The 72089-nt window shown below is 38.3% G+C and overlaps 1 protein-coding gene across 1 annotated transcript; it reads left to right on the forward strand.

The window, feature by feature from the left end:
* The first annotated feature begins 21050 nt into the window (after window positions 1-21050).
* Window positions 21051-46679, forward strand: LOC124171051 (carboxypeptidase B-like). The gene is made up of 5 exons (XM_046550199.1): window positions 21051-21320; window positions 25400-25505; window positions 26523-26672; window positions 31999-32616; window positions 46456-46679. Exons 1-5 carry the CDS (start codon window positions 21147-21149, stop codon window positions 46632-46634), a joined length of 1227 nt encoding a protein of 408 aa, XP_046406155.1. The 5' UTR covers window positions 21051-21146; the 3' UTR covers window positions 46635-46679.
* Window positions 46680-72089: the final 25410 nt, after the last annotated feature.

Raw genomic sequence — 72089 nt, forward strand, 5'->3', positions numbered from 1 at the left:
TCTCAACAGTCGACTGAAGTATTTGGTGATAGAGTTCATTTAAAATATGTCCTGAATCCTCCCCATCAGTGAACAGTAATAATGCTTCATGAATAATTATCGGGTTTCCCACCGGGCGTGGCTTTGGGTCCATGGTCCCGACGTTTCAACGATAGTCTGCCGTTGTCTTCAGGGGTAGAATCCCTGCAGATTATACGCCGGGAAAACATCAAATTCTACACATAATGATTTTTAGCATCAAAGACGTTATACGAAAAGCAGTATTTTCACCGATACATGACAAAAGTAATTACTTTGGATTACGCAGCCACCGTATAACCTGCTTGGACTCTTGCTCCACTTGGACTACTTCCGTAACTCGGTGTAAGTTTACACATTCGTAGATTTACCTTAATATCGAAAGAAACTATCTCTGCACTAGGTTACAGTCGTTGATGCTTGAAATATATCTTCGAAATGACGTTGATATATTATTGACTGTCCCGAAATCGATACAAGCATCCACATGAACATCATAATGGGAGTTTTTATTTCCTGTGGGGTAGTAAGGCCTGACTTTGAGCTACTAATGAGTACAGAATAACTGATACAAAAAAGAATGAGATAGAATGCAGGAGAATTTACTCGTAAAAAATATATAATTAAAATAATAGATATGTTGCGTACTGCCACCAAAAATACAATATTTAACTCGTTTCTGCATTTTAGATTGAGATTTGATATTTCATTATTAATTTCTTTGAAACTCCTGTGCTGCCGTGATGAGCTGGTTCAACATTCCCAATTCAATGTTTCATGATGCCATAAAGGTGACTCGATGTGAGGTGGTGGGTGATGTGAGATAATTCAAATTCATTGGTATAATTTTAGCATGAAACCATGGTAATTTCACGATATAAAGAATTTTTAGATTGAATAACAATCTTGTGGAAAATACGGAACAAATTAAGTACAAATCACTAAATAAATGGTAAATAGCAAACGGAAAATAAAATAACCCAGTTGCAACTAATCACGTCCGGCTCCATTATGACACTCTTGAAGTATAGGAAGGCTTCTGAAGAACTACACGTTCTCCACAATGTCACACATAGTTAATATATTTAATATAATGAATTTAATTATATTATATATATATTGTAAAAATTAATTTAAATAATAATTATTTCAATTGATTTGCAGATTTCAACTTCAATGTCGCTTCTTCGTGATTTTTCACGCCGTCAAATGATTGATGCTATTCAGGTAATGAGTTGGGTTGTCGGACTCAGTTGTTTATTGTTGTATATTATTAATATCATTGCTCTTTTGTTTTCAATTTCACATAATCTATGCCATGAACTAAGCTCATTCAAGTCTACGAATACTCACTCCTGAGACAAATCAATGAAGCATTGGTATAATTCTTTTCCATATGCTTTGTAATTTCATTGGGAATAACATTGGCGATGACGCTCATCAGTAATCCGTTGCTCAGGTACACTTTAGCACTTACGTGGAGAGTTCCATTACAATATTTTTTTTATTTTCTCGTGTTTGAAACCTCATCACTCACCTCAATTGAAAGTAGCTGGAGTGAATATCTCCAATGTTCTCGCTATGCAAGCCGCTAAAAGTGCAAACAGCTATCCATGTTACGTATAAATGCATAACGCCCTAACATAAATTACACGCAATTTATGTCAACTATCTTGTATGACATCTGGCACGATGTGGTAAAAGTTATTTAAACTAGTTAAATAAGAAATTGCTGTATTTCCACTGAATTGTTACTAGCAATGGATGCAAAGATGCATTAGATCAAAAAATAACATCAAATTACCTAATTCATGCATTATTTGCATCTCTCATTGCTACTAGTATAACCATGAAATTTCAGCGAAAAAAATTTTAAATTGCCTCGTTTTATGGACTGTTTTGCTAATGTTATGCTCATGTTTTCATGTGCCGTATCAACTATTAGATTGCACTCTCAGCGCTGCAAAAAAGAGACTACAATGTGAACAATTTGGACCTGACGAGTTTTTATTTAAATTGATTACCAGATTTCAACTTCAATGTCGCTTCTTCGTGATTTTGCACGCCGTCAAATGATTGACATTATCCAGGTAATAAGCTGGGTTGTCGGATATTTACTCAGTTGTTTATTGTTGTATAATATTAATATCATTGCTATTTTCTTTTCAATAGCACTTTATATCTTATTACTGTTATCTACGAATTACTTAACTAATTACTTAACTAACTTAATTAACACTTACTATCTTTTTATCTCTTCTTATCGGCATGCGAAGCTATATGTGCAAGTCAATCTCTATTATTACATTTCCTGAAGAATCTCACTCGCCAAGTCATAAAAATATTAATTCTCAAGACGATAACTGTTGAATACGAAGTAAGGATATTGAAATTTATCCAGTTATATCAAATGTTTTCCTCTCCATTTATACAATTGCCAATATTTGATCGTATCTTATCGCAGAAACCTCTACAGTGAACACACTAACCCTGGGGGCTTCCTGCTTCCGAGCGCTAAGGTTGAAATTCCAGTGAAGTTTTTTAAAAAGATAGTGATTAGCTGTCGTAAGAGGCTGCTTTCGATTGATCAATCTGGAAGATCTAATCCCTAATAATTTCCTTCATGACTTCGGATCTATAATCTTCGTCTAAGCACAGATAAATTCGACAAATCGACGAAAATGCACGAGTTTTACGCCAAAAATATATTTTCAATTTCGAGACCTAAAAAATCTTGATAAGTACGAATGGAGGAATCCATCCATAGAGTGTGGAACAGAGCGATACTATCGGACTTAAAAATATAATAAACACCTTGTGCGAATGAGTAATCTTTCGATCTCCAGCCAGCTCAGATACTTATTACTAGAGCGCGGAAAAAAGCCTCCAATTTTCCAACAAAAAAAAGTCGCCTGAGAAGTCGTCAATGTTAAAAAAAAATTCTCTTTAAAAGTCTGAGTTATTTCCATGAGAAAGTGGCTGAATTTAACTGAATTGACGGAAAAAAGAGGGTTGAGATGCCGAATCGTGGGTGCGTATAATTGTTGTACGACGTTCGGTCAAAATAAGCTTATATGTCGAAAACGAGCGCTCAACTTCACATTGGTTGTAATCACATGAGCATATCGCAACGTAGCCACTTCACTCAAGGAGAGTTTTGTAAAACATTAAATGTCTGCCCCTTGACCTCTCCGTTGAGAATCTGAGCTATGTCAGTCATTAACTTGAAGCCTTAGTTTTTATCCAAAACATTGCACAATTTGCCATAAACACTTACGGCTTATTCACCCTTTACACGTTCAAGTTTCTTCTTCACATCCATTATTGTCGACACCGAATCACTGAGGCTCAGGATGGAAGATTCAAGATATTTGATTTTTTCTACCAAAAATCCAAAGGATACTGAAATACATATCATTTCCAGTGGGAGTGAGCTATCTTCTAAGAGTTCTCGAGCATTTTCCATACATTCTGCATCGTCTTCAGGGTCAATATTCTGTATAACCTGAAGTAAAAAATTAAAATACAGTTTTCCTCTTTAATTTTGAACGTGCAGTTGTAGTTATTTTTAACTGAGCAAAATTGCAGGAATTCTATTTCATATAATGAAATTGATTCATCAGTCACAATCATAACTACAAATAATTACTTACATTCTTAATTTTCTCGAAGTGTTGTGCATTGAACACGCAAGCTTCCAGCCATGTTCCAAATCTCGTGAGGACTGGATCCGAAGGCAATGGCAGATCACAGCAAAATGTTTTGTATATTTCCACGCGCAATGGTGCTTTCAAAAATACCTACGAAAATCCTAGTTCTGCAGTAATATATTGGAAAATTTATTTTTAGTTTTATTAACGGCAAATACCTACCTTCTTAATGGCAGAGACCCACTTATTTGCAGTGGGAAATCTTTGGCGAATTTCTTCGCATAATCTGTGAAGGTCATGCACTTTGCAAGTGATTTGAATCATTTTAAGGTAGAAAAACACCAAAACTTTGGCGACTTAACCATGTACGCCGCTCCATTGGTTAGGAGAAGAAGCAAATTCTCTCTAGCACTATTATCTCCAAACAAGGAAGCTGTAAGCAATTGGTGAGTACATTACGATAAATAAGGTAAATATGCGGTAAAAACTCATCAACATAAGTTATACCGTTAATTAATTCCAGTTCTAATTTGAATATGCTCGCCTTTTCAGCAATAATGTCACCATACCAAATAAGGTATCATCACTTACTCAAAGATTCGTCAATGCAGCGAGCGACCGTTTCATTATTTACTCTTTCAAGTTCCTTGGATGCTATGAGGTAGGGCTTATTGGGTTATCTGGTGTCTTGATACTCACGGTTTTTTCACAAGCATTGCAGTAAATACTGTTGCTCAGTACTTGCAGGTACTTGCATAGTGAAGCATACGCAATCAGCTTGGCTTCTGAAGACGCCTGTCCTTTCACCTTGTACATTTTCTTGGGCTGGGCTGCACAAAAGAGCGGACGATGTCGAGCGGATGACGTCTTGCGACAGTTGGGAGCCACAGCAAATGACTGGAACTTTACGCGGCTTACTAAAATATATAGAATTGTGTTCATACAATGTGTATACATTCACCAGTCCTTGTTGAACCTTCATTTTTCCTCTTCGACCGAGTGCCAAGAGCGCATTGTGTGCCTCTCTGCAATGTAGGCTCATTTCGTAACCATCTACACTCAACGTGAGACATTCACTTCGTCGGAAATTCTAGATAACCTTTCATATATTTGTATCATTTTTCCACTAATCTCTTGCAAAAAAGCAGAGTGCTAGCATACAGTGTAGCGCTGTCCCCTTGTCAGCAGACCACCCGGGTTCAAATAAGTTGGTTCATAATGTCCCTTTGTGAAGTCTTTGGACACCCTTAGCAAAAAAAAGGGTGAGGTGGCCCAGGGAAAGAAACAATATGTGAATTTAACATGCAATTGGATAAGTACGTGGTGAGCTCTACCCTCACATATCCAAACCACCTTCAAGTTGAAGCACTGCATGGGTTTACTTCATGAACGGTGGAGTAATCGAAAGAATTCATTGCAGTTTCCGGAGCTATTAATGATATTCCGCATTAGCAATTGCTAGTAGCTTACATTTTACGGTAAAAATCTGCTCCTTGCAGTATGCACCACATAAAAAACAAGATTTGTACGACACAAAGTTGAACAAGTGTGGTCACAACAGCCAAATACTAACTTAGGCAGGTATTTTCAATAAAAGGTCCCAGAAAAGTCTCTTTTAATCGAAAAAGTTCCGCCACAGCAAAAAAAGGTCCCAAAAAGTCTCTAAGAAAGTCATTAAAAACGGTTTTATTTGATGAGATTGGTGAAGATTTCTATTTAAAACTACAAAAGTCCCACTTTTACGAAAAGTCGAAAAACATTTTTCCGCGCTCTACTTATTACGTTGACCAGTGCGATCGGATTGAGAAAGCCCGTTCAACCCCTAAATTGTGATTCATGGAAATCTCATGTATTAGGCTGGTTTTCAAAAATATTATTTTTGAATAATGACATTATCTTGCTTACTTTTAACCAACAAGATCTTATTCTAGCGGTGTAACGGTTGTGCGAAGAATAAAACCGGACTAGAATGACTCATGTAATGGGGCACATAAGATTTAACACAAATCTATTTTGATTTCCACTAATTCGTCAGTCAACCGATCTGGATGGCGATATGCGCAGTGGCGCGTCAATCCAAACGTTCTTGGTTCCATTCTCGATTCAGGGGATTTTTTTTCCTTAAGTAATTGCCTATTTCGCCAGCGTTCACGAGCTTCAAAATATTTATTTATTTAATTATTAAAAATCAGCTGTTATGGCCCGTTACATGGAATATTGTAACTTATAATCTGCAGCTTTAAAAAATATGAACTATAAAAAACAGAAGAAATGATATATCATAAAGATTCAGGAGATGATGGCTTTTCGTAGCTGCCTCTTGAATGATTCGAAGGACGTAGAGAGATTCGGGGAAGGGTAGGTAGAGGAGACGGTATTGAACAAGGTAGGAAGTCTGTAAAAAAGTGATCTCTGCGAGAGAGGAAGACAAAAAACTAAAGAAAACAAAAAAATAATAAATCATAATGATTCAGGAGATGATGACTCTTCGTAACTACCTTATGAATGATTCGAAGGACGTTGATAGATTCTGGGAAGGGTAGGTAGACAAAACGGTATTGAATAAGGTAAGGAGTCTGTAAATAAAAGTGATTCTTAGGAGAGAGGAAGACGGCATTGAGGTTGGTGTAGCAGGTGGTTATTACGAAAGCTGCGGGTGGGAATGCGAAATGAAAATTATTGGAATATTTACAGGATCGGTCCTTACCATTTGAGGCACTGTAAATGAATGAAAGCTATTATTACGGGTGGATAGCGGGGCTGATGATAGGGCACACATTATTTCAGAGCGAGAAGAATTACGGAGGTGAGAAACGCGGTGTTGGACACCTGAGATGAAGAAACTAACAGGTCGTTCAAGAAACCATATTTGGGCACAAGGCGCGGCTTTAGCGCTGGCATTGGGTTCACCTTTGTTTGTGGCTTATTTGAAGCCTCTTCTCGATGGTACTATGAACTTATGTAGAATTTCCACGCAATATATGGTGATTATGTATTCTATTGGCTAATTTTAATTTTTTTAATCGTCAAGAGGTTGAAAAAAATACTTCATTTTCTCCCGCTTTGCTCTGGGTCACTAAATTTGGCTAGTACGAGAAAAAATAATTGCCATTCGAGGAAAAACTGACGTGAATGAACAAAAGCGTGGACATTATACGGGTGACTTACGAAAGATTAACCCATTTACGGCCAACGTTGCGAAAACGCAACATTATTGAGAAATGCAAAAAAAATGTTTCAATCGAATTTTATTCATTTAGAATTCGCTTTTTTCGATTAAAATGTATTTAAACTGATTTTTAGTGAGATTATAATGACATTTTAAAAATATTTCGATATTTATAAAAATACTCAAAATGCGTCAATTTTCTAGTCTCTGGTTAAGCAAGATAAATAATTTTTCCTAAGAGTAACTATTCCCTTTATTAAGTTTTTTATTCGTCCATGTGGACGTAGAAATTCCAATTAATAGATATTAAAGCTTATATTTCGTCAGGTAGTCAACATTAAGCGAAAATCAGATCCGGAAAATAATGTTGCGTTTTCGCAACGTTGGCCGAATCCGGTGTCTATAGGCAGTTATGCAACCCGCATTACCACATATTTCCGTCTCATAGGAATATGCCGTTTTAACTGTCGGATATAATCCTACGCCTTTTTATGACTCGTATTTGACAGATATCGTCATATTTGATAATTAAAATTCTTAGATATTATATTTCCAATGAGATGCTGCATTATTTAACCTAAATCCAATATAAAATAGAGATGCATTACGGCTTGAAAGAAATTAGTCAAAGTGAATATTTTTACAGAAGATAACGTATTTTCCAATTTTTAATTGACATTTTTATCACAGCAGATTGAATTACAACTAATAATGACTATTTATGAATTACATGAAAGCATTTGGGTGCAATGGAACACAAAACGTTGTACATTCAATCCGATCCATTCTATCAGTCCTTCCTTACTTCACGATTCAGCGATATCACCGACTTCCACAACAGGATATTGGGTGAATGCAGACGATAAGGCGTAGATTTGGTTCGGAAATGATTGAACCAAAACATATAAATAAATATATAGATAAATAGAACATATAAAATATATAGATAAATAAAAAATAATCTCCACTTTTCAGATAATTCCTGTCTGGACAAAATTACAGATTTGTAAATTATGACCTCAATTTGATGACTTGAATTAAAAATTATTACAATACGGAATATTTGCGCATAAATTTTGAAATAATGAGCAAGTGGTACCTTACTTTGGTCACTGCAGTGCATAAATGTTCTTTTAAAACAAGCTTTTCAGATTTTGCTTTTAACTTTGATGCTTATGTTATTCGGACGGTTTTAGGGTTCAACCAGGTGATAGAAAATTACTTCCATCGAAATTTAGGCTTGGAATCAAGTGTTATTCTGGAATTTCTCAAGGTTATCCCTGATCCCTCGAATCATCGTATGTTTTTCGATAACTTCTTTTCATCTTGAAGACTATTTATTGTTTTGAAAGAAAAAGGATTATTTGTCACTGGAGCCATCCGTGTAAATATAACGGAGGAGTGCCTAATAGAATATAATAAAACCATCGACATGAAACAGAGAGGAACATGAAAACAAACATTTGATAAAGCCGAAGGTCTTAGTATTGTTCGATGGAATGATAACTAGATTGTCCCTGTAGACAGAAATACAAGTTTTTCGCTTCCATTGGGCATAGGGAAAAGTTTCAGCAGGAAAAAGAAAATACTATTTCACATACTATTCTATTTTAATAAAATAAAATACTATTCGTGTTATTGGGGAGTATGATAAATACATGGGAGGTATGGGCCTACTTGATAATGCAAATGCAAATGCAAATTACCGCATTAGAATTTAGGGGAAAAAGGTCCTAGCTTATCAACAGTGTTTGCACTAACGCCAGGAGATTGTACAGGTTATGCAACGGAAGTAAATTTCACTGGTAGACTTCAAATCGTATCTAGCAGGGACGCATCTAAAAAGTGAAGTGAATCAGTCAGTAGATGACGTACTCCTATACAATTCGCGTCCATAAACATCGAAAAAGTTAGGCCATGTAATTCATCGCGGACTCGTGAAGCATGAAAGGACGAATTTGGCCAAAAAATCCAGTAGTTTCCGAAACAGTGTAAAAGCCAAACCATGTATGAATGTTCGAAATTTTATGTTCCATTGCACCCAAAATGCTTGAGTATTTCATAATTAGCCATTAATTGTTGTAATTTAATCTGCAATTATAAAATTAAAGTCAATGAAAAAATGTGAAATGCATGCTCTTCAGAGAAAATTTTCGCTTTGACTATTTCTTTCAAACCGTAAAGCAAGTCTATTTTATAGTGGATTTAGGTCAAATGACAAAAACATCTCCCTGGAAAGATAATATCTAAGGATTTTATTTATCCAATATGACAATTTTTTGCGCTATGAAGTCTTTGCTGTGGATATGTTTTATTCCAACATAATTATTACTATTTCATTTTAAGTTGGTTTGTTGTCACTTTAGGTAAATAAATTCATTCCTCTATCCATTTTTACTGACTAGTGACTATTTACCAAATTCCCGAATGAAAACTAGCTGACTTAAAACTCTGACAAATTCCGCTCGTGCATTTTACCCCTTGGATGTGTAAAACGACTCTATTAGCCTGCTTCTAACCTCAAAGACAAAATAGATTTTACAACAAAATTAGATTAAAAAAATAGATTTTAAAACCAACCGACGGTCAAATACCGACCAGCCCGCAGCTGGTTGGTATTTGCCCGTCCACCCCATGCGGTAGTCGCGAAAAGGATCTTTTTATGACCCCACGTTGCTCGTGTGCTGTCCCTTTTACCTTTTTCGGAAATTCCGTGTCCAGAAAGAAATGCATACATGAATTTAGTTTTGAATATACAGTGAAAGAGGTTAGTTTTGCTGTGGTGATTTTGGATGCAGTCGGATACACGCGCTTTGGATATTGAGAACTCCGGGGAATCTCATCGGTTACTGCATTGGCGGTGTCAGTCACTTATTCACCAGGCATCTATCATCCAAACTGGTAAGAGATTTTCATTTGTAGTTCTTTATATTTGCCTCGTGCTATAAGCAATTTCCCTTTTTTATTTACCATTAACGCCTCTAGAATTGACCCTTTCTTTAATTTTCATGTATGTTACTTGTTATTGGTAACTCGTTCGCCTGAAATAGAACCAGTGTTGAATTGAACAACAAATTTGGAGCAATTATAAAAATGTCTGGTCTCGAGGTAACTCGTCTATTGCTTCATAAAAAAGTTGTCAAATCCGGATGTAAATCCTTTGCGGAGAGATATGAATTTTTAATGCAATATCTGACGAAAAAATTTCACGCGCAAGGTAATATTGAAGCTACGAAGGGCCTTAGTGACTCTCTTAAACGATATTTTTTGATTCGCTACCAAAGGAAATGGGAAGCCTGCAGTAGAAACAATGAAATAGTTTTGAGGAGAAATATTAAGTGGCTGAAAGAACCTATATATGTACCAGAAAACGTTCTAGAATTGACAAGAGCTTCTAATTCTTCGGGTAAGTATATGCGATTAATAAGTGGCCTGATTTGTTGCATTATCTCAATGGATTTAAGGGCGATTTTTTACTCATTTTGATCCCATTATAATCTGGTGGACGCCCGGAAAAAACATTTGACGAAGTTAGCGAAAGAACTAAGAGTAGAAAAACGTAAAGTCTTAGATCTTCTCACTCGGCGGCAACTTTATCATTCGCAGCATCGATGACATTAAGAGAGGAAGGAGATGAGGCGGCCTCCAAATTAGTGAAGGAAATTACAACGACCACTCCAACCAGAGCGAGGAGAGTCCTAGCTAAATGGAAGACACCCATCTCAGGTTCCTCCATGATGTCTGAAGACGAGGCTCTTTCTGTTAACATATCGATGCAACTAACAAAAAACCAGTACAAGGGTCTTCGGAAAATAGCTGAAAAGCATGGTCATAAATTATACCCGAACTATGAAAGAGTGAGGTTTGCTAAAAATGATGCGTACCCGGATGGAAATATCGAAATATAGAAATATAGAAATATCGTGCGAAGTCAATCTTCAAAGCCTCCTCTCGCACACTGCCTCACGGATTCTAGCTTGCGTGGCAACTATTCCTGATGCCAGAAGTGAATTGAAGTGCATTCTGACTTGAAAATATGGTTTCGACGGCAGTTCTGGGCATTCACAGTATAAGCAAGTTAGGCAACAAGAGCTTAGGTCGGAGGAATAGTTGTTAATGAGTTCTATGGTGCCCCGGACCGTTCATAAGGTCCTAATACACGGAGCAGGCATAGCTTCAGAGATGATTCTTCCTCTAGGGGAACTATCTGAAGAAGCAATTGAAGCACGCAATAAAGATAGCAGAAAATATCGAGAAAGCTTTAGCAGGAAGCACTCAAGAATATCTACCAACGATGACTTATTTCGCCGGCTCCTCCTTACCTCGGATCCAGTAATATCCAACGCCGCACCCCTAATTACGAAGAAATCCCGAAGAATGCCGATAGAAGTGAGGAATTTACTGTTACTAAATGGCGATGACCCAGAAATCCTGCACCCTGGAAGTGAAAGCGACAGTTCTTCAACCGACTCGGAGTGATGCTATTACATGTACATAGGGTAAGTTCAACAGTTATTTAGATATTCATTGATAACGTTTTATCAAAATGGAAGGACTGAGAAATAAGCCTAAAAGCCTATACAGTTAATAATAACATTAAATACATCCTCAGCAAAGGCTTTGCATTCATAGCGCTTTATAATGTGCGCTGCGTCACGACATTCCATGCGCCCAGGGAGCAGCCGCGGACTGCGCGGCACGGTAAAAACATCGATTTTATTTAGTTTGTTGCGAACGGTCGCAGATTATTTCTGCGGATGAAGACTCTAAAAGGCTTGATGCACTTACGATATAAATTTCTGAGAGCAACTCGGTGCCCTCCTTTTTATACAGCCACACACGGGCAAAAATGGTACTGAAATTAGCGTCCGCCATTTTGTACTGCATCGACGATAAATATTACAAGACAGTAAAGAAATCAGGTTACAACAAAAGTAAAATAAATGTAGTAATAATATACCATAGCTTTTATACAATAAATTTGCTTAAAATGATTCACTATCCAACATCCGTCGAGTACGGGAATTCCCGTGGCCAGCAGCCAGCTCCGGGCGGTGCCGCACGTTCGAAAAATCGATCTTAATTTCGGCGTCGCAGGTGGTCGCAGCTGTACTTCCGATTTTCATAATCTATATACTTTGTTGTATATGTGGTGTAAATATCTCGAGGTAACTCGGTGATCCTTTTTTTAAAATCCTACATAAACACAAAAATTCGACAAAAAACAGGGTCCGCCATTTTGTATCGTGTTGGTCACAAATACAACAACTAAGTCGTGAAAGTTGATGGTAATCGATGATAACAAACGGTTTAACAAATTTATAAATTTTTGTTGCTATTAAATTACTACTAAAGGTGTGACATTAGATTAAACATGCTGAATTTCGAAAAAAATTCAAAGCGGGCAATTTGCGCCAAATTTGTTCAACTTTGAGGCTATGTATTTTATATAAAAAATTAGCCTATGAAAAAAATTTTGCGTCAAAAAATGCAATAATGTGTTGGCAACAACTGTGCAAAGTTTCAACTTCCATACTCAAAAAAACCATTTTCGAGGTTTTGTCCAGCTTTTTTCGATTTCAGCCCACTGTGCAACGTTGCGAAAACGCAACATTTTTTTTTTACCATAAGCAAATTTTTTTGAAGGCCCATATTTTCAATTTACCTTATTTAGCATGTTATTAGGTAAATTGAAGAGAAAAAATTATATATTTTCAAGTATTTCTTTACTCGGCCGGTAATGGGTTAAGAAAATTCTCATAAATATCCGCATAAAAAACTATGTGGAAATTATTTTAATTTATAATTTCCTTGACCAGCTCCAAATATGAGGAATGAGGATGAGAAAAGACTGGTTGAGTTCGAAATGTGGGTACCGTTGAGGATGGCAGTGGACGGAGAGAAAAAGAAGCGAAGGAATCGCAGCGGTTTGATTGTGACCAGCAGCAAGGGGGGACAAAGGGCTGTGGTTCGTGACATGGGCCAGGGAAATTTTTCTGATAGCCATTGTTGGATAAAATTTTGATATTATTTCTATTATGTTGTCTAGTGAAGCGTCTTTACGATTCTTGTTCAAGGTGAATATCAATTAACCCGTGCATAAAGTATGATGCCTGCAGTCTTATTTGTACGGGTCGATCACGAAAATGGCGAACCCTTCGGCCATGTCCTTTAAAAACCAACAATCTTACCCTTTTTGTAATTTCCGCAAGTTTTCTATCCTCCTCGTGTTTTCCTCAATGCTCTTGAACTTTCGCCGTGCATGTAGACAGAGGGAGGCGCAGGTGAACGGGGGGGCATGAGGAGACGGGCGGCGAAACTGACCGCTAACCAGCAAGATGAGATTCACTCACTCAGTGATCTAACATAGTCTAACATAATCTAATTGTGTCATTATTATTTTGCTATACACGTGGTCTTTTTTCTCCATAAGTCGAGTAGCAGTTGGTAACATTGGAAGCCACTGGCATTCCCTATTCCTGGGACACTTAGCACTTGTGAGGAGAATTTTTGTTCGGGATGTCCTAATACCATACGCGGGATTTGAAACGGAGACCCTCAGAAGCCAAACGCTCCAAGCACGCGATCATGATCTCCGAGGAAAGAATTATTAGGGACTATAATAATATTAAGAAATAATATTTCAGGGACTCGCGAGCATAATCCTTAAGAGTTCACGATACCTCCACCATAAACTCATGGGAGCGAGGGTTTACTGAGAATTCCTCATATTCCTCTTCTGCCTAGGCAGTGCCCTTTCAAGAAGTAATGAGGGCTCAGGGGAGCCCTGCGAGGGTGCAACGCACCGGGGCCGGGACCCAGCAATCGTGCTGATACGCCCGATCACCCGGGGAGGGGGAGGGCAGGAAGGAAAAAGGAAAGAGGCGCCGCCGCGATATGAGCCCGACGGCGCCTCTGGGGTAGGGCAAGGGTTGGAAGGGAAGGGACGGGGAAAAACACCTTGATGCTATAGAAGGGAAAGGGCCCACCAGCTAGCGAAAGCAGGCATCAGCCATCACTGTGCCAGCGATTTTAGAGGATTATCCTATGAGGAAGAATAATTCAACGATCAAATCGCTAGATGCCCTTTTAAGAAGTCAGCTAATGTTACCCTAATTCTTCCGGAATAGCACTGGGTATTTTTCATGGAAAGCATGTGGAAGCGTGGAATTGTGGAATCTGCACTATACCTGAATCCGCGCTATTAACACCGGCAATATAAACTCAAAGAAGCGAATTTTAACATTATTGCACCGTCGCACAGTGGGCGGAAATCGGAAAAAGCCGGACAAAATTACAAAATGGCTTTTTTTGAGTTATAAACTTGAAACTTTGCAATTATACTCAAATATGATTGAAATTTATGGAAATGTACTTCATTTGACATAGATCCCACCCGTTACTGAGATACAGAGGCTCAAACGTGAACAAATTTCCATAAAAACGCCCGTCTTCAATTTTCTCTGAAAATCTTCCAAAGTAGGTAGATGGTGAAGTTATGGGTGGATTTTTGTGGAATAAAAAACCACATTATCTGTTGGCATAGGGTTTTTTATTAAATTTGCCGTAATCTTAAAGAATATCATCGATAAATTGTTACCATGCAGTTACAAAATGGCGGACACTGTTTTTCGACAAAGTTTTACATTTAGGTAGAGTTTCAAATGGGGTTTCGGCAAAGTCACGCGGAGTAACTTATATGAGAGCAGTTTTTGAAGATTTCTTGAGGTGCTTATGCAGTTATCTTTGAAATAAGTTTGCGTTGCCGGAAATTACATCGATTTTTCGATCGCGCGGCAGGGTTTGTCTCCGCGCGTCGGGAGTTGGATTAGCCGCGACGCGGTAAGGTTATTGAAGGTTTATGGGTTTTAACGCTCAGCATTCACCGTTTTTATGTTTTGCTTCAAGACACCGATTCTCAAATGGTCTATGGTGAAGACGTTGGAGGTTTTTTAGCCTAAGTAAGTGCACGTTTCATTGAAGTTCATTTCGTTTTCTTTGGATACGATCGAAGACCATGCTTCTATTAAAAGCGTTCAAATCTCGAAAAAGTGAGTTGTTTCCTGGGACTCATACAAAAAGACCTACCAGAAAGACACCAGCTGGGACTCTTATACCTTCTTTCCTCCCCGCACCCCGACCCCCGGGATTCTACTGCGAAAACGGTCGTTTTGTGACACCGCGGAGCGTGAAGTAAAGTTCATTTCTCCTAAATGCGCAGAATTTGTGAAAGTGATTTGAATTGGTTTGTGGATCGTAGAAATTTCAAACTTCCAGGTGCCTGTTAGTACGTTTTTGAATAAATCCCTGAACATCTTTTTCAAAATATTTATTTTAATTTATATTACTAATTTTAACTGAAAATTTCTTACCATTCCTTTCTACACTAAAATAAATTATAATTTAAATTATCAGATGCCACTTGTTAAATTCCAATCGATACGATATATCCAATATGCATTCAAAGAATCGTATGTGGCAGTGCAGCGTAGACAAACCAACAAAATATTTATCGATATCAGGTGTACGACACTTTACATCTCCTAAGATATTCATACCCGACGCTCTTGATCCGCAGATTTCGCACCTCATGATTCAGCTGTTCGTTTTTCTTGATTTCGAAATGATTATACTTTCCTGTAGGATAATAAATTATATTGGCATTAAGGTTAAGAAAAAATTAGGAAAAAAAGGTGAGCAATATAATTATCACCTTTCCGTTGATCCTTGTCAGTAGTAAAGAGAACTTTATCGTGTTCCAGAGTTGAAACCATTAAGGTCAACCACCTGCCTTTCAATATAATGTCTTTCTGATTTTGTAACTTCTTTTGTCTCTTTTTTCACTTAAAGCGGATGGGACGAAAAAATCGTGTCGACGACGGCCATGGATTTTTCCAGATAGTGTCACCTAAAAATGTAGCACCTAGATGTGAGAAGTGCCTCCGATGCAAGTTAAATTTTTTATCAAAATTTTATAGATAAATGTAATTAACCCAGAGAAGGTTGAAATAAAACTTCAGCCGTTACCTATAGCGCCGTTGATCAAACTAAGAGGTACATGGGAACTCATGACTAGGAATTCGTCTGAAGCATCCACTTGTTGCAACATTTCCTTATATTGAGAGTGGCCCGAACTTCCACCAAAACCGTACTTAGAGACTAATATGCATTACACCACACATTTTAATTCTTGAGTGGTGGAAGTGGTGGCTAAGCAGGCTATTATTCCCGATATAGTGTGGTTCAGTAGTGCTTGAAGATTTACTTCGCACATGGTCTCAGTTATTTTAATTCCTTCGTTATAAGTTGCCTTTTTTGCTAGCGCTATTCTGTCATAGCTGGGATACAATTCGTGTCCATGGCTCAGAGCTGTCCTTTGGAAAGACCGATATTGACTTTTGGTCAACTCTGGGGCAATCATCAATAACAGTGCCTCTTCCACGGTCACCTCAGTGTGGACCTTTTCACTCGTCCTCCACTTCGAAAGAACTCTCTTAGCCCAAGTAGGGGTCGTAGTTGTTATTTCTGTAATTAGCTGAGCTGCTCAGTATCTCCCTTCTTTCCCAAACTCACAGATTCCGCGAGAGCAAGCTCAGCAGTAGTAGTAGTAGTTCTAAAGTTTGAATTTTTCTTCTAAGTGATCTAACATATGAGGTGCGAAATGTTTTTTTGGCTGTCCGGGAGTGCCTGGCAAATAAAATATGAATTTTGTAGCATAAAGCTGAAGGGGGAATTTTATTTAATTCAATCAATTTGAGAGGAATATATTTTTACAAAAATACAATACCAACCGGCTGTCGTTGAAATATCGGCAAAGTGATGCATAACAACTTCTGGAAATGTTATGGATTCAATGAGTCAATTTTTTTATCGACACAAAAATCGTTCATTGTTTCGAGAACTCTCTACCCATTTCTTAAGGTATGGCCATAAGATGAGTATTGTAAGGAAGGAATTATAGCGAGGAAGTCATTGAGAAATTTCAGAGCATCAGGGTCTTGTCTTAAATTCAGCCCCCGCGATAAATGATGCAGAATATTTTATTTCCAAGTGAATGATTTTTCCCCCATTTAAATATTATTTTATAGATATCAAGTCGTGTAATAATGTGAGGAGGCATTGTCATATGATTGGCGGAAGGAGCCTAAGTACAATTGAAAACTAAACAATTAATTTGTAGAACCCATGGTTATCCAATGTCCTAATGAGTACACGGGGAAGAACGTGTGGTAAATGTGTAACAGACACGAGTAATCTATAAGTCAAAGTAGAACTGAGGGTATGATATACATTCAGAGGTGCCGACTTCCAAAAAATATTGAGGGGGAACAAACCGGGAATCTTGCCTCGGGAAATTTTATAAGTAGTGAGTTTTAAGTTTTTTAAGCATTTTAGAAGAGTCATATGATCAGCATTCGACCTGATAACTCGAATCTTGACATCTGGACACTCCGGGGAAAATCGAAAAGCCTGACACATTTTTTCCTCACATCCATAACGAATTTTCAAGGGGGCTCGGGACCCATCAGGCCTAATGGAGTCGGCGCCACTGTACAAATTTTAAAAGCCTAGAAGTTCCCGTGGAAATACCTCGTTAAGACGGTCAAAGGCTCCGCTCCGCGGTGTCACAAAACGACCGTTTTCGCAGTAGAATCCCGGGGGTCGGGGTGCGGAGAGGAAAGAAGGTATAAGAGTCCCAGCTGGTGTCTTTCTGGTAGGTCTTTTTGTATGAGTCCCAGGAAACAACTCACTTTTTCGAGATTTGAACGCTTTTAATAGAAGCATGGTCTTCGATCGTATCCAAAGAAAACGAAATGAACTTCAATGAAACGTGCACTTACTTAGGCTAAAAAACCTCCAACGTCTTCACCATAGACCATTTGAGAATCGGTGTCTTGAAGCAAAACATAAAAACGGTGAATGCTGAGCGTTAAAACCCATAAACCTTCAATAACCTTACCGCGTCGCGGCTAATCCAACTCCCGACGCGCGGAGACAAACCCTGCCGCGCGATCGAAAAATCGATGTAATTTCCGGCAACGCAAACTTATTTCAAAGATAACTGCATAAGCACCTCAAGAAATCTTCAAAAACTGCTCTCATATAAGTTACTCCGCGTGACTTTGCCGAAACCCCATTTGAAACTCTACCTAAATGTAAAACTTTGTCGAAAAACAGTGTCCGCCATTTTGTAACTGCATGGTAACAATTTATCGATGATATTCTTTAAGATTACGGCAAATTTAATAAAAAACCCTATGCCAACAGATAATGTGGTTTTTTATTCCACAAAAATCCACCCATAACTTCACCATCTACCTACTTTGGAAGATTTTCAGAGAAAATTGAAGACGGGCGTTTTTATGGAAATTTGTTCACGTTTGAGCCTCTGTATCTCAGTAACGGGTGGGATCTATGTCAAATGAAGTACATTTCCATAAATTTCAATCATATTTGAGTATAATTGCAAAGTTTCAAGTTTATAACTCAAAAAAAGCCATTTTGTAATTTTGTCCGGCTTTTTCCGATTTCCGCCCACTGTTCGTCGAGTGGAGTTTCCGGTGTGTCAAGACATTAATTGTTGACCTCGTGAGTCCCAACGTCACGCGTCACTTGCCAATTTGGGCGGCAAGGCAGGAGGAAGTGAAAAAAATTACGATTATTTGAGGAAAAGAATCAGTTTAAAAGGGCATTTAATTCTGGGTTTTAAAGAATTTGTTTATAGGAATTAGGAAATAATATTTAAAAATATTTTTAATGAGGTGCACACTTAAAGAATGATAAGTTGTTACTGATTGTAAGCATTGTATCCGATCTGTTGTAGATAAATTATATAAATCACTTCATATAATTTTATATGTAAATAGTAAGAATGGATCACAATTCAAATAGCTCGCGAATTGTGATTAATTAAAAAAGAAGAGTAAAGCTGTTAAAAGAACGATGCGAGAGGATGCGTATCACCAGTATTAGGATCTTTGATCGATGATGATGACACGAATAGCAGTGATTTTTTTTAGAATAAACCTTCAGTCCGAAATAAATCACCGTTCAATGTTGTCACCATTGGCGCAAAAGAAAGCAGATTGTATGGAAAAATAATACTTCCAAATCTTGAACGTACCGTTGACCTTATCGTAGTAGTGTTTTCAACCTCATTTGGTAGAGTGGTTCACAGATAAAAGGCTACAGTTAAAAATTATTTATCAGCTTACGTTGCTCGACGAGCATAGATTGAGTAGATGAGCAGAATCAAGGCTAAATATCACCGTGGGATAATTCACAATAGACTTTTTATAGATAATTGAGGGATGGAAAATGAACTGCTTTACTGTGCTTTCTAACGGTGATCCCACTTCATCTGGAATCCCAAACAAATTATTTCGAGAGTAAGAGAGTAAAAATATAAAAGGGAAAGTTTGGGAAGGAAAACAGAGGAATCATTTTTACCACGACTTGTGAAGAATTGATGGTCCTAACTTTTGCCTTCACAAAACGTGAATCAATTGAGGATGAAGCAGAGCCGTAGGCGGAGGGAGGGGAGGAGGATTTTCAGCGGATTCAGAACTACATGCTCGGCGAGGTTTCTAAAACGAATCCAAAGGCCTCAAGGTCCTTCTTAGGTGAAGTTTAATGAATAAATCAAAAGGTATGAAATAGAATGAGGGAGTAAAAGGATGTTAATGGAAGGCAAAGTGGCGGGGTAGTCCGACCTAAAGATGATGGGCAATTATATTTCTCGAAACGAGGGTGGCCAGCAGCGAACTTTTATGGACTGCTAAAAATCCACTGAGAAACGTCAATTTCATCGACCTGAATTCGAACTAGGATCCCCAAACTCACGGCTATCGCTGTAACCTCTTTGACGAACTTAATTGCGGTGACTCTTTAAAGTTTAATCGCTGGCTATACCGTGGTCATCTCTAAAGATATAAATTTACGGAGTCTTCTGTAGGTGCCCTCAAAGTGCGGAATCCCCTTTTGGGAAAATCGTTCTCTTTCACCGGTCTTACACTATCATCTCCTGATACCACACTGACTGCTCTACCTGAGATATCTCTCTCGGTACGGGGATGTACGGTGGCTGCAGAGGACTGTGTGATGTATGCCGGACATATAATGTCACCAAGCAGAATAAAATTGCGCCCAACGGCTTTGTTCTGAGATTAAGGGCCCACCACTAAGGTTTTTACTCTCTCACGATTATACTGCCAAGAGGCGGAAGGAAGGAAAGCTTTCAGGATGCGTTAGGAGGGAGATTGGTGTGAAAGGACGTGATTGATGGGCACTAGAGTCACTCTGGTGACATCAGATGTACGATTCCATCTTCAAGGAGAGTCTACGGTGGGAGAAGCAAGCATTTACCCCTGGCCCCCCTGAGGTTACGCTCCGAATGCCAGGCATGCACTAGTATTGTATCTCTGAGTGCATTTGTGCAGGAGCTTGTCCGCTGGGAAGGAATACAGTCACGGGATTCTCGGTGTGATGATCAAGACGAATCCCCTTCAACCTGGAGAGGTTCAATACGGGTGGAAAAGGTGATTTCGTGCTGTTATGTCACAGCGTCGCGAACTACCGTCAACAAAGCCTGGTGTAAAATTGTCCGGAGATAAGAAGGAAACCCGATGGAAGGATTTGGCGTGTGCGCCTACGCTACAAATTTGATGACGGCGGCGTCCAGGGGTATTTCGGCGTACTCCCGTGTCCACTCAAATGGTGTCTTAGCTGCGCATTGGTCACTCACGATGACAAGTTGCGTTCCGAGAATTGATAAGTCCAAAAATAAGATTAAATATTGAGTTTTTCTTGTTTTTCTTTCTAATGGTTTTGTTCAATGTATTGTTATGGTTTCGCTAATGGTGATTAAGGGGGTTACCTATGGTATTACCTTCAGTGGGATGAATAGATCCCTCGCGTCGCCGGTGCGCGACCGCTAATCCCTTCTGGGAATGGAAAGCCGCCCTCATCCCCGTCCCGACGACATGCGGGATTGTAAAAAGCTTCCCCTCGCGTCGCCGACTGATGTGTGACGGCGTCAGTCATCCCAATCTCCCCCCACCAACCCTCCTCATCACCTCCGTGGGATGTACGGGCAGGGTCGCGCACGCGTCACCAAGGGAGTGGGGCGGCCACCCCCCACGGCGACGATGCGATCGCACGCGTGCATATATAAGCGCGGCGCGGCCGCAGCTGCCGCCAACAACGCCATGGAGTTCTGCAAGCGGCTCGCCCTCGGCGTGGCCTGCGCTTTGGCGTGCGCCCTGGCCGCCGACCCTGTCTCCTACGAGCGGTACCAAGTGGTGCGGGTGATGGTGGGTGCGGGCCAGGTGGCCGAGGTGGTGGCGGCGATGCCCGGCACAGAGTTCCTCGCCAGGCGGAACGGATCAGCGGACATCCTGGCGCCGCCGGACTCCGCAGACGGCCTGGTCGCCTTCCTCAAGGACAAGTCCATCCCGTACAAGGTCCTCGTCGATGACCTTCAAGTAAGACGGTCGCCCATCAGATCATCAGTTGTGAACATGTAGGAGTTGGAGCACAGGCATTAGCATAGTTCAATAGTTACCCGAACCGGAGCACATATCCGGACTCCGCGTACGCTTTTCAAGTGTTGCAATAGTTTAGACTAGACTTGTGCATCGTGAATTTCCCAAAATTTACTCAGTCAAGGATGCTTCCTCACTAAGTATTGTTTTGCACTTTACAATGATCGGACCTCGATTTTCAGTCGTCAGTGACGAATTCACGCTGTAGAGACCATTGGCGTGGGAGTCGCCGTCATCAAACTCTACAGTCGGATCACAAGTGTGCCTTGTAGCGTGTTCGAGTCCTAGTTAAAAATACACTTGGCCGTTTTGCCGTGTTTGAATCTCGGACGGTTTTTTGGCCCCCGAAATCCCAGTAGGCCTACCCTATGATCAAGTTCTACTGGTTGGGCCAACAGGTCTTCTGTGTCACCACACCCTGGGTAGTGGAAAACCGAAGACTCAGTTGGGACTCCCAACTGTTTGGGTTTCCCACTACCTAGGAGTCCCAACTTGGGAGTCGCACCCAAGGCCCGAGGAAAGGACGAACTCCTCCGCTGGATGAGGAGCTAGTATTAGCATTTTAGCTCTCAATGTGGAGGCGATGCAATGAATTAATATTTGAACTCCAGTGTTCAACCTCTGGTCCAGAAGAAGCAAAGTCATAAAGCTAGTGGGTACATTCACCTGTACCAAGCGTCTGCAGGAGAATTGATCTTGTGAGCGCATCTTTCTGCATCAATCGGTTGTTTTATATGTAATTAAGAAGGATACGCTGTTCCATTCGTCGCGATAGCGGAAACAATCCGCGTTCTGTTATCCAGGGGGTGGCACTTGTGTATTTTTATTGCATTTTTAATTTTTAATAAATTGTAGCGCCTGATGAATACGGATTAAAGGAAAATCGCGTGATTGAATTTGAATGGGATCCTTGACCACAATTCCATTTTTGGACAATAAATGTCCTGTAGATAGGAGTAGGTGATTGAATTGGTCCGCATGCCGTTTCATTTCCATGCTGTCATACATTTGACTGTCGCAAGAAACTGCTTACTTTAATGGAGCTCGCCCCCGAGGTCCTATTTCTAATTTTATACAAGAAATATTTCATACGTTGGAATATATTGAATTCGATTGATTGAAATGGTTTGTAAAAACCTGTTTGACAAAGTTTCTTACATGAACTTTATGTATTTTCCAGCTCGGCAAAGTATTATTTCCCTTTAACTTATACGAAGACAGTGCAATAGAATTTATACCGGCTCGGACCCTTTACTGCACTGCTTTTCGGAGAGCATTGCTGAGTAATATTAAGGGATCGGATTTTTCATGGTTTAATCGTGCAAAGCACAAAACATAAGGTTCTTAAAACCCTATCACGACGGAATTCACGCGATTTCAATTTGAAAACATTGGATTATGCGGGTGAATGTCTTTTATTTATCATTTGGATTTCCTCCCAGTGCTTATCATATTTTAGGTCGTGCGCACCGTAAAAATAGCGCATAGTACATACATGTGGATCAGAAAAACTCCTGCCGCCGTTAAGGTGCCTGAAATATTAGGGCAATCCTTCATTAAAATGCGAAGTTTTTCTCTTGAATAATCGTGCGACTTATAATATCCGGAAGTCATAGAATATTTTTATGCGAAGAACTTACAGAGGCGCAGAAGAACGTACAATACCTTTAAACTGCTTCTAATTATTGAAATCGTATCACTAGACTATCTTCCGTTTGGGCCGCGGGCTCTTGATATTATATTTTGGTGCTTAAAGGCATAGAATCGAAAACAGTGAAATGCATACACCCGTACTGCGAAGTTGCCGAGCGTGGGATGGCCATGGAACCTAGTGAGCACAACTACACATTGGTAAAAATAACTTACAGATACTTTCGACGTTTATTGCATCATAGTCAGGTATTAATACCAGTTTTGAGACAAATGAATGCGAGGCTTAATACCAAATGGTCTCGAACAGGATACAAGAACATTTTTACCTTTTGGCCACCATCTCAGAGGAAAAAAGACTCAAAAATTGGCCGAATTCCAATCCACTTTGGAGTATACTGGGTGTACTTTAAGTTTACCCCCACTAAGTTTTGGTCGAACTTCATGGCCGAAACAAGACGTAGTGCGGCTGGTGCGGCTGAAGGCGTACAAAGGAGCTGATAATACTGACACATGGAGGACGCGGCCAAGCATATGACCACGTTATTTGTCTCAAAATGTTAATTATCAACCTAGGCTACACGTCTTGGCTGAAAATGTTTTATAAACACAATTTTACATATCTTGAAAAGCCTCATGTAGAAAACATATCACCTCATTTATGACTCATACTTTGACCTGGTGTGTACGTGAGCTTAAAAAAGGTTTAAGTATGCTTTTTTGGTTTAATTTTATGCATTTGTGCATGTCCACGCCCAGTTGATTTTTTAAAGTAATATTTCACAACTTAGTGGAATTAATCTCTTTCCGTATATCTGGTTTTTAATGCATTTATATATTTAATGCATTTATATGCTTAAGGTAACTTATTACATCAAAGTTGATTGATGCCCGAGGAAGCGGGAAGCTATGCGAGAGTTGAAATTTCCAGCTCAGTAAACGCGACCCCCCACGAATGGCAGAGTGACATTCCTAATAAACATATTCCAGTCTTGATCTTAGAAATATTGGAAAAATAAGGTTTTTGGACCACACACCTCTGAGATCAAGATATTTTGTATTTTACGCTGGCGGTCAGAATACCGTAATTTCTGAATGAATATATTTCCCTTGTTCTTGCACAGAATACAAGATTTTATAGTCCTATGTATTAATTTATATATTCGACCGGCGTTCTGAAATAGCAAATATCTGGGCATATGTCATTGTGTTTATTCCTCTGAATTACATTCAGACTCGCCAAAAGTTTACATTAGCATTACAGTAGTCTTTTGAGGGAATTTTGGTTTCGGTAATCATTACAATGGTGCAACAAGTTTCTTTGAGTAAAAAATTCACGAATCTATGTAATACACAAACAGTTTTTTTCAACAGAAACCTTTTTACTACTTGTTTTCGGTGTCATTTATGATCCCATGAGAGCCTCTCAGGTTAGCCTCATGTGCTCAGCCGAGGACAGAGCGGCTTCTGGAAGCGAGTGCCTCCGATGACCTCATCAAGCCAGGACGTTGCATTAGTTGACCATGAACTCCTGCTCCAGATTGATATCTAACTGCCATGCCCTCTCATGTCAGATTTCACACATTAGGGACCAATTGCCATGATTTCTGCGCAACCTCCGTTCCCGCTTGTTGTCGTTGCAGTGTCTACACTAAACCCAGGACAATAGCTTATGGATAATAACACTGTTATTTTAAAATAATTACTAGATGATGTATGCATAGCATTTGAAATATATCAGAAAATAATAATAAATTTCTGCGTGGAAAAGGAGGCCTCAGAATAAATCAGAGAATGGAAAAAAAATTAACATCGTCACTTTTAACAATATTATAACTTATGTTACCATTTTGAACTTTTCATCAAAATTACGAGCTTGTAAGAATCATTCGTTTTAATTCATGCAATTTTATTGGATTTAAATGTCATGTTCACAAAAACACTCAATTACACTGTCAACATAGACAAATTGCGCATACGATTCTCATTTGTTTTGTAAACTAGCTGATTGGGGTGAGCAAAGGGCTCACCAGGACAGCACCAATCGCGCCTCTCACGCCGGTGATCTTAGTGCGTTTACTCCAAGAGCCATTTTGAAATAGATTCACTCCAGCGGTCTTCCAAACGAGGAAAAAGCCATAATATTCTTTAAAAAAATTTCTGAAGTTTTTCTAAAAGCCATGTGAGTTAGTCCACCAAAATGTCTCCTCGATTAAATTTTATCAATGCTGAATTTTGCAAAGTTATTTTTCGTTTCAATATGAAGCAATTGCACGAAATTTTGCTGGAGCCCATCCATCTCATTGCCTGTCTGTATCTAATTTAATGTCGGGAGATTCCGTGGGCTGAACCATTTCTTTGTTCCTCAGGAAGCCATCCGCACGGAGAATCCACTGCCAGCCGTCGAGGAGAGTGAAGTGTGGGAGAACAGAGGCGGGCATCGCATGAGTTGGCGCCGCTACCACCGCTACAAAGGTGTCTATGCACGCCACATTACCATGGCTCTTGTCTTAAACAGTAGTGCTTGTTTACAAAAATATTTTTATTCTATATTGGACATTTTAATGTCAAATATTTTTGTTTAAATGTCACAATGTCACTACGTGGAGTTCTTTGTTGCGATGATTCTCCCTGCTGTCATTACTTCCACGCATGCAGTTAAACGAAACGTTAACGAAAAGTATTGTGACCGCCGGTGCATGTGGCTCAGGAAGGTCACGTAACTTGTGGAATGAAATACCTAGTTACGACTAGAACCTATTTTTTATTTCACTACCTTGTCACTTTAATAGCCTAAAAAACTATCGCAACAAGTTCAACAATGTGTGTTGTCTCTTATATGATTCAATGCGATTGATGACTTAGAATTCAGTTTTATTGGTTAAAAGAACTCTAACACGGTAAGAAGTTCAAGCATGCGATTTAGCTTTTATGTCACAGTCTGTAAAAAAAGCAAGATATCCGAGGTTGAGGAGCTATATCGTCTAAACGAGTAAATAAATTTCAATGCAACAAAAAGCATATGAAAGAGAATTTATTTCTACGTTAGATAATTTACTTGAAAAAAGTTTCAATTGACCCATTGGTTACGAAGTTAGCAGAGATTTGCGTTATTTACAACAAATCTATCAAGTTTGGTAGTATAAAAAATTTGTTTTCTGCAAATTTTCTTTAATAAATCAGGCTTTCATACATCAAAATTCTAAGTTATTGGAACGAAAACTACGGGAATAGCAGGCGCTCAAAGTGAGGCAACTTGATTTTACGCGCAAAAAACGGGTACTTTATTGAAAAAAATTAAGTTCAAGTAATAATTTGGCGCGGAACATTTTTTAAAGTAAATTATCCAGCATACAAAATAAATTCTATTTCGTATGCCGTTTGTTGCATTGACATTGACTGCCTCGTTTAGACGAAAGAACTCCTCAAACTGGAGTGTATTGCTTTTCTTACAGACAGTAGTCAGTTGTTGATGCACGTTTCCAATTCCAGATATCGAAAGTTACATCGACTACCTCGCCCACACCTACAAGGAGATATGTGAGACAGTAATAATTGGTACATCAACTGAAGGGAGACCCTTAAAAGTTCTTAAAGTATCGTCCGGAGGGCCCAAAAAGCCAGCTATTTGGATCGATGGAGGTAAATAAAATAAATTAAGGAATACCAAACCCTTTTTTCTGCAAACGGAATTAATAATTATTTACGATTGCCTTAAGCGGTATTTGAATTGAGAATATTAGGTTCGAATGAAGAGAATATAGAAACGACTTCGGATTCTCACAACATTTTACATGCATTGTTCTCCCTCCATGCTATCCGAAACTCTTCAATCCCTCCCTCTCTAGTATTTGCTTTAATTCTGTGACTAGTGACTTGAACCCTGCGTTGTGAAAAATCGGTCGGATATTTATACCCTGAAAATTTTATGAATCAAAATTTTTAAGCAAATTTCCCTGCAATTTGTGGCATAAAAAAGATTTTCTGTTTCCAACATCCCTAAAAGTAATTATCGTTGTTTTATTTAGGGCATTAGTACTTTTTCCCCTCTATATTTAAAAAATTCTGTCACTAATTTCTATAAATTGTAGGATTTTCTGATATATGAGCCAACATTTTGATACCTCTTGATTATAGCAATGGGCTGATCTATAATATCTCGGACAAGGGGTTCAATTCTCTTGTGCAATATTCAAACGGCTTTTGAATCCATTTCATAGAGTTACCAATGCGTCATTTTTCATAGAGGATAGGCGTGGTAAATTAGAGTGCGGGAGTGGAACACATAGGGTCTGCAGAGCGGAGGGCTTGAATGGGAGCAGGAAGGAGCAGCGTAATTGGGTGCTTCAGGTGAGATAGAGTGGAAACAGCGATATGCATAATAATAATAATTTATTTACTCCTACATTTTGTTTTTACATTAATAATAAACAGTCAGTATTATTGTTATAATACTAATAGCTATGATGTTGGTGCGAAGGCTTCCGCGGTGCGCTGGTACTGTAGGCTGCATTTTTCGGTTTTCACCGCGTCGTGGTTGCGTTGGTGACAACAGTTTCTCCTGCATTCCAGCAGGCGTCTTCAGGTCGAAGTGATTATGCCGTGTTTTGGCCGCCGTTATATAGGCAGCCCAGTGGTGTAGGTTCGCCCTGATTTGTCGCCTTGCGGCCAATAGCGTGGGGGTATGGGGCGAAGAGTCTCTTCCATGTGCTGTGGAGTGCGTAGCTATCCTCTCGATTGAAATTATGAGGATGTTTGGATATTTCAATCGCCTCTCGGATGATCCTCGGAAAATATCGGGATTCTCTGGCGATAACTTTTGTTTCTTCCCAGGTGATGTCGTGTCCAGGTTCACTGAGAGTGTACTCAGCCACAACCGACAGATGGAATTGTTTATTTTTCACCGCTCTTCTATGTTCTTGAATTCGGCACTTCACGGCTCTCCCCGTCTGTCCGATGTATGACATACCGCAACTGCATTCAATTTCATAAACTCCTTCGTAGGCGTGAGAAGAGATACGGTCCTTAGGAGTCTGAAGAAGTTCTCCAATCTTCTTAACCATGAGTTCATCCCTAATTCGGCAAACTGTTTTCTCCTTGGGTTACCCATTTCTACCAAATTTAGAAAATTGTCTTCACGCTTGAATAGAAAACGAAAACGTAGTATTTTGCAATATATGAAACGCTTTAAAAGGCGTCCCAATGTTTTGAAGCTGAAATTTTACTAACTGGTCCTCGCATTAGGCATTATCTGTCCTCAAATTAGGAAGATTTAGAGAATTAAGTATCTCATTTTCAAGGTCATGGTCTTAAAAAGATTACCACTAGATTTTGTAGGAAATTTGAACAATTTATATTGTTTATAACAAATTCTAATTTTCAAATCGGGTTTTAACACTGAAGATACCCCTACCATTTTTCTCGTTTTTTCATATGCTGCAGATAAAACCATACTAGTTTTAAAATTTGCCAGGGCTAATATTTCATTTAAGAAAAAAAATGTTGAGCAAGGCCATAACGCTGGCCTCGCGCCGGAGCGGCTTCCGTCTCGTCCCATTAGACGTCACATCTCCATTTTAATAATACTGCCATATTTTACTAAAGTCAATCAAATTTGCCAGTCTCTAACAATTAAAATTTTAAAATCGATTTTTAACCTTGACGCCACCCCATCGATTTTCCTCATTTAATCCTGCTATCCCATTCTCCTAGCATACTCTACAATCTTTTCTAAGATGCATCTTCATATGCATTACGCCGCCGCTTACCTTCATGCATTAATTTATGACCCCTTGTATGTAAACAACGGTAAATATGTGGCGCCATTCATTCGTGCCATCCAAGGGAAACTAATTTTTCTTCGTCTCACGAATGCCTTTCTAGACGTTTTCTCCCTCATCAATCACCACTTTCTCTCCCTTCTACCTGCTACATAAAACTCATTATTGAAATGAATGAAGAACGCTTCGTCATGTGAGCAACACCAAACGTGTTTCACTGGTATTTACTGCAAACATTGTTTGTGTTGGGGATCAGAGCTGAACTTTTCAAGTCAACAATTCTTTGAGTTAAAATAAACCATATTGAGTTAAAATAGTGAAAAATAAATCTTATTTTCTGAAAAATGTAGCATTCAAATTACTTTTGGCATTGGCAAAAGGTGATGAGTTTTCCCTGTATTCAATTTCATTCGAATGGAAATCGGAAAATAATTTGAAGGATTTATTGTGGAGTTTTTCGCTCGTATTTATTTCCTTCAATGCATATTTCCTTTACTTATTCGTGCGTACGTTCCCGCGGCGTTGTTCACGATGACTGACAAATTCCGGGTTTTACAGCCGCGTTTCCCCATTTTGATTGACTAGAGCAGCGGTTCCCAAACTGGGGGTCGCGGGCCGTTAGGAAAGGGGTCGCGAGATGTATACAAATAATATGGTGAACTATGTACTTAAACTTAGACCACCAATTTTAATTGGTCGCGGCTAAAACGTATGGGCTAAAATGGGTCGTGGGAAGAAAAAGTTCGGGAACCGCTGGACTAGAGTTTCAAGAGTCATCCTACTTTCGTCTTCAGGTCCAAGTCTTTTTGTAATGCATTCAACGCTTTACCAGGCGTTGCATTGCTGTGAAGCTGCAATTTGATGATATCGACATTAGACGTCCTCTGTCATAAAATTAGGAAGATTGATGAGCAGGCAATGTCTTATTTTTAAGGTCATGGTTTTAAAAAGATCATCAGGGGATTTTGTTTCGCCTTCGACCGGAAGGCGAAAGGCAGGATGGCTTTTGAAACTGTAGTCAATCAAAATCGAGAAACGTGGCTGGAGAAGCCGCAATTTGGCGATATTCCAAGATAAGTAAATACAGTTAAAACAATATTTAGACCTGTTATGATGGTGACGAACTCTTGTTTCTTTCCGTTTCCTATGACGATACAATGCTGGCCCTTGCTTGCTCTAGCTGCATTTAGATCTTTAGCCGATTGTTTAATTTCGGCATGCAATTCACATTGCAGTAGTCAATCGCGGATACGAAATCAACTCACTTCTCACAGGGCCTTCAATTATAGCTGTGGCTTCTTCAGATCAGCACGAGAGAAGTAAAAAGTAATTCCTTCGGATGCTTAGCTTAGAATTTTCAAAAAAGAGAGTTCCCTGGAATGTGGAGTACCTGCATGAAAGGGACAGGCAGTCCCTTCAGCGGAGGCACCCATTTACCTCTCGGAATCTTCTCAATACCATCTTCTTTTCCTTCTTTACCCGCTCAATCTTAAAGCCCATACCTTTCACTCGTGTGCTTGCTCATTTCGATGCTCCTCGGAAGTCTGAATGTGTCAACCGTAAGCGCGATGCATACATTGCTATCATTTGCAGCGTCCCTCTTCATCCGCCTCTTGCGCACTTGCTCAACACTTTTCAAATGAAATATTAGCCCTAGCAAATTTTTAAACTTGTATAGTATGGTTTTATCTACAGCATATGAAAAAATGGAAGGGGTGTCTGCAGCGTTAAAACTTGATTTGAAAATTTTATTTTCTTATAAGCAATATTAAATTGTTCGAATTATCTACAAAATCTAGTAATAATCTTTTTAAGACCATGGCCTTAAAAAGGAGACATTGAATGCACATATATTTTCTATTTTGAGGATATACTACGTCCAATGCGATGTCGATTTCGTGAAATTGCAGCTTCACAATATTGAAATGTCTGAAAGCGTTAAATGCATCGCAAAAAAACTTTTAGTATTCGTTTTCGAATGAAGTGAAGATGATTTGGTCGAAATGAGTCATCCAAGGGGCAAATACCCCGTCGACTTTGGGTGGAATGACTAATACATATATTTCTGACGGAATTTATTTATTTCAGTGATTGCTCATGTACCTGCATCATTACTACCAATTTATAGTGACGCAGTAAGAAATATTAAACATAAACGAATACAATCAAAACAAAGAGCACAGTCCAAAATAGTAAAGAACTCAAATTATATGTGGAAAGGGAGGTAGAGAAAGAGGTTCATTAATTCGTGGGAGACATGGCGAGGTGTGGAATGTGAAAATAACGCAAAAAAATTATTTGCATATAAATACATTTTTGAGATCATTGGCGTGTCCTCAAACACAAAAAATAATTAAAAATTCAAATCAACAAAATTGAAGAAAAGAATGGTGTATTGATGAAGAAATGTGAAAAATGAGCTCTTATAAAGCAACGAAGGAGGTGGAAATATGCCATAGATGAGGTCAAGGTATTCACATTTCCCCTCCTCTCAATTTAGCCTTGATCACTAGAGCCAAATGTGAACAATCCATTTAGACCGGAAGATCTACAGCACCCCATGTAATTCAAACAACAGTAATAATAATTCATATCTTTTAGAAGAATTGAACACCTGCTGTGAGAGACCCATAAACAGCTTACCTTCGTGAATCAAAGGGTGATTCATAATAATGTAAACTAGTTCAGTGTATTAGATATTAGATGGCTCAAATTATGTTAGTTAATCATGTGGTAAAAGAATGACTCCATACAGATTTTCGCAGCGCATGTCTCATTTTCTCATCGGAACCTAAGCTCGGGGTGTACAGATTCAATCATACCTTTAAACTCCCTTTTGCCGTCGGCAATCATATTTTGGGGCGCGTGTCGTGGACGCGCAGCACAATAATTTCAATTAAAACATTAATATATATTTTATCAGAATTTTAATCGTTGATAATGGAGGGATTCAGTGAATGGAGTAAATATTTTAAACATTCTAGTTACTTTCCGGATATTTTTTAAATTAAGCGATTCATGGGGCTGTATTTGTGCAAAGAATAAAATTTTGCCTGGAAATTGCGATTACGAATGGAATGTGCAAACACGAATGGGCGCTCAATATTAAAGCTGTGCATGCAATAGCGTAATTTTTCATGGACTGGTTGAATGACGAATAACTTTAACGTGAGAAAACATCCCCGTAGGTCTGCATGGACGGGAATGGATTTCGCCGGCCACGGTCACCTACATCCTATTGCAGCTGGTCGAATTCCGGGAAAAGCACCCGCACTTGTTGGAGAATTTGGACTGGTACATCCTGCCCGTCTCCAATCCGGACGGCTACGAGTATTCGCACGTCCACGACCGGCTGTGGCGTAAAACTCGCTCCATCCCCGTGGGGACGAAGAAGAGAAGGCCGTACCCCGCGCTGGGTCACCGCGGACCCTCCAGACCCCACCGCTTCCGCAGCCAGTGCGTGGGTGTCGATCCCAACCGGAACTGGGACTTCAAGTGGATGAAGATCGGCGGATCATCGAACCCGTGCGACGACAACTTCGCGGGCCACAAGCCTTTCTCGGAGCCGGAGACCCGAGCCATGGCGGACTTCATCACGATGCACAAGGAGCAAATCGCACTTTTCCTCTCATTGCACTCGTACTCGCAAATGTGGCTGCTACCGTGGGGCTGGACGGAAACTGAGAAGCCTGACGATTACTACGACATGTACGTCTTGGCCGAGAAGGGAGTGAATGCCCTCAAGGCAGTCAGAGGCACCGACTATCTGCTGGGAACATCTGCCGAGTTGATATACGCTTCCTCAGGTACGTAAGCCGCGAAGTGCTTATGGTTAATTTTCCATGTGAGACCTCATTTCGAGCTCCCTCACTCTCGCTATTCGCCCCAGAAGGGACTGCAACTCTGAGCGGTGATTTTCCCTGATGTAGAGCGTAGCCCCGCTGACGAGAGGCGAGCCGCGACATTTCAGGAATATTCGTCAAATACAGTTCGGTGAATACGTGCTCAGCAATGACTCCAGATGATGTATCGACGATAGTGGATGGGTTCCAGATCATTAAAATTTTAGATTAACAAATTTTTGTTAAGAATACCTCAATATATTTCGTACTTAAATACGTACGAATATAGATTAGATAATATATGGAGTAGCCACAATACATAGAGTATAAAATATAATACATGGAGTTGGTTCACTGCGTGCCGCTGCACGAGTCTTTAAATCAATGCAGCTTCCGATTACCATTTCCCGCCCCCCCCCCTTATTCTCGGCCTAGTTTCATCATCCATGCGATGATAATTTGTGATAAATCCACTTACATTACTTTTGATTATCTTGTGCAAAATCGGTAGCCAATTACCCTTGTTGATGATTGGTAGATGGATGGATTAAAATTACTCTTGCCAGCCGCGTTACGCTTTGGGGTTCGAGATCAAAGTAGTGCTCAGGATAATTAATCCGATTTGTTAGTTATGTGACTTCATATAAAACTATCATTCTTGCCTATGGTGTAACTTAATTATTTACAACATCAGCTGAAAACTTTTCATCCTCGAAAGATTGACTGCAGCATATACAAAAAAAATCAGAAACGCTATATGTCATTACCGTACCATTCAAGTCATAGTAAAAATACCATCTTACGGTTGAAGAGTTCCCATCAGCAGACCGTCCTGTTACGAAAAGAGGGTCAATTGACGCCCACTTTCTCGCCTCTTTAAGACTGTGATGCATTCCATTCCGAGTCCATCGGCTCGGGAGGTTCTTTTCAATCGCTCGCTATGTATCCGAGAGAAAAAGTCCTGGAGTGAAGGACTGTTTTTCGCCATTCGCGATTTTCAGAGCTGTAAAAATTGCTGTTTGTCCTCCTAGGTGGAGTTTCTTTTCGCTCGGATTAATTTCGAATGGTTTAAACACGGCAACCCCCACCCCCAGGAGTTATCCACTAAGAGTAGCCAGCCCCTCCACCCCTAGAGACTACTGATGTAATCCCAGGTGTCGCCCGTCTAATATTCACTTAAGAAAAACAGTCCTTTTCTTCAAGACTGCCGGGTATGTTTCAGTTGTAGATATTCCAAAAATAACTGAAGTAATTGTGTGCAGTGGGCCCGACGAAAAGTTTCATCTCGATGCTCCATGTACATTCGTTCACTCTCGTCTCAAATTTAGTTCTCCAGTGAGCATAACACGCCTGCCCACAGTGCGATTATTTTCAGACTCAGAATCGCAGAAGATACTTTGGGATTTCTACGGCTTCATTCTCGCAATTGCCCTAAGTTACCCGAGCCACGATGCTGGACGTAGCTATTTCTCGAATCAAAAATAATTTTTTTCTTTAAAATGCTTCAACTACTTATGTTTTAATATAGTCTTTTAAAGTTTTTTCTTTGCCGTAATTTCCCATAGCATTGCTTTTTTTGGATAATTTATTCAACTTTTATTGGCAGTCTATGCAGCAATTTTGATGATATAATTTGAAATGCGTACTAAATTCATAATTTGAATGGTAATTCATTACATGGCTTTTCTATTGATTTAGTATTATATTTAGACAGAATTCTTAATTTCAGCGTATATTCGCAGGCCATAGGTCATACTTAGTTCCCTAAAACATACCAGTAACTCTGTATACATGCTTTCTATTTCATAATAAAAATTCCCTATTTGTCTTCGTAGGAGATTGCGTTTCAGTCTTGTCGGCAGTAACCATTATTATGTTGTTAAATTACTTCATTATTAACCTCATTTAGCAAATATCAATCCATTTCTGAAATAAATAATCAATTTTGAGGATATCATTGGAAAATGGTTAATATTGCAAACGGTACGATGGAACTTGCTTAAATCGTTTAGAATATTCCTAGCTATTCGCCAGGTTAAAAATGTGCCACTTCTCGTGATGCCAACCACTCAAGGCTAATAAATACGCTACACCTTGGAGATGTGTCACGCTGTGCTGTCGACGATCTCTGTGAGTGTGTCGTTGATGTGAAAATTCCGCAAATGTGAAGCAGCCGAGAACAAAGGACGCGCGATTTTAGTGAACTCCGGCTCGGCTTAGACGTCAACGGAGGTCAAACATCTCTTCGGTGTTGAATAGCTGAGAGAGCGATGAGGAGAGTGCAAAGGCATCTCTTGGAATCGCTCATGAGAAATGAGGAGTGTGTTGTAGACGTGCCATGCCAAATGCAAAGTCACGGTCAAGCACACGCCCTCTACCTTGAAGGATGACGTCACCAGGACCCGTAATCGTAAACCAGTGAAAGAATTCGGAAGATTATCGGCAAATTTAAGTTTCAACGATATAAGTATCTCGCTCATTTATCCATTCTCTTATAAGTTTAAAATGAATAATGCGAACGCAAAAACGGCGTCTTTTCAAGATCTGGTGACGCCATGAGAGGTGTGGTTCATTTCCTCCTTCAGAATTAACCTCTTGTTGCTGACAAACGAACTCTTTCGTTGGCCCGAGCCGTCAGCTGGTTTCGTATGACAATCACTCCCCAACCTCGACTATCTATTTGAAGACTGCCGAAAATGGTCGTTTTTTACGGAATGACGGAGCACAGGATTGAAACCTCTTTGAAGGCAATTATAAGTAATTAAATTAAATTGATTCGTTAGAATTAATTACGGCAAACAAATCCAAAGTAAATTAATATTTTTTATCGCAAGACATTAATAGAGCCATGTATGCCTTTCGTTCACTTCTTCGAAAAAATGAAAAGAAAAGCCAACATTAATTGAATTTTCTGAAGTTGCAGAGATAGATTGAGCCATTTAAGACCAGGATCATTATCATCCTAACGTTCCACTAATGACCTGAATCGTTATTGAGTAAGATAGTTATTTCTTCGAATATGCTCACTGCAATGGTTTAAGGCAAGAGACTAGTAAACTTCTTATTTGTTCCACTGACGTATTTAATACTTTCTTCGAAATGAGGTGATTATTTTATCCCTTCAGGTTATTCCTTTCTCCTGAGAAGGTCGTCGAACCACTGTCCAAGAATTGTGACCTTAAATTACATATAGAATCGTTTTTTGCGTGGGGGTGTCCAATTTTCATGACTCACGAAAATTTTATCGCGTTCTTCTCTAGGCTAATAATTGAAGCGAGTTCCTCTCTTTTTCGATTTCAACTCCACTGCTAAGTGACTAATTATATTTACTTTATCTCTGAAAGCCCCCAAATATAGTTTCATGACTCGCAAAAATTCCATGGCGTACTTAGCGGTATCAATCCCCTCCGTTGCTCCACCTCCCCCTCCCCCCCCCCCCCTAGGTTTACCGAAGAGCCTGTTTAGCTCTGCATTAGTGCGGATACGCCAAGAGTTGTTTTCCTGGATGGGACCTTAGATTAGTCGCAGGATGTACCCCTCCCACGTGCTGAGTAATAGTTCATCCCGGCTTTTCATGACCCCCGTTTCGTAGGCAGATAGGATCAGGAGTCGCACAACTGTCCGGTAAAATCTTTCTTTGGCTCTCTGACTTAATAACCGCGACTTCAATAAGCGCAAGATGCCAAAGTGGGTCTTGTTCCCCGCATTCACTTTTCCTTTAGGTATTCCTAGGCTATTAACAATATTTTCTGACATCAATGAGCCTACGATCTTAGAGGTAGGCACTCTTTCTAATGGGTACCCACCTATAGCAAAATGTCCTGGAGGCTCATTTCCAGCCCTTTTCATTACCATGACCTTCGTTTTTTTCTCATTTATGGTGAGGTCGGCTCTTCCTACATCTTCCTACATATGCTAAAGGGCTTCTCTCAATTCCCCCTCGTTGTTGCTGATTAAGTCCGCGTCTGCATATGCAATATACTGTATTGCTCTGAAGTCGATTTGACCTCTACTTGAATTATCTATAAATAACAGCGACTTTCGGCTGCTGCGCATGCGGCTAAAGTTGCAAAGGAGGAATCCCAGCTCAACCAACCCTTAAACCTTACCGTATCTGAGAATAACGCAGATTGGCTGGATTCCGACGATAACATTGGTATACAGTAGCGACTGAAAATTATATTTCCATTGTAATGAAGAATAAGCCTCGATATTTCATAAAAATCTGTTAAATAGAACTCAATTTACTTTTACATTATAATGGAAGATAGGGGTTTCAATGTTGAGCTCAGAATCTGGCTACTGCGTAGCCACCTGATTACTCAGTTTATATTTACTTTGAGCAGCCCTGCACTCAGCCTATACATGACATGATGGCATTCTTCCATTCTTCTCGGTAAAGTATTCCGGAGGTAAAATAGTCCCCCAATCGGATCTCCGGGTGGGGCATCCTAGGATAAGAAAGTGGTCGGGAAAGGCAGGACGAGGACATGGGACGTTGGATTCCCAGGGGTGGCCGAGACGTTGGGAAACGCGAGGATGAAGATGGCACGACGGGAAAGAGGAGAGAAACTGGGACTAAGCTAGATCAATTGGACGGGAGCAGACGGCTACTGGAGCAACGTGTGTCGAGTGATACACTCTGGAGACAACCTAAGCATCACCGGTGTATAAATTACACTGAGGAAAGAATGGGGGGGCAGGGAAGTGAAGTCAGTCTGACTGTACAACGAAAGGATTCTAATGGTGAAGGAAAGCCTACGGAAATCGTGATACAGCAGGTCTACGCCGGGCTCTTTCCATACGCAAGAAGAAATAAAAGAAGTGAACGAGAAAATGGAGGAAGCCCTCAGTGAGATGAATATGAAGGAGAATCTCATCATACTGGGAGACTGGAATGCAGCGGTTGGAGAAGGGAAAGAGGATAACAGCGTTGGAAACTTCGGATTGGGTACGGCAATGGAGAGAAACAACTCCACTTCCCCAATTAGAATAATATAGTGATATCCAACGAACTCTTCAAACAACATCGACGAAGGATATGTACAGTCGGATTCAAAAGTATTGCAACGAATGTAGCGGTGCCACTTTCGCCGCAGTTTGGAAATAGAGTTTCGGCATTTTCTAATGTACCTGTAGGAGGGAAATTTGAACAATATACCCACCTCCCGCAATTTTTTTATTACAACATCATTTAAAGGAAATTTTTTCGGGATGCGTGGAATGTTTAATAGATCATGAGTTGTGCAGCTCATGCTAGATAATAAATCCACCTCCAGAACTTCAATTTATTTTCATTCGTAAATTGACCGAATCGCAGAAGTATATTTTCTTGCAATTAACGCTGAAATTTTTCGAGTAGTACCTAGTAGAGATGCGTTTTTAGGGGTGCGTCGACAACAGGGTCATTTGCACCGCTCATAGTGCTTTTACATTAAGGAAGCTTATTGATTTCTATTACGCGCTTTCAATAAAAAGGGGTCTCCTTTTGTATGCAGTCACAAGAGTTTAATTATGCCTGTGCTGATGCTGTATTGTATTACATTAATGATATTATCCAGATTATTACCCAGAGCGGTTCGTATATCTTGGTGTCCAACTAGTTTCCTACGTTCAAGAGAGTATTTTGTGCATTCCTCCCGAACGTGTCTCACAGTAAGATGGCAATCACAGCTATCACAGCGGGGAGGTTGCTTCTCTTCGGTGAAGAGGTATGCATATGTAAGCGCGGTATGACCAATTCTAAGCCTAGTGAGGGCGACCTCTTCCCTACGACTATTCCTGGCTGAGGTGGACCGGTCTCTCCACTGGTCTCTCTCGGTGAGGTCGTCTCCACTTTGATGTTTCTCAGTTTATTGCCAGCGGTATTATTCCACACCTCTTGCCATTGCTCCATGCATATTCTCTTCAGTGCGGATCTTAGATCGTCGGAGGGGATCCTATCAAAATCGATGTTGGTTTTACAAAGGGCCTTCTTCGCTGCTGCATCCACTATCTCATTGCCTCGAATTCCGACATGCCCCGGGATCCACATGAAAAAAATTGTAATACCCTTCCTGCTCAAGGAGTAAAGGGTATCATTTATGGACTGCACCAAGGGATGAGAGGGGTAGTAACCTGAAATTGCACGGAGTGCCCTAAAGGAATCTGAGCGAATTAGATAGGACTCGCGTAAAGATATATTTTCCAGATCATATTTTATGGCAAGAAGTTCTGCGTTGTATATACTGCAGAGCGGGTTGAGTTTAGCTTGGATCGTGCCGCCTTCATAAGGAATGACGGCGCAGGCACAAGCTGATTCGGATTTTGAGCCGTCAGTATAAATGGGTATACGCCGAGGTTGGAGGTCGAGAACTTCTTGAAAAGGGAGCTTTTACTCCGAATCCAAAGTGGAGGACTTCGCTCCCCGCGCTAAAGAAAAAATAACATCTGGTCGTGGAATGACCCACGGCGGGTTAGCTGAGCATTCTTGAAGAATGACCTCGGGTAGCCGGAATTCAGCTTCATTCATAAAATTACGGAATCTCACGCCTAAAGGCTTCGTAGATCTTGCCCTACGATTAAAAACATCCATAAATCTAGGTTTAAAAATTGAATTAAAACAAGGGTGCTCTTTTAATGATAAAAATTTGGCAACATAATTGCACATTAAAATATTCCTACGGATGGACAACGGTGGTTCTCCAGAGTTAACGTAAATACTAGTAATCGGCCTGGTCCTGAGCGCACCAGTGGCCAGCCGGAGGCCAGCATTGTGTGCTGTCGTCAAAGGTCTTAAATAGGACTCTCGGGTCGAAGAGTAGGCAACCGAACTATACTCAAGTTTAGACCTCACCAAAGCTCTATACAACATGAGCATAGTGGTTCGATCAGCACCCCATGTCGTACTTGCTAACACACTCATTGCGTTCAAATTTTTAAAACACTTGTCCCGGACAATAGAAATGCGGTCGCGCTAATTCAACCGAAAGTCAAAGGTCAGCCCTAAAAAACGAGTCGTCTGCACAAAAGGCAGCTTCTTCCTGCCGAGGAAAGGGATGGTATAGGGAATATTCCACGTATTCGGTAAAAGTGCATGCATTTTGTCTTCTCAGTCGAGAATGGAAGACCATTGCAGTTGGACCACTTCTCGATCCGATTGAGGGTCATCTGAATTTGCCTCGTAGCGGAATGGAGCGTGGATGACCCGCAGAAAACTGCCAAGTCATCTACGAATAAGGATCCGATTACCGGAGGTATTATACATTCCCCAATGCTGTTAATTGCGATAGCAAACAGTGTGACGCTTAAAATAAAACCTTGAGGAACCCCATTTTCTTGGGTGCGGGAGCTTGACAGGAGGTTATGGACCCTTACTCTAAAGACCGGTTCTTCTAGGAAATTCCTGATAAAAAATTAAAAGGTTGCCCCTAAAACCCCATTCATGCAGAGTTTTTAAAACTTTGTGTCGCCATAATCGGCCATAAGCTTTTCCTATATCGAAAAATACGGCTACTACGTGCTGCCGGTGCAAAAAAAATTTTCGATGAGAGATAACGAACATAACTTATACATATAAAATATCCGCCGCAATATCACTGCAAATAATACCACCGCGTGTTTAAATTCAGTTCGATGTAGCGAAACTGGAAGACTGGTTCGTTTCCTTTCATGGCGAAGGAAATCTCGTAATGAGTCCGAGAATACGTCTTTTAAAAATGAAAAAGTATGATCATTATGGACTCGATTCCTACCAGAACACTACGCAGCTACTGCGAACGATTTACATCTACTCAATTATGGAGCCAGGCATTAGGAAGCGATATGTGGTAAGTCCAAATTTGAATCTAAAGATAGAAAAAACCTTGCCACGGAGCCAGAAAGAAAACCCTCCGACAGCTCAACGTCTGCGGGGGCGTGAATTACCACAGTGAATTCCATCCGCTAATCTTAATTTCGATGGGGCATTTGCTCCTTGAGTTTTACTCCTGATTCGGCAGCTCAGTCGTGTCCGTCGTCGTTGGCTCTTTGTGTTAAAAACGAATAACCGTGTCCGCGGAAAACTAAAAATGAAATTTTGAAAACATAAGTTCTGGAGGTGGATCTAGCATGAGCTAATACTGAAACTCTATTTCCAAACTGCGGCGAAAGTGGCGTAGCTTCATTCGTTGCCATACTTTTGAATCCGACTGTGCATGGAAGATGGTGGGGGATGTTGCCAGATACCAAATAGATTACAAACTTGTCACAGGCAGATACCAACATCTGGTAAGCAGTGTATGAGCTATCCTAGAGCAGATATAACTAGTGATTACCACCTTGTACTCATTGGCACCCTCCACCGTTTCAAGAAAATAAAGAGAACCAAACAGGAACCTAAATGGAATACAAAACTGTCGACAGAGAAAGAAACATCGCTGTAGTTGAAAGTGAACTAGGAAATGGAGGAAAGGGCATCGGGGAGAGATAGGGTGAACTGAAGAGGACCATGGATGACGACGAAGAAGCCATGGGTGACGACGGAGATAAGGGAACTAGTAGAAGACAGACGGAAATACTAGAACGCCTAAAATGAAGAAGAGGTAAATCTCTACAAAGAGCCTCGGAACCAGGTGAAAAGAAAATTTATGAAGGTTCGTGAATACTGGATAGAAAGCCACAACGAAGAAATCAACGAAAGAATGGAGAAAGGGAAAACCGAGTCAGCCAAAAAGCACGCTAAGAAGTACTTCGAGGAAAGGAAAACGAAATGCAACAACATCAGCGATGCGAACGGAAATATACTGCTCGAGAGTGAAGACATTGGGGATAGATGGAGGCAACACATTGAAGACCTCTACCAATGGCCGAGTACGCTGAGCCTTATGAAGGATGAGAGCGAGGTGGACGAGGAAGACTCAGGCCCACACACATTGAGGAGCGAATTCGAGAGACCTATGAAGACCTTTAGATGAAAAAAACTTCTGGAGCAAACAATGTCACCGGAGAAATCATCAAGGTGGTCAGAAAAAGGCTAGGATACCCTCTACGATAAAATAAAATATACCTATCAAAGCGGTACACTTCCAGAGGATTTTCAAAGGAGTGTGTTGATCTTGACACCGAAGAAGACGAGGAATGAGGTATATGAGGAGTACAGAACCTTGACCTCAATGTCACATGCATCACAAATACTTACACGAATAAGAAGCCGAAGGGTTGGAAGGGAAATTGGAGATAACCTCTTGGAAAACCAATATCAATTTATAGAGATCAGTGTAGCCAGGGAAGCAATACTTTGTTCGAGAAAAAAATACAGGTAAAAAGCCACTGTATGTGGTGTTCGCGGACCCAGAGCAGCCCCAAGAGGAAGGATCAGAGACAAATAAATGGGATAAATAAAGAAGATAGAGTAAAGGAAGAGATGTGTGGAAGTAAGCCAAGTAGCATTAGATAAGTTGGGATGGGGGGCTGCAGTCAACCAATTACAGGAATTGAACGATCAATGATGATGAACCTTGACTTAAACGGTTGTCTTCCGAGAGAGCATTTGATTGGAGTTTGAAATGAAAATAAGAAGAGTATATATCCATTTCGCCTTAGCTATTTGAATGGACGGTTAAAATTTGGTGTCATTTACACTTGTCACATGTTCCACGGACTGCCGTCGAATGCTCGTGGCTAAGCTTGTCTTGAGCACAACACGTGTGACCAGCGACCGTGACTAAAGACACTCATTTCGGGATAAGTGTAGAGTAAAAGATTGTCGTAAATGCATCGCGTGCTCTATCTCTTCAGTTGTTGAGCCTCGCGCTCAGTCTGATGACCGAGTCTTCCCTCTCATGAAATCCAGCTGTTGGAGCCGACTTCAAGAATGAAGTAAACGATGAATAAGAACTTGAGGGACATGAGACACTTGAGACGGACGAGTAATAATAAACAATAGAGTAAGTGCCCATTTTTGGGAAGTGATCTTAAAAAAGAATTTACGCCTCAATTAGGCTAAATTCTGAGTCTGAGAATAGAGAGGTACTTTTTAAGCAAGGTATTAATTATTAAAATTTGCAAAATTAATGATGCGCTGAAACACCAGTCGGCCATATTCTCAAGGCTGTGACGTCATTTTGTTCGACGTGTTCTCAGGCATTCCTTGTTCTTTAGGGTGAGCCCCTCTACAGCGTATACTGAGTTTGGAAAGAAGCCATGGAATGCCTTATGAACTAGATTTAAAGTGTGTACATGCCATCATCTACATCTTTTAATTCATTTGTTTCTCGGTTACGCTGACGACAAGACTCTATCAACTTTTCTACCTCGAACTACCTAATCGTATTTCTTACTCCTCGGTTCTCGCATTTGCGTTCGTTTGCAGATTTATAGTGACATTAAAATTAAGAGACACTTAAACAGTGATGATCCTTGAAAATAGTGCGTCTTAATTCGTGAAAACTAAGTCACTAATTAGTAACTAACTTAGTAACTATACCCGTACTACTAACTAAAAAACGGAAAATTAATTTTCGATAAAAAGTGATAGTTTGGGTATTCAAAATGTTTGTAATTTAATTCCAAACACAGTGATGCTAATATTTTCTAAATCGAATGTGAAATAAGCTCATTATTACGTATCACAAGTCGGGACTACTTTTTGGAAATGCACCGCGCGCAGGGATTCCTCGCTTAATGGATAGCATAACCGGTCATAACAAGACACTTGTACCTTGAAAACCAATAAACTTATGCTGTGAAGAAATATAAAATGAACCAATTATTACATTGTGCTAACAAATGCTTCGAGAAGCATATTGAAACCGAATGAATGAAAAGTAATCGTCTGATCTAACTATCAAACATTTGATTTCCAGCCCGAGAGATTTCCGTCATTCATCCGGACCAAGTTTTCAATAACCAATTTTTTGACATACCTCACAAATGCTATTCATACACCTCAACCAAGCAAATGTACATCTGACTGACATATCTATGTTAGCGAACTGAAAATAACTTGTAGAAACATTGAGATAATCAGAACTCTGCTTTTGAATACATTAATTCTACGAAAGAACAAATACGTCGACTAAAAGTGCTTTTTTTTTAAGAAATTAAGATCAGATTACTGCTTAAACTGGACCAAAATGTAACTTCAGTTATTTGTGCTTACGTTTAAAACCTTAAATAGCCCAGAAGAAGAACCCAGCTCAGTAACGGCAATTTAATAATTAACTATGGATATTCATGCAGTCACCACGGGCCATAACTGAACATGAAAAATTATTTTTCGCGAGTCAGTAGGTTAAATAATAATAGAATAGAAAATAGTGAAATAGATAAATTAAATTATGATCGGTATTTGAAATGACAATAATACAGATATCGATAGTTATCTACCTACCGGCACTTTTACTTCCGTAAACCTTAGAATCGTGCTAACAAACTTTTGGCCAATTGCCTACTGTAAACAATCTTACTTAGGGTGCTTTCCAATCACGTATCTGCGCTGATCTGTTTGAAACTGTTTAGCTCAGAGCGTGTTCCAATCGCACCTGTGACGTCATCTGCGCTAAACAGATGGGAACACATCCTGCACCGTTGTTCGTCTGCGCTAGCAGACAAAACTAATGATGGCGGGAAAATATATTGCTGACGGAAAATGAATTCCACCATCTCAAAGATAAGTATGATGATCATTTGAGAATAATAAACTATAATTTGATCTGTATATGTCTTACATAAGTTTAATTAAGCTCGTAATTTGGGAAATATAATATTATCTTCGTCAAACGTAATGATTGATATAACATGAGCAAAGGACGATAGCAAGAGGAGGCTAGTCGATTTTCTAGAGAAATTGTCCTTATCAAAAAAATTAGAAATGGAGAATGTAAGCTATTAAACTAATATGTTATATTGCTTAGATTCTAAGCAGATTTATTTCATTAGCTTACATGGATAGCGGACGTATTATATACCAAATTTCCTTTAACGTTCATGTGGCGTTAATTCTATTCCATTAATTGTAATTCAGTACCGCAAAATAACTATAGAATCGGCAGATTTATAATGCAGTGTTAACATTTTTTACGGCTTTACCTGCGTGATATGGATTATTAATTATTATTGTATGTGTATCTCAATCCAGAAATGCGAAATGAAGTATAACTGGTATAACTGCCGGCACAGTAGCGGTTCGGGAGAGGTAATTATTAAGTAGCGATAGTTCCATAGTATTTTATTTCAATTAATACTTACTAGTGCTTATATAAATACAAAATGATATAGACGAACATTTATCATCCTTCTTGATTGATCATGTGGCGAAGGTCAGTTCAAAAGCTACAGGTCATTTGAACATTCAACTTTTGCCGCCGATCGGTCCACCATTTGTAAACACATCAGCGCAGATGCGTTCCAATCGTCTGTTTCTTTGTGCGCTAATGTGTTTCAATCTGTTGCGATGTGAGCTAATCTGCGCAAGGTGATTGGAAAGCACCCTTAATTCACTTGTGTTAGACCTAATTTCCTATGAGGTTTCCCGTCCATTTCTCTTTATTATGAATGAGACAAGACAACAAAAAAGCTCCAGTTCAACATTAAAACTTCGTGCCGAGGCATGTAGGTATAGTCATAATCAGCACGGTCAATCATTGAAGCATCCACCTTCGGGATATTATTTGAAGAAACCCTCACGAAACCTGATTCCACGATAAGCACTTAAACGTATTTCCCATTACACAGATCAGATCCACCAACTTTTTCCAATGCACACGTAGTTTATTGAATCATAAACACGATCATAACACGATAAACACCATGCACGCTGATGAGATAGACCAGAATGACGTCACATACCGAGGAGCCAATAGATGAGCGTTTTCGTCTGCCTAATATCGTTGCGAAAACAATGCATATTAAATAGTAATTATTAAACAAACTAAGCAACAATTAATGCTGTTAATCGAAAGTAATGATATTTACGATACACTTTATCGAATAAACTGCATTTCAGTCGTATTCCTCCCGAGTGCACATACTCTATTGTAATGGAATAAGTAAAATATTTGAAGTAATTACCAATAATTTCGGCATGACGAGGGGAAAGTAAAAGAAAAAATATGAAAAAAATACTCGGATCTCTTAAGTCACTATGATCTCACGCCTGCAGCTTTTTCACGTAGCACACTTTTGGCAGAGTGCAAAGGTGTGAAACGGAGTTCAGTTCTCAAGGACAACCATAAAAATGTATTGTGAATAACGGAGGCATCATCTCTAAGACACTAGTATTTATCTTTTTCTTTCTACTGAATTGAATGCTGATTCTGTGATGTAAATTCGCAATCGAGACAATTCGGTGCCCTTTTCACCCGAGGAAACTGTTCATTTCTGCCCAAAGAGCAATTCGGTAATCATAATGTGCATGCATCATAATCGGGTTATCATACAGTGCCCAAGTCGAACCAGCGTCAACCCTTGTTTGCGCTTCACAAAGCTATTTCCGAGAAGGACAGTTAAAATACCAAGAGATAAACCTTTATTGCACGGATATGTTAAACCCAAATGATCATCATCCTTCTCGCATATGGATGAAAAACAAGTTGTAAATGAGGTAAGTTTCTTACTCGAAGTACGACCTTGGGGAAAGTAGTGCGTTTGTGTTGGGAAGGGTTTGTAGATGAGTGAATTTCCCGTCGATTATGAACTTAAGACTCCATTACGCCCACCAGCGATGAATGCATCAAACATGATAACTTTTCTAAAGTTGACCCATAGCACAAGTTTTCTTTCTTGGAAGGCTGCACCTGTTGACTGCCATAAGCGCAACTAATCACGGTTTTTCCCTCATTTAAGGTGCATCGGATGACTGGGCGAAAGGAGTTGCAAGGATAAAATATGCCTACACAATCGAGCTCCCTGACACTGGCATGCATGGCTTCATCCTTCCTGCGTCGCAAATTGAATCGACTGGACAAGAAACATGGGAAGGTGTTAGAGCCTTAGCTCAGTATTTCGCTGAGGGCTATAATTAATTTTTTGTAAAAAAAACTGTGTACAAAGATTTAATAAATATTATAACGTAAAATTATGTTTTAACGGGTCAGGCTTCCTACTAATTACACGAAATTTATGCATGAGTGGCCAAAATCTTAGGTTTGGAAATTGACGAGCTAACCCCAACAACACACATTTGGATATACATATGTATATATATTGTATTTTCATGGGTCACATATATATATATTTTTGTTATGTATTACATCTGTAGTACATATGTATTATTGAATGTATTTCCTTTGTATTCATACATATGTAAAAGTGGCACTTGTTACACGATAAATACATTTGTATTTTTTGTGTATTTTGAAATTTGGATACTTATGTAAATGTGGTCAAAAATACACAAAAATACAAATGTATTTATCGTGTAACACGTACCACTTTTACATATGTATGAATACAGAGGAAATACATATGTAAATGTGGTAAAAAATACACAAAATATACATTATGTATATTTCCTGTAATACTTGGGAGGTAGATTTTCGTGGCGTCTTGCGAAACGTTCATAAACATTTTTTCCAGAAATAATGTGTTCACAGCAAACGCCAGATTTCCCTATTTTAATGATCATTCATCCATTCGAATTTATACCCAGAAAGCTTAAAAATAAATCATATACTGGTCGATGTGAGCAAGGGTAGTAAATCCCCAACAACACACATTTGGATATACATATGTATATATATTGTATTTTCATGGGTCACATACATATATATTTTTGTTATGTATTACATCTGTAGTACATATGTATTATTGAATGTATTTCCTTTGTATTCATACATATGTAAAAGTGGCACTTGTTACACGATAAATACATTTGTATTTTTTGTGTATTTTTGAAATTTGGATACTTATGTAAATGTGGTCAAAAATACACAAAAATACAAATGTATTTATCGTGTAACACGTACCACTTTTACAAATATGTATGAATACAGAGGAAGTACATATGTAAATGTGGTCAAAAATACACAAAATATACATTATGTATATTTCCTGTAATACTTGGGAGGTAGATTTTCGTGGCGTCTTGCGAAATGTTCATAAACATTTTTTCCAGGAATAATATGTTCACAGCAAACGCCAGATTTCCCTATTTTAATGATCATTCATCCATTCGAATTTATACCCAGAAAGCTTAAAAATAAATCATATACTGGTCGATGTGAGCAAGGGTAGTAAAGATGGCGGCTATTTATGTTAATTTGTAAATGCACGCGAAATACAGACGTATTACATATGTAAAATTCAGTTTCTATCCGCGAAATATACACATGGAAAAATGGTTCACAATACATGAAAAATACAAAACATAGTACTTGCACAGATCAAAAGTAAAAGCGAAGTTTGATTTTTTAAACAATATTTTAATGTAACTGTTTAGACAAAAAATTAAATTCTCAATTCCGCGGCTCACTGTCGCCAGGGAAGTGAGTGGGATACAGTTATAATCTCGTTGACAGTAAACCTCGGCATTTCGTTCGAGACTACGAGAACGTGCTGTAGGAGGAACTCCGGCATCTACGCTACTAAACAAAAGGAAATCTGTTATAAACTAGCTACTGATGTATAGTTAATTTTATATTTGTTTGTATTATTATACTTATTAGAAGAATTGACATAGTGTTTTAATCCTCGATAACCGGTGCGTGTGGATGGTGTGCTCAACCCGAAGCTATGTTTTGCTGGAAATGTGCTTCAATCCCACACGTTATTGCGATTCGTGCAAGCCAGCTCCAGCAGTTTCCTGTCACTGGATTATTAAGGTAAGGTATGATTTATCTTTAATTGTATTGTACGCCTATATAGACTACATTAATTATGTTATTTGAGTATATTTGGATACAACTATTGGCGCAATGTGGTCAACACATTGCGCCAATAGAGGTAATTATTTTGTTTATGTTTGGCTATTGTTTTCCTTTTTTGTTGAGTTATGTATCGAGAGACTGGTCTCCGTTGAAGTTATATGGTAAAACATAGTAATGTCAATCTTGTACGTATAAATTAATAGATTATGCGTCGTATAGTAATTCCGTGCTTCGCGGCTGAAGTTACATTTTTTCTTCTCTTAATTAAGAGCAGAAAAAATTGTTTAAAGGAATGTTTTCGTTCACGTGTAAGTTGTTTTATCGCTGTTTATTACCACAACCTACTGTATTGTAGTTCTTGCATTACTAGTTATCCTATGCTTTAGTCATAACATCTTTGACCGTAGACTTATCAGCGTAGCCTTGTCACTGATAGATTCCTCGAGGTTCCGAGCGGTTTTGCCCTCTACTTCTAATTATTTAACGAACAAGAAGTATTGGTCGTGTAATATCGGTTCCCTTAAAGCAAAATGTAATATTTCTTTCATCTTGAAATGCAGTCAATCAAGGTGCATTTCGTCATTATTATTAACACAAGATAAATACGTAATTTTCATGCGAAAGTTTGTCATTATATGTAAGAAAAAGGTGCGTACGGGCCAAATTAATTAATTATAATTTTCTTTTCATGCTCTTTCGCGCATACCCAGCAGGTGACGATGTAAATAGCTTGGCCTGGACAAGAGGAGAATGGATTACGGAAAAAACGACGAAGCAAAGCCAGAAGACCAGGTGGAATTGTTAATACCGAGGTAAGCTTTGAGGGAAAAAATTTTTTTATCCATAATGGAGAGGTTTCTTAAAGTTAAGCCTGAAATTATCGGTTATGTATGAAGTTTATTTGTTTGAAAATTTGATATCACAAGTTTATATTTTTTCTGTGTGATTCATCCGCTACTAAATCATGGTACTAATATATTAGTATCATGTACTAAATAAGCATACCAATGAATTCACGTTTTCCTATTTAATTTATATTTAAAAGTAGTCATATGATCTTTTCTCATATTTCTCATTCTTCTTAAGAGAAAGGCTATTAATTTTGTAAAATGAAAGCATATCCCCAAAATATATGATTTCTCAAAGGACAAGGTCAAATCTGCGCTATCTGGGACCTCGGCATTATTGGTAAATGAGAAAATTTAAAACTTATGTCTGGAATCTAGCAGAGAAGCCAAACTTTCATTTGCATTCAGAATACAGAATTAGTACTAAAATTACAGACTTCACAGAATACTGACTGCCTATATGAATTGAAAAAAAATAAAATTGAAAGGCCTTGAGCTCCTATTCAGATCTTACAAAAAGATATATTTTTGCATGACTTTTAAACTTGACTTCTTCTTTTCTCCTTTCAGGAAGTGGCTAATGGTGCAGAGTTGGTTTCCTGAATTCAGGTTTCTTCTTGTGCAATGGGTTACAACGCTTGTTCCGTGCTAACATTTTTTTCTATTTTCCAACTCAAACCATTGCTTGTACTTGATTTATCTTTGTGCAATTTTTTAAAACTAAGTTTCACCTACTGTTTGCTGGCCCTTAATGCTTGTTAGCAATATTCATGGCCACACTTGTTATTTGTGTGTATTATTTTATTTTTCTCTTTGAATAAATTTTTTATTATCTGTACGTTCTGGTTTCCTTATATTTATTCATCCGTTTGATCCATATTGATATTAAGTGGATGTGGGTCAGAAAATCAATATGTATAATTCGTGTACGAGGGCCTGCAGATACATATGTATATTACATGTAAGGATATTCAGATTTCCAATTTGTAATACGCATGTATACATACATCCTGAGGGACTTTTGAGCCACTTTTACGTGAAATATACAGACGTAATACGATTGTATTCCATTGTATACATATGTATAATTCATGTATGGGTATTCAGATTTCCAATTTGTAATACGCACGAATACATACATCCATAGGGACTTTTGAACCACTTTTACGTGAAATATACCGATGTAATACGATCGTATTCCATCTTATACATATGTATTTGGTCACGTTTTTTTTGTGTATTATTGATGTAATACAAATGCCGTGTTATCTGGGAAATTTAAATCTCTAGAAATCTGAACTCAGATAAATTGTGAAGCCGATATTAAAATGAAAACGAACGCCAATGCGGGTAGTAAAAGAGTTCCCAATTGACTGATGATGATTTTGCTACTGCCCGAGGATAAATATTAGCCATCAGTGTTTCTTGAAATAACTATCTAAATAAATTATAATGCCATTTGGCTGACATGATTGCTTTGTAACAAAAAATTGGCAGCTTTTGCAGTAGTCTAGTGCGCTATTATTCCCGGTAGAAAAAAGTTAAATTTGGTCTAGGCATGAGAGCCTTTATCCAACCAGATTAGGCTCACAATCAGTTCGAAGTGAATAAAAAATTACTCAATGCAGCTGAATCAGTGGCGGATTAAAAAAGAAGAAATTGGGAGGGAAATTTGGAAGGAACTTTGGAAAGATGGCCTTTTTGAAGGTGGCTCACCAATGTAAGTTTTTATTTTATCAGTCAAAAAGCAATGGAAAAAAATAATAATAAAAAGACACTTGTCCGCGCCTATCAGAACTTTGGTAGAGAGGGATGTTGCATTCTACCAAGGTGCTACGGTAAGTAATGAACCTATTCTCATCTTTTTCCTTAGTCCTCCTCTGAAATCAGCCTGAATATCCTGGCCTGCCATTTTCCTCCCCAGATTACAAAGTACTCTTTCATTTCTATTGGGACAGCCTATTTTAGGAATTGACTACCAGGTGTGTATTTAGCGTACCCAATGAATAATTATGGATCAAAGTACACCTTCAAGGTAGGCAGGTAAGGGGATTTACAAGTATTGGTGCAACTTCCCAACCAATAATTTTCTTTTTCATTTGAACGACTTCCGGCGGGTGGTAAAAATTTCTCGAGGCATAAAAAGGTTGACAATTTTCATCGAAAATTTCCAATTAAAAATTATAATTTTTGATATGGCATTAAAAATTGTTAACATGAAAATTATGGCTCATATTTGACACTCATTGAAAACCCATGACGGAAAGTACGTGCATTATCATCTGGCCTATGAACATTTGAGTACTGTTGCGCACCATAATAATTTTTAAAATCAGGCCGTGGCGTGATCCAAAGCATTGTATCAGGCAATTGACGAATACACTCTCGCAATCACGTGCCTATGACCTGGAAGCCTGATCCTTAAAAGTATGATTGAATTATAAATTGAAATTTGGAAACACAGGTATGAACTATTTCGGCCAAATTAAATGTAGATTATTTGAGAAACTATAAATAACAAATTAAAAAATTAACATTTAATAACAGCAGGATCATTATGTGTATTTGTTTATCATTAATGTCTTTGGCAAATTCTTAACTTTAAAAAGAAGCTGAAATTTTGGATCTACGACGGTTGGTTGGAGAGTATAAGGCATCCTGTGATAAAAGGTATGTTATTATGACAAAAATTTGCACAAATGATGATAGGTTTGTTCGATGACGGCTCGACAAAGATCAGCAAAGAGAGAGGTTTAGTTAGAAGTCACAACCAGAGATACGGGCGGAGAGGCATTTTCATTTCTGGGGGCGTCTTTCCATTCGCCCCAAAGGAGACCATCATTTAATTGATGCAAATAGGGTAGTTTCCTTCATCAAAGAAAACGAAAGGCATTGATTGCGATACGTTACCCACCATTAGTGTAATCATAATGCACAAATTATTTGGTTTTAGAAATACCGGTTTAGACAAATGGCAAGGGTCAATTTTATCCTCATTTGAAAAAGGCCAGATTGGCGCCCATGCGATGCCACTCCACGTGACGTTACTGGGACCTAGTTTCTACACGAGTGGATAGGAGTTTTACATCGTCTGAGGTTACCAATGCATGCATGAGGCACAGAGCTCAGGGAATTATGCCATAATAATCACGCATTAAAAACACATAAGTTAGGAAAGTTTCCTTCGTTTGATAGGGTATTAAACCTTATTTAAGCCAAGCGCTACCAGCTAACAGAGAACTCTGCTACCTGCTTGCATCCTGCGTCGTATCAGCGCTCAGAGCCTCGCCCCAAGGTCACCTCACTTGCGGCAGCGGGAACCAGAACGACGTCACACGGAGTTTTCCCGGCATTCATACTTACCCGTCGCGTTTTCGCGCGCTTGAAATTTTTCACTTTTCGTTTAATCGCGAAAAATAGATATCGTCATTTAAAAATCTAAAAGCGTGAAATACGTACTCCAGGAGTAACAATCTTTCGATTTAGGCAATAAAAAATAATAGGAAACCACCCTAATAACAGCTCAAAGGATTGGAGTGGCTTTGCGTAGCATCGGTGACGAGAGAGACTATCGCACTTGTCAGGACCCGGCAGGTATATTCGTCAAATTCATTTGGGTGATTTCTCTATACGTCACGCGTACCTGGGTTAATAGTTCTGAGCACTGACTTCATATGATGGACAAGTCAATGCATGGTCCGGTAAATTCATCTTTCATGAGGTGAAATCATGCTATTTTACATTGAAATACATGCGATTAATGTCAAATTTGAAGAAGCGCCACTGCATGCCGTGACCATGCCCTCATGAATGATTCATTAAACTAATTCCGACAACGGCACTCGCTTTTTTTATTTACATCCCTCATTTAGGGGACGGTAGGTATATAATTTTTGTCGTGCGAAGAAAATTTTGAAACGTTTTTTAAATTGTTCCAGATTCTTATTTCAGCGATTCCAGGGTATTTATTACAGCTGTCACAGTTTTAAACTTTGGGTGTCAAACCTAAGCGGAGAGAACTTTGCGCTCAAAAAGTACCCCAATGTTCAATAAGTTTTTGACAGGGCTTACATGGTTAATCAACAGAACGTTCCGGGCGAGGAAGGTAGATTCAATACTAGATAGATTCAGTCCCTCAGAAATAAATAAAGCAAGGTCGGGAACAACGAAACTCCACGGCGTTCACAGGTTAGTGGTCCGTTTCGCAAACAAGAGGGACAATAGTCACATTCTTTTCGGATTACGGTAATGTTTATTTTACGAATAATTGAATATTTCAGGTGAAATTTTCCGAATTGAATTTTGAGTTGATGCATTGCGACGAGACTGCATAGAAAAACGACAGATATTATTAAGTATGAAATTAAAGGAGAATAATTACCTAAGTAAGAATTAGCAAATCGAATTATTTCTTTTCATGAAGGTATGCTAATTGTTTTATTTACAATTTTTATTATTCTAAGTCAGATTCTCCTGATTTCTTCCGCCTCGTCTAAGCATTTGCTCGTTGGAGATTTGTAATTGTAAGCAGTCGAAAGGATGATTTATGACCGATTTTTCCGGGTCATCGTGCGGCGTCTCACCTGCCTCACTCCCCCCGGCCCTGCCTGTTGTTCAACGCTCACGTGACCAATGAGAGCCATCTACATTTACAACCAGGAACCGCGTTACGGATTGGTATGTGAGTTTGGAATTCAGCTCTATCTGTTTCGTATTTGACGCCTTATCTGCCTTGCGTTGCCATCTGTGATGGACAGCAGGAACGCAGCACCTAGCTTCATGAACCCACGTGAAATTACAGAGGCAATTTCGAATCCAGGTAATCATAGCGGTCTATACAGCGACTTATTTCCATTCCCCGATGATTCTCTCCATATGACGACCAATGCGGACTTTGATTACCTCCCAGGAGGCAGATGAAATGTTGGTGGGACTAATATTAGTCTGCGATTGGAGGTAAATTTTTACTTAACGGCATTTTCATCATAATCAACTCGGTAAGAGCTAGGGAAATTCTAATCATTGTTGTACAATATGATTAATCCATACTCTCAGTCAGTGGTGTAGCCACGGGGGGGGGGGGGATTCCGGGTTACAAGCCCCCTTTAAGAGAGTCACCAAAAACGAGTAAGATGGTCTCATAAAATAAATTTTAATAAATACTCGGAGAAAATTACTGTTTTTGAGTCCTAAAAATCACGTTTTCGACATCAAAAATCCCAAAATTTTCCAGGGAAGGACATGAAGAACAGATCCAGAATTTTTTCTGGGGGGGGCACCAGGGTCTGACAGGCAAACGGTATTCTCGTATTTGGGATTAAACACTTCTCTAAACTCTTCTATTAAACACTACTGCAACAATTACTCTACGAAATATACTCTTACATTTAATAAAGGTTATTAATATGTATACATTTATATATTAAAATATAAAATTTATTAATATTTGCATTAAAAACTTCGTCTTCATTTTGAGCGTCTGGGAGCCACGTGTCCCCATGACCCCCAAAATCCGCATATGGAGGGCCCCCATTTGCCCTGGGGTGTTTTCCAGTCACCCTGGAAGGATCCCAAAATCTCCGGTAAACCACCCCATTTCAAAATCCTGGCTACACACTGCTGTGTTTTCTATTCGATCATGCTCGATAATGCCATTGAGTACGCCTGTTTACGGGGGTACTCATTCGTCCCAATTGTGACGACACGTTCCTTCAGGCCAAAAATTGCTCTTCCCAATCGCATATCGATGCTGATAAAGGGTGCCAGCTTTCAAATTTAGCCAAAATACCTAGCTTTGCTTCCTGCTACATTAAAACCTTCATTATTATTGTTATAGTTTTCTACCGATTAAGGTAGGTACCATGGAGTGTTCAAGAAATGATCTGGAAGCCTACCTTTCCTTCCAGCACTGCCTTCTTTAATTCACTGTAAGGCCTAATCCCTTTTAATCTATCTAAAAATCCTATTCTTTTCCTTCCCCTCTTTCGTTTCCCTGACATTCTACTCTTTAACATCTTTATCAACATCCTCTCCCCGCTAAGCATTAACTCCATCCATACCTTCTGTCTCCTCCGTATGTCATCTAAAAGCTGCCTCTCCTCGCCAACCATATCCAGCACTTCGTCGTTCCTTTTCCTCTCCGTCCATTTCACCCTCTCCATTCTTCTCCATACCCACATCTCGAATGCCTCCAATCTTCTCTCTTCTTCTTTCCTCAGTGTCCACGTTTCCGCACCGTAGAGAGCTACACTCCAAATCAAACTTTTCACTGACCTTTTCTTTAAACTCTTACATAACGATCCTATCAGAAGCTCCTTCCTGTTCATGAACGCCTCCTTTGCTTAAACCTTCATATATGCATATAAATTACTGTTAATGAGTAAAATTATTGGGTTTAAAGGATATTTCAGTATACAAAATCCTCCCCCAAATTTGTGATTACCTCCCCCAATTTCTTTCTTCATGGCGCAACTTCCGCCACTCATCGTTGGCGCGCCCAGATGGTACCACTGGCGCGGCGCCCTCTTCAAAAGGTTGAGAAATTGAGCAATGCTGCTAAATACAAGCTGTCTTTTTGTTTTCTTATCGCGCTAATAGCCATGGTGATATAAGAACCTGCAGTTATCTAACCGCATCAAAAAACAAAGCTATAATGAAGGCGGGCGCCTGAAGGATCGTATTACAAAAACTAGCAATTAATTTACGACCCGATAATGCACTGCCTAAGGTCGTAAGGTGATAGAGGGGCATAGTTGTCACCTCCTGGGGCCCTAAATTCAAAAGTCCCATAGACAATTGCTTTATCGACCTCAGTGGTTATCCAGATCTATGCAAGGTTACCTCAGTGGAACGTCGATGTCGTATCGACTTAATTTCAGTCGATCGACGGAGATCGCCGTAATAACCACCTAACATCTAGGTTGACAGTGCGTTGAACGGTCGATGTCGATTGTTTACAAGGAATAAACGTTGATGTGACGTGGACTCTTCGACGTCGAAAATGAAACGTAATATTCCCATCGAATCGACGTGGACCAATTATTGTGATTCCAATCGCTTGCAAAGCAACTTTTGTTTTGGCATAAATTAATTAATTTTTGGCGTATTTGTAAGAAAATGACTTGTATTTAATACAAATGCTCTAATTACACTCTAACCGTTCGTTTACCATGGGAAACGCCAGCCCAGGTCACGGGATTCGTGGATAATCGCTGGACTTGGTTGATCATCGTTCAGAAATGCCAAATGATCGCAGCCTTGTCTTTTATTCATTCTATTTAAACCTACCTAACAAAAAATTCAAAATAAGCGAGAGATATTACTTTCAATTAAAAGATAGTTCAGCATTGTTTTCTCCAAACGAGAAAATTTCCTGATATGAAGTTTGGCAGTTATTTTTGTATGATATGTGGCACTCTCTAGTGCAAATATTTTTTAAATGCCCATTTTTGAGGCATTTTGGAGCATAAAATTTCGTCTTTATTCTTAAAAACATAGGACATTGAACACTTTTAGGCATTTTAACATAAAAACTATCAAACTAATAAAAATAAATAAATTTTTAATATTATAATAATGAAATATTAAATAAATTTTTTGGTGAAATTAGGTCGTATGTGGAACGATAATGGATTTTGAATGAGTGCATTTGGATACCATACGCCTGTTACTTCAACCATCTTCGCGATGATATGATACGGACTGAATGGACTCCATATCAATGTATATTTGTGATTTACCGCAGAAGGTATGAAGCAGTGGCGGATACGGACGCGCCCCCCCCCCCTTGCGGGTCCACCCGTATTGCCGAACATTGCAAAACCACAATTGTAACTTTTTTATATCATAAGATAGTATTGTCTTTTACCCGTGTATAATCACTTTAAATAAAATTTTCTTATACTCTGCCAGCGACTTGATCATTTTATATTGGGTCAATCCATTTCAAATCACCCAATATAAATAAAATTTGTTGCTCAACATTTTTAATTTTCTTGATTTTTTAATCATGAGTCCCCTATACGTAGACAGTCACAAATCACTATTTGAAAAAAATGTAGAAGCCATATTTTTTTTTGGCAGCCATTTTTAAAATGGCGGCTGGGCAAATTTTGATGAAAAACGTGGTTTTCATAAAGTTAAATTTCGAAGCTATTTTTAAAGATATCAGAATAATTCAAAAACCAGTGAGTTTAGCATGAAATGAGCTATAGGAATTCATTGTTTTAATTGCTCTATCATGAAAGAAAGTCAAACTCTTTCTGCAAAAACCCGGGAAAAATTTGTCAGTATTAACTTTTTAAGACCTAAAATTTTTATGAAGGGAATGAGACTCACCAATCAAATTTTATTTCTGTGTTAAATACTTAAATAACTATTAGCAGCATAAGTTTTAGTTCTGAGAAGGCACTCCTTTTTTTAATACGGGCTATCAAAAATTGCTGAAAACCTTTTAACGTCAATTTTCGCAGGTCAATATCTAAAAAGGGACTGAGTGAAAACAAGCGAAAATTTTACAAAATGTTATTTAGACACATAAGAACATCTCCAAAAAAAATTATGACTGAGACTCTACTACATTTAGAGTAGTGGAGCAGTGAATTTCAGAAAAAAACGCTACCGTTCCATGCGCTCATGCAGTGCAAGTTAGCAAACAAGGGCTTGATTAAATAATTAAATTAGCAATAATTTTTATCTAAAACAATTACTTTACACATAAAATTTTATTTATTTATGTAGGTCTGCCTTACATTAATAATAAAAATTGATTTATAACTAGAAATCTTTTGTATCAGCAAAAAAACTATTGAATTATAACATAGCAAGAAGTTAATGCACTTATGTTTACAAAAAGTATTTATTTCATCTATTGTACTAAAAAACCATGCATATCAATATGTGTAGAATATAAAAATATGCAAGAATGCATTTGCAAGTGAATAAACTTTCTCAATTGACATATCAAGTATCATGTGTCATTAAGTCAGTGAGAGTTTTGTAACTGTAGTCTTAAATTCTCCCATCTACAACACTTTGTACAACCATTACAAGAAAATAAGAACAAAGTTATCAAAAAAAGGGCTTGCAATTTTATACAATTGACATTGGTCAAATGTTGTATAAATTGTTACATGCAAAAAATAATCTTTTTTTCTAATTTTAAATGACAATGGACATTGATCACAAGATGCAAAAAGTCTAAATCTTCACCTTACTGATACATTTGTAAACACCACTTGAGTGCAGTGTGCACGCAGTTATTTTTCCCCAATGAACTTAGATGCTAGAAAATTCAGTAGTCTAATGATCATGAAATGCTGACCCTTTCGAAGTGACAAAGCATCTTATTTGATTGGAACTTATGGGGACATATCTGTGGTAGGTTCTTGTTCCTTTTACGGGTAAACAGCATGCAAATCTCTGAATTATTTTTTTTTTAATATTTTCAATTTCAGAAGAAGAAACAAATATATATTTAATTCCACTAATATTCTCTGAACAGTAATTGTACATATCATATGCGGTAAGGATCTGATTGGAGTATGGTCTTTGAAGTGAAACTCGTGTGACTTCTCGTTTTGTTGTTCCCCCTATCCCATCGCAAGAATTCTTTCCATGCGATGAGGCAAAGAAATTCCACTCTGCTAGTACACCAAAATCATTTTAATGTTGACAGAGGTTAATGAAGTTGTTCTTATTTTTGTACTGGCCGCTTGCACCATCACTAAAGTAAATGATCATTTCAGCGTTAGATATGATATTTTTAATTTCCCTAATCAGGTGATGTTGAAAAGTGTACACAGCTGTAGTGTTATGAGCAAGGTGGTCACTAATTACACAAATTGATTTGCAACATAACTTTTCATCTTTTTTAAAGTATATGACAAATGGATGAAGTGTCGCTTGATTATTAGTCCAGTGAAAACTTTGAATCTCATCCTGAACTGTAAATGTATAGTTTTCGGCAAAGTCACCAACCACCAAACACTGGGTTTCTGTCAGATTTTCTTTTGTTTCCTTGAAATACTGAGCTTGAGCTTTTGAGATAAAGTGATGGGATTTTAAAAGCACAAGCTTATCAACAAGAGAATACAAAAATTCTTCACTGGGCATTATCTGTGTAATGAGCTCTGCTCTATCGGTTTGAACCCACTGTTTGAAAATTACTTCTTCAGGCAACATGTCTAGTTCATTTTTTAAGATATCAAGTAGGATATCTGGCCCAGGACATTCTGCACAGGTATTTAGCATACATTTTTCATTGTCAATGTCACAAACCATGAAAGCTATTAGGTCTTTATAACTTGCATTAAACTTTGCTCCTTCTATCATAAGCTTCGCATTTTGATGATGCTTGCAAACACACACACTATGAGTTCCTGATGAACCTGGAAGAACGCACCACTTTGGTCGTTGAGCGCAAAACATTGAGCGCCCAATTTTGTGTTCTGGGTATTTCTGTTTATAGAGGCTATAGAGCTCATTCAGTGAGAGAAGAATTAACCTTTTCTGCTTCTGCACCTTAACATTTTTAATCACAGTTGAAGCACACTCCTTTTTACCTGGACATAAGCGACTATTTTCATCATCCTCATAAAATTCTTTAACACTGTTAATAATAACTTCACTTGTTTTGTTGCCTTGTCTTTTTGAAAGATGTGGGAAGATACCTTGATCCTTTACTAGCTGCCTAGTTAATTTCACCATGTATTCAGATGCACCAAATTCCTCTATTATTTTTTTCTTTGACCATGATATTGGCAAGAGGCTGATTATCTTAATTTTATCGTCTTTACTGGAATCTTTGAATTTTTCTTTCAGTTGGGTAATAAGCATATCATACTCACTTTTGTTCGTTTTCTGTACAATTAGGATTTTGAGCTTTTAAGTCATTTTGGAAAGATTCTTCCAATTTTCGCTTGACTGCACTTGTAATTTTATCAGTTTTTCTATGTAAAGCTGACAGTCGCTGTTCAGTGTTGAGCTTTGTTATTTTACACAAAGGAGATAATTCCAAAGTTTCGCAAATGGATTCTACTTATTGCAAAGGATTATCCTCAACAAACTCAAAAGGCTCAGGAAGAAATACTGGGTCATTTTCAACACTATTTACCCCTTCTTCTGGTTTATTTACAAATATTTTTGATGCACAGGTTGGACATAAAGCTTGTCCAGGAATTAGGTCAATATCAACATTTTTTTTCTTTGAAAGGTGTTCAATTAGAATTTTACGCAAACCATTTTTAACTGTTATTTTGTGAGTACCGAATGGGTCACAACATTTTTTTCCAAAAATGTGATAGTATTTTCTAAATATTTATCCCTGTGGTAATGGCAAATGTTTGTAATTTCCTTCGAAACTCTTAATTTAAGCAACAATTGTTCTTCAGGTGGCATGTCACTCACTCTTATTAATTCTGCAGGCACTTCTTTCTTGTAGTGTTGTTTATGGCACTGTTCACTTAATAGGTCACCCACAAAACAACTCATACTTAATCCTTCACCACAGAACAATGAAAATCCAATTTTAAAACTACCTGGACAGGACACGTTCTTTAGTCAAAGATCTGTAATCAACTGAGCATCACCTATCTCCAACCCCAGTGAAAATTTTAAAATAAAATGTATTATATCCTGCAAATCCAGAAACTTAATTTGTCATACAAAATGTAAGCATTGTCCCTCCTTCTATAAAGGAAAATCATCAAAGGCCCACAAACTACGCATCAATAACCACAGGGCATCATGGGCATCTCCTCACTCTGTCTCCTTCAGTGTTGCAAAATATTCAGCTGCTGTCACTTAATGATTGCTACAATGTAACTATTTTGGCCTCCCTTCCCACAACATACCAGTACCTACTTAGTAGACTTAGTTCACTGAAATTAACTTACATTTGACGTTTAAAGTTTTTCATCCTCCTGGATCAGCAGATAATTACTTTAATTGCTTTTACCCATTCAATCCTTCCCCTACCCTGCTACCCCTTACTATCCCCCCTCCCTCAACTCTCCCTGGTCCCCATCCAGCATATTCATGCTTTTGTTCCCAAAGCTGAAGGTGGTAGTGCCACCAAAAATTTAAATTCTGTGGTTCGAGTGTTTCTTTTATCATATGCCTTGAGCCTGACCTGGATGCTGATTGACTCATTTTTAATATTGGATACATTTTACATAAATTATATACAATTTATAATTCTGTACACAAGGTGTACTACACCATAAAATGTTTTTTTTTTCAAACGATACACATAAGTATATAATCAGTTTACTATTCACTACCAGGGTTGAGATCAATTTATAAATAATTGATTACGTAGTTGTAGGCTGTACAAAGTGTTGTAGATGGGAGAATTTAAGACTACAGTTGCAAAACTCTCACTGACTTAATGACACATGATACTTGATATGTCAATTGAGAAAGTTTATTCACTTGCAAATGCATTCTTGCATATTTTTATATTCTACACATATTGATATGCATGGTTTTTTAGTACAATAGATGAAATAAATACTTTTTGTAAACATAAGTGCATTAACTTCTTGCTATGTTATAATTCAATAGTTTTTTTGCTGATACAAAAGATTTCTAGTTATAAATCAATTTTTATTATTAATGTAAGGCAGACCTACATAAATAAATAAAATTTTATGTGTAAAGTAATTGTTTTAGATAAAAATTATTGCTAATTTAATTATTTAATCAAGCCCTTGTTTGCTAACTTGCACTGCATGAGCGCATGGAACGGTAGCGTTTTTTTCTGAAATTCACTGCTCCACTACTCTAAATGTAGTAGAGTCTCAGTCATAATTTTTTTTGGAGATGTTCTTATGTGTCTAAATAACATTTTGTAAAATTTTCGCTTGTTTTCACTCAGTCCCTTTTTAGATATTGACCTGCGAAAATTGACGTTAAAAGGTTTTCAGCAATTTTTGATAGCCCGTATTAAAAAAAGGAGTGCCTTCTCAGAACTAAAACTTATGCTGCTAATAGTTATTTAAGTATTTAACACAGAAATAAAATTTGATTGGTGAGTCTCATTCCCTTCATAAAAATTTTAGGTCTTAAAAAGTTAATACTGACAAATTTTTCCCGGGTTTTTGCAGAAAGAGTTTGACTTTCTTTCATGATAGAGCAATTAAAACAATGAATTCCTATAGCTCATTTCATGCTAAACTCACTGGTTTTTGAATTATTCTGATATCTTTAAAAATAGCTTCGAAATTTAACTTTATGAAAACCACGTTTTTCATCAAAATTTGCCCAGCCGCCATTTTAAAAATGGCTGCCAAAAAAAAATATGGCTTCTACATTTTTTTCAAATAGTGATTTGTGACTGTCTACGTATAGGGGACTCATGATTAAAAAATCAAGAAAATTAAAAATGTTGAGCAACAAATTTTATTTATATTGGGTGATTTGAAATGGATTGACCCTATTGCAATAAAAGTAAAGACAACTCAAGATATATTTTGCGCCCCCTTTGAGCTTTTTCTGTATCCGCTACTAGTATTCCGTGTTCTAGTGCAATCTGCGGTTCAATAGGGTGGTCTCCTATTATTTTTTTATTGCCTAAATCGAAAGAAAGATCCTACTCCTGCAGTACTAATCTAAGAGCGTGAAATACGTACTCCTGGGGTACGTATTTCACGCTCTTAGATTATCGAATGACGATATCTATTTTTCGCGATTAAACGAAAATTGAAAATTTTCAAGCGCGCGAATACGCGACGGGTAAGTATGAATGCCGGGAAAACTCCCGTGTGACGTCGTTCTAGTTCCCGCTGCCGCAAGTGAGGTGACCCTGGGGCGAGGCTCTGAGCGCTGATACGACGCAGGATGCTAGCAGGTAGCAGAGTACCTGCTAGCTGGTAGCGCTTGGCTTAAATAAGGATTATTACTCCCCTATAAAACGAAGGAAACTTTCCGAACTTCGGTATTTGTAATGTGTGATTATTAAGAGATGTTTCCCTGAGCGCTGTGCCTCATTAGTAATCTCAGACAATGTAAAACTCTTATCTACTCTTATAGAAACTAGGTCCCAGTAACGTCACGTGGAGTGGAATCGCATGGGCGCCAATCTGGCCTTTTTTAAATGCGGTTAAAATTGACGATTGCCATTCGTTTAAACTGGGATTTCTAAAACCAAATAATTTGTATATTATGAAAACTTTAATGGTGGGTAACGAATCACAATCAATGCATTTCGTTTTCTTCGATGAAGGAAAGTACCCTATTATGTTCGGCGTTCTTGTTCAATGTAGTAATAGGTCTCTGGACAAAATTTTAATACCCCCTCAAATATTAACTAAAAATCGTAAACTATAGTAAAATTGTCATAAAGGCCTCTTTAATGCACTTATTTCATATATTTTCTTACGAATTTACAAAAGAAATGACCGAAACAGTTCCAAAAACACACCCACTTCAAAACGTAATTCCATTGGCCAGCCGGAAAGTGACGTCAGGTCGTGCAATCGTGTGGGAAATCCAGTGGCGTTGCGCATTGTCACCAAATTTCCCGGTTTATTTAACGACTTTAAGTGAGGTTTTATTTCATATATATCTTTCGGAGGTTTTATCATAAAAAACAAACGCCACGGTACCTGGTTTCACCAAGGCTGACTCCGGAAACTTGAATGGAATACTACAAGGTTTACTTTTGAATTTATATTGCCACCATACCGCGAAGTGGATTCACAAAACATTATTTCAAATATATATACATTTTTGTGGTCCTTAAAGTAAAAATGAGCAAAAGTTGGTCTCGATGGGCGATGGAAACTCTCAACTAGGAAATCCGTAATAATGAGTTGATCTTTAATAATAAGAAGGATGCGATCTTTAGAATCCAATTACAAGGAGGGATGTTTGGAAAGAATAAAAGATTTACTTAAGGTATCGCGGCCCTATTAGGGAACTTGCATATATTTCAGATATAATCAATAATAAAAACCCTACAAACACAAAAAGGATCAAATCTGTATTTTAGGGAGATTTCATAATACATCAAATCTAGATTTCCAAATCCTTTTTAAATACGGATTAAATCTGTTTCCGAAGTTTCTGCGCCACTAGCGGCGCTAGCGTCGATGACGTGATTTTGCAAAATGGCCGAAACATTAGAATGAACTGTGAAAGTGTGTTTTGTTATTGTTACTAAACGACTGGTTTTGACCGACACGAGCTGCATATGGTTTATTTGCTCCATTATCTGTTATATTTTTCCTTAATATCCATCGATTGCATAAGTATCGTATTTGCACCTCACAGTAACCTGGATCTTCCGTATGTAGTGAACTTTATCATTCAATATACATGCATAGTTTTTTAAACCATATTCCATTACGTTGGTGCACATTTATCTATTACGTTGGTTCATTATGAGCTTCATTTTATGACTGTATCGTAATGTTTCAATTTGTAAAGTGCCTCTGAAAATAGTAACGAGGGATGGTCTTGTCAACAAAAACGACGACGAGGAGAAATTTTTCGTTTCTCAATGTTATTCGGTGGGCTTATTGAACCCTGAAGTCTGAACTCCGTTTCCATAATTCCCTTCAGATTCCTTCTTTTGAACCTGGTTTCTCCATTTACTTTTTTCTTGGTTGAACTGTGCTTTTAGTGTCCTCAGGTATGTTAACTTCAATGGCTTTGTTATTATGAACTTGTTTTCTAACTGAACCTTGCAATATAAAAATTTTATCATCTCTCTCCCTAAAAATTCACTAGAGTGACCGTTATTGGGCCCATGGTTAAACTGTGACTTCAATGGGCTCACTTATATTGACTTAAATGGCTTTGTTTTTATGAATCTGCTTTCTATCTTAACCTTGTATTATAAGCATTTAACTCTGCCGTGAGTGTCGTCATGTTTGTTGATTTCAATGCCTTTGTTTTTATTGATCTGCTTTCTCCCTGAACTAGTACTTCAAAAATTTATTTTATATTGACTGCAAAGCCTTTCACTTTATCCACCTGCCACTTTTCTATGTAGTATATTGTGTTTATCTTTCCTCCCTTTCTGGCTGTGGCAGGCCAGTGCAAGGGGCAGGAGGAGGCAAATGATGCTCAACATCAATTAGATTCATAGTAATTTGGAATTCATATATGTATAATGATAATAAAAAATACTTGTGATTTTTTAATAATCATCAATTACTCTATCTCAAATTTTTTAATCCATATTATTAACCTTTTTCCTCAAGTCAGTGTATTATTGCGAAGTGGTTACTTAATGTATTTTTCCACCTAAAAATCTATGACATTGATATGGGCACATTAAAAGCTAGTTGAATTAATAAATTATTAATTTCACTTTAATTTGAAATGCTTGGAATTTGTATGTGATATAAATAGATATTTGTACCTTTTTAATAAAATATCAATTATTATGAGTCATGTTTTCTCAATCCAAATAAACAATCTTTTTCCTTCAAGTCAGTTTATTATCGCATAGTGGTTAGTTAATTTTTAAAGATTTTGCTTATTGGGTGCTTGATGATATAATTATTGTTGGAGCTAAGGGGTGAATAGGTAGAGATCTTATTGTGGTGGTCAGAGGGTTTTCCCTTCAGGGAAGCTTCCTCAATATATTTCATTAATTGTAACGCAAAGGTTCCTTGATAAAAGTTCAAATGAAAAGCAGTACTATAATGTATCCCTGGAAAATCTAGATACTGAAATCTGGATTTAATCCCTGAAAAATCTGTATTGTGGGGCAAGATATTTCATGTATTAAATCTAGATATAATATGAGAAAAAGAGGACATAGCAACGCCTTTGCAACAGATTAAATCTAGATATAATTGAGATTTCGTGGATTTCAAAATACGTGTTTAATACAGATTTAATCCTTTTTGTGTTTGTAGGGCTCCTACTGAATTATGACGTCACGGCCTAAGATTAGTGGGGGTGGTATTTTTTAGCCCGCGAAACTCGGTAGACTTTTGGGAGTCATTTTCTAGTGTATAAACTGAATTTTAAGCGGAAAAAAGTATATTGCGGTACTAAGTGTTTACTGTAGTATATCAGCATACTGTTTATGAAAAGTATGCAATTTCCCTATTCTTCACAGTAAAAGGTACTAAAATGTTTTTTCCAGTCTTTGGCCACCAATGATGATAGACTGCTCTTGATTAGTAAGGAGATAAAATTCGGGCATGATCATGTCGTGGCAAGATAGAAGAATTTCTTGCTAGCCAGCAATCCCTCTATCATCTCACTGGTGAATAAGATATTAATATTTTCAACACTAAATTATTTCTCTATGAGTGTCAGTTGTGAAATAACGTTGTGGGCGATGGCAGAACCCAAGGTCGGCAGAACCCAAGTAACATTTTTGGTTGGCCCTCTGTTGGCAGATGGTGGGACACAGCGGTTGGCCCATGGTATGATTTGGCCACCTCGCCAGCCGTATCCCAACCAACGATTCCCCAACGATGGGCCAACAGAGCATTACAGTCGGGCCTTCGTATTCCCAACCAGAGGCCAACCCCTCTCCAACGATACACCGTTGGCCCTTTTAAATTCTGCCATCCGTTTCCCAACAAAAGCTATATTTTACTGGCATTTCTCATTTTTATAGAATGAAAGTTAAATTAATTTACCTTCTCACTCGATACGATACCGGTAGATAGAATCTTTACCTTTAACTCCCTATGAATCAAAATGAAATTATATACATTAACAATCAATGCTTATAGGACAAAGTAAGGTTACAGTGGTTAAAAGTGGAAAACAAAAAATCAATATCAGTTCAGAAGGTCCCCAACTTTTATTTTCACAAATTAGGACAATTTTTATTAGGACAAAATTAGGAAAATTTCAACAGCACCTTTCCATATTACAATATGGCACACACAAAAACTGTCCATCTTCTTTGTAGGGCAACAAAACACACTTAGATAAAATCTGGGTGGACTGCAATTTGTATCCAGGTACTAATTTTTTTACTACAAATATACAAATGGTACCACTTCTAAGAGGTAATTCAAAGAAATCCTCCTTAATTTCAAACATGTCACACTGCAAGATGTACACCCCTGAGTTATTTGATTCAATTGCCTTCACAATTCCTATTCTCTGGTCTTCGGCAACGAAATTGTTAAGTTTAGTCCATTTTACTTAATTGGATTAATAAGTGCAAGATTTAGGGATATTAATAGGAATCACAGAAACACTGATTGAGTATAATAGTTTATGTATTTTCCATAAAATAATAATTGTGCAGTTGTTATTTAGGTTTACTCATACAAATTCAATCTCATTCTCTTCAGAGAGGTCTAAATCACTCACTTTGTCCATTGAAACACTGTTTTCATTAAAACTTCCACTTATACTAGATATGCCACAATCTGAAAAAATATACATATCGATCTATCTAAATTAATGATGAAAAGTTTAAAATTCCACAAAACTATATCTGTTTAAGGTAACATGATTTTAGGGATGCCAGTTTTGTAAGACTTACCAAATGAGGTCAATGCCTTATTTTTGTTAGAAGCACTCGACTTATTTTATTTAACTGCTATCACAAAGACAAAGCCCTAACAACCAAACAAGTCTTGGTTGTTAGGTTGCTAGGGAAACATGTGAACCGTATCCTGCAACGTATGCAATCAAGGTATACATCGTGCTTATTCACGGCCCATATCGAACTTCCATCGGTTAAGTTAGACTCGAAACAGACAGATCTTATAAGTCTACAATTTTTCATGTGTCCTCCGGGATATATACTAACAAGTCGCATTAAAGAAGCCTCCGCTTCTTGGACCCATTTATGTCAAATACCATGCTGAAAACACCAGAAAATTGGCAGAACATTACTTAAAAAAGAGTTATAGGTACATAATTTCCAAAAATTATCTTACAATATATTCTTAAAAAATTAACTTAAAATAATAATTCTGCCTGCACATAGTCGGTAGCACTGACTGTCAAAGCAAGCGATTATGCCATCCCTATATTCTTTAATGAATAGATGCTACCGATCCGAAAACCATTTGATACGATAAATCGATTACAATGGAATTTCGCCCATCTCTACGTTGAAGATCTTGTCGGAATTTTGTTTGCAGCTCTCACGGCGGAAATTGAGGAAATGGTATGATGTCCCAACGGTGGCCCATTGATAATCCATTTCGTAGGGCCATCGTTGGGGATTTCCGTTGGGCCAACAGCATAAACCGTTTCGTTGGGCCGACGAACAATATCTGCGTTGGGCCAACAGCGGAATTTGGTAGGCATATCCACCCACAATGAGCCAACCGTGACTACGGTTCCCCAACCGAGGCCCAACGGTCAATGTTACTTGGGAAAGGCTCCAAGTATTCCAGCTTAGTTGGAAATCGTCTCACGTGCATTGAATTTGTCGCTCATATGTTAAATTCACGGGTTAAATTGATTCACTTTCCATTCCTGCAGTCCATCTCCCCATGAAAATTAGATATCGACGTACAGTCAGAGCTGCGATTTGTGACTTTCTAAATCTGAATTCGCGCGGGGCGACAACAATTTTAGCGGCTGCTTTTAGAATTCTTTGCTACAATATCCGTGCGGAGTAGAAGCGAATTTAATTTTCGTTTCCTATCTTAAATATAAAACATAAAATGTGTTATTTTTCATTTATCACACGAAGGAGCTCATTTATACCCAGCGCTTCCAATAGGTCGTAGGCTTAAATCGTTTAAATGCTCAGTTTAAACGTCAGAGGTACCGTGGGACCATAGAGGTAACTGGAGGGGGCGCGCCCTATCCTTTCCAATAGCGGGAAGTGAAGCCAGGGGGGCGTGGCCAAATTGCGCATTTAGCCATGATGCGCTGCCCTGCTATAACACAGAGTCTTACGGGGCAACGACAATTTTTTGCTTTCAACTCATTAAATAATACCTTTAGGCATTTTTCGCGAAAGGTACGATGAAAATAAATAGTAATACATGCCCAAAGAATAAATTTATGCTGGATCAGAGCCCTTGTGACCTGCAGGAAGACAATAATCAACGGACAATGAGGTGTTTAGTCAAGCATAATTGACTCAATATTACTAGCTAAACAATGGCTGGCAATTCGAAAATTGCATTAATTTTAACTTAATGAATCTTAATCCGGAAATTAAAGATCGATTGAATATGTTGCTATGCACCGTCGTTACTTCTACGAACATAGTAATCACCATTGAACTCGTCATGAACTGCTCCTGTACGATAGAAATATTGACCAAACCCGAAGTTAAAATAAGTTTTACGACATTACGCAGAAAGAACTTACGACTTTGTTCCACATAATTCCATTTTCACTGTCAAAGCCCCCGAAAAAAAACGGTGCTACCTCTCGTAATGCAAGTTAATGCACTACGAGTGCGTACGTCCGCAGTTGACCATGCTCAAGTAAGATTGACGGACGAAAGATTGCGAAACCACTACGTTTTCGATACAAATTATTTTATTTTTACAACCCAAGCCCCTGGAAAATATCCATACTACAGCAAGTAATGCCCCTTTGCACGCGAGTGAACTCGTCTGAGTGCGTGCCTCTGAATTTAACTTGACGAAAAGGTCGACATATTATGATTTTTCAAAGAAAAACAAAATCAAGCATAAAAATTCATTTAATGGGCAAATTACAGAAAGATTAATTCACGACACAAAAAATTTTCACATTGTTCAAGTACAAGATTCAACTTTGGCAGATCAACAGCAAATGTAAACATACACAATGCATGGGTGAGGCCAAAAATGCAAAACCGAAATGCAAACAGCTAAGGCGATTGCAATTCATAATTTTTCCAGTGAGCAACTGCCACTCTTCATGATTCATCACAGGAAAGTAAATGGTGAAAGGTTTTCGGAAATGGCTTAATAAAAGGACCAGCAAACTTCCAAGGATATCCTGAAAAAAGTAGAAAGGCTGCGAAAGTGAATATGTATAGGTGGAAAGAAATTTCCTCTACAATAACCATTATTTTTATAAATACACCAATTCCAAAAAATATTACTATAGATAATGTATTTAAATTACATTTACTCGGCAATTGAAATAGCAGATCAAATACCAATGCACTCAATGTGGTCACCACAGAATTTCATAGATGCATACCTTAGAATGTGACTGACTTCATTTATATTTAATTCATCATATCCTTGTCATGCTCAAACAATAAATAAGAACACACACCCATCAAGTGTAAAATGAATCCAGAAATAAGTTATTTATACAAGGGCCATTCATGAAAACTTGACATTATGGATCCTCTAACATAGTTTCCTGCGGTGGGAAAGTAATAGGTCATAATCCCTCCCACCTCTTATAATACAAGAGTTGCTTTAAGATAACATAGCGGCCATGTACCAATGCCATCGAGAGGAAGTCAAAAATACCTCCAGTCGTTACTCTTACCATAATGTAACATACCCGCTAACACAGCAGTACATAGAAAAGTTAAACTAGCGGGATTAATTATCTCAATGTTAGTGTGCATCCCTCTGTAATCGAAAGTAGGTATGTTATGTGAACTTAACGTAATTTCAACATTTCCACCCCTGATTGTGTATGCACAGTATACTTTCCTTTACTTCTTTGATTTAATACATAAAACTTTAAAATCCTACTTTAGCATCTAAGGGAACAGATAGTTTAAAAATAAAATTGACTAATTCACTTCATTAATTACACGTCATAACTATACGGGATAACATTGAAGGCAACGCGAGAAGTAATGAATATACACTCACTAAAGCTACTATTGCCTACTTCATAACGAAATACAAGGGTCGGTTTAACCATCAAATGATCAGCTACAGTTGAAATTTAAATTGCTAAATAATCACACTTCCCTGCAAATATTTCTTCACCAATACCTTTATTCACAAACTTAGTAACAAATCCCTAGGTATCATACTTTCTTTCTCTACGTTTTAAACATTGAGTACCGATGAACACAGCATAAAGCACGCTAAGGCCACTTTTTCACTAGTTCTTTCCGTCATTGAAATAATTAATATTACACACTTCCAAGGCATCATAACTGCTATGTCTTCTCCAATATTTTAACTGAAAAATTACAGAACACCACATAACTCCGCATAATACCTTACAAGCCATCTTAAAGGTGTGTGTGACACGTGTTTCAGTCGCATTATTTCCCATCGTTACTATTATACTCGCAACAAAATAGTTAACATGACACTTAAAATATTATACTCGCAACAAAATAGTTAACATGACACTTAAAATACAAATAAAATACTTAATTACTACCGTTGACTAATGACATTATCAACTATTCACATTAAAAGGCACCCCAAACACGAGCACGTTGTAGGTAACAAATTCAATATGTATCAGGTGTAGCGAACATCTCACGCTATATTGCATTTTTTTGACTATTTTATTCTATATTTTACTCACCGGTGGAAAGTAAGGCCTGTTTTCTTCCTTTCCGTGCGATTATTGCACCCGTAAGCCGAGCAGCAAACCATCTGCGAATGCAAAGTTTAAATAGCATATATCTGCCTAACGGAATGTTTCCGGATGTAGATAATAATATCCATGAAAATAAACACACTAATAAATATTTACGTACCTTTATATGACTTCTGTAGCCACTGGTTTCAGAAAAAAACAGTATTTTCTTAACATGCAAGCTTACGGCAAATCGACGAAGCAGGACATCGTAAGATGGCTAAATGCGCAAAAGTACCGTTATGCCTGGCTTCACCTCAGAGCGCTTATGCCCCCTCCAGAGAGCTCTATGCGTGGGACAGTC

Source organism: Ischnura elegans, chromosome X, assembly GCF_921293095.1.
Source record: "Ischnura elegans chromosome X, ioIscEleg1.1, whole genome shotgun sequence".
Classification (NCBI taxonomy): domain Eukaryota; kingdom Metazoa; phylum Arthropoda; class Insecta; order Odonata; family Coenagrionidae; genus Ischnura; species Ischnura elegans.

What these genes read in the sequence shown, in the direction of transcription:
- LOC124171051 (XM_046550199.1), top strand. Translation starts at nt 21,147, where the DNA reads ATGGTGGGTGCGGGCCAGGTGGCCGAGGTGGTGGCGGCGATGCCCGGC. An exon ending in AGCTATTTGGATCGATGGAG is followed by an intron (nt 26,673 to 31,998) that starts GTAAATAAAATA and finishes ACATCCCCGTAG; the next exon opens with GTCTGCATGGACGGGAATGG. An exon ending in GTTGATATACGCTTCCTCAG is followed by an intron (nt 32,617 to 46,455) that starts GTACGTAAGCCG and finishes CCCTCATTTAAG; the next exon opens with GTGCATCGGATGACTGGGCG.